The sequence below is a fragment of the Micrasema longulum genome, unplaced genomic scaffold (assembly GCF_059751315.1).
Source record: "Micrasema longulum isolate JH-2025_06_02 unplaced genomic scaffold, ASM5975131v1 h1tg000246l, whole genome shotgun sequence".
NCBI classification, from domain to species: Eukaryota; Metazoa; Arthropoda; class Insecta; order Trichoptera; family Brachycentridae; genus Micrasema; species Micrasema longulum.
In genome coordinates this window covers 41845-113933 of record NW_028277451.1, presented here as the reverse complement: position 1 = coordinate 113933, position 72089 = coordinate 41845, and the positions used below count along the sequence as shown (strand labels likewise).

At 32.5% G+C, this 72089-nt stretch overlaps 3 protein-coding genes and 4 non-coding genes across 8 annotated transcripts in view; 4 read left to right on the top strand and 3 right to left on the bottom strand.

The window, feature by feature from the left end:
- LOC148283350 (uncharacterized) overlaps positions 1-7576 on the bottom strand; it is a 12137-nt gene extending 4561 nt beyond the window's left edge. Inside the window, exons 1-8 of the mRNA XM_088223656.1 lie at positions 7347-7576; positions 7039-7263; positions 6044-6251; positions 3795-4071; positions 3458-3631; positions 2567-2770; positions 967-1137; positions 1-161 (exon numbers count right to left, since the gene is read on the bottom strand). The exon at positions 1-161 is cut by the window's left edge and continues 20 nt beyond it. Of these exons, the coding sequence (XP_088079782.1) occupies positions 1-161; positions 967-1137; positions 2567-2770; positions 3458-3631; positions 3795-4071; positions 6044-6251; positions 7039-7263; positions 7347-7472 (1546 nt within the window). The 5' untranslated portion in view covers positions 7473-7576. The remainder of the gene's footprint in view (positions 162-966; positions 1138-2566; positions 2771-3457; positions 3632-3794; positions 4072-6043; positions 6252-7038; positions 7264-7346) is intronic.
- Positions 7577-7845: 269 nt separating this feature from the next.
- TRNAG-GCC (transfer RNA glycine (anticodon GCC)) lies at positions 7846-7916 on the top strand. Its single transcript has one exon. It is a non-coding gene; the product is annotated as a tRNA-Gly (tRNA).
- Positions 7917-21933: 14017 nt separating this feature from the next.
- On the bottom strand, positions 21934-28872 carry frc (UDP-sugar transporter UST74c fringe connection). Its single transcript, XM_088223661.1, has one exon. It carries the CDS (start codon positions 28338-28340, stop codon positions 27288-27290), a length of 1053 nt encoding a protein of 350 aa, XP_088079787.1. The 5' UTR covers positions 28341-28872; the 3' UTR covers positions 21934-27287.
- A 44-nt stretch (positions 28873-28916) lies between these two features.
- Positions 28917-46613, top strand: LOC148283347 (UDP-glucosyltransferase 2-like). Of its 2 annotated transcripts, none has more exons than XM_088223659.1 (5): positions 28917-28980; positions 41734-42613; positions 43256-43484; positions 44528-44747; positions 46331-46613. In XM_088223659.1, the coding sequence occupies exons 2-5, from the start codon at positions 41780-41782 to the stop codon at positions 46605-46607; spliced, it is 1560 nt and encodes a 519-aa protein (XP_088079785.1). In that variant the 5' UTR covers positions 28917-28980; positions 41734-41779; the 3' UTR covers positions 46608-46613. The 2 variants fall into 2 exon arrangements, with proteins under 2 accessions (XP_088079785.1, XP_088079784.1); XM_088223658.1 differs by lacking the exon at positions 28917-28980 and adding an exon at positions 38142-38390.
- A 15949-nt stretch (positions 46614-62562) lies between these two features.
- On the top strand, positions 62563-62634 carry TRNAD-GUC (transfer RNA aspartic acid (anticodon GUC)). The gene has a single exon. It is a non-coding gene; the product is annotated as a tRNA-Asp (tRNA).
- Positions 62635-63033: 399 nt separating this feature from the next.
- Positions 63034-63105, top strand: TRNAD-GUC (transfer RNA aspartic acid (anticodon GUC)). The gene has a single exon. It is a non-coding gene; the product is annotated as a tRNA-Asp (tRNA).
- Positions 63106-63186: 81 nt separating this feature from the next.
- TRNAQ-UUG (transfer RNA glutamine (anticodon UUG)) lies at positions 63187-63258 on the bottom strand. Its single transcript has one exon. It is a non-coding gene; the product is annotated as a tRNA-Gln (tRNA).
- Between the last annotated feature and the right edge of the window lie 8831 nt (positions 63259-72089).

The window sequence follows — 72089 nt, the reverse complement described above, 5'->3', positions numbered from 1 at the left end:
TATCACAGAAGTTACATTGGAACCGACAGACTTCATCGTGAACGAACAGATGCATCCTCAGGGTCCGCCGGGAGTTGAGCTGGATGGGGCAGTGGGGACACTGGTACACGGTATCATTGTGTGTATCCGAGTGTATGGCAAGGCGCTGTTTAGTCTTGAAACTGAAAGACAATACAAAGCATAGTACATAAAATTATGATCAATTACAATTAGGAGATCTTAGAAATTAAAAAAAAAAGAATAAATATTCAAATAAACAATATTTCCAATAGTCCACTCTTGTTAACCTATCCACACCTAAAACAAAAAATACTACATGAAGACTTGCTTTATTACCTCCATATGTATTAGATTTAGGTAGGCACTGTTAAAATTATAAAAGAGGATTATATTCATTTCTAAATTGTACCTTGATAAGGGAGCATGTAGTAGCTCCGAAACCGGTTGGAAAATAATTCAAAGTTTTATTTGTATTTTAAAATGAATAACCAAACAGTTAAATGTAAATTTTATAATTACTTATTACTAATTTTATTATGGTTATTGACATAAAGTACATGACTGCTTTCATATTCATGTCCTGACTTGTTAGAATTGAAATCTGTGTTAAGTGGAGACTTAACAAGTAAAATAATTGACATGATGGGTTGATAGGTAAAATAATAGACATAAGTTAATAGGAAATAATAAAAAATTATGGACATGCCAGTAAATTAAATTAATAAATAAATTTACACAATGAATGACACAGTTTTATACTTAATGCTTTCTAAAATAATCCATGGAACCCGTTTTGAATGTGAGTGACTAGTTTTAAATTATATTAAATTTATTTGAGAACTTTATATCAGGGTTTAAAGTATTGTACAGTATAGTGATGTAATGAGGAAGCAGTTATTTGCTGTACTTCTAATTATTAATAAAGATTATTATTATTATTATTAATTGTTCAGCAACAAAACTTACCTCTTATGGCACACAGGACAGACATGGGGCCTTGCATCGCTATGGCGTACTTGATGTTCTTCCAGGATACCCTTAGTAGTGAAGGCGCGTCCACACTGGTCACAAACAAAGGGCTTTAGCCTCTCGTGCACGGCCTTCATGTGCATCAGGAGACTGCTCTTAGATGCAAACCTGCCAGCAAAAACAGAGTCGTTGAGAGGTATGACAAGGTTAGAATAGACAGTCAAAAGAAACATGACGCTTCGAAACTATTTTTCAAGACTTGCTTATTTCTGAAATTTTGTCGCAGTAAAATAAATAATAAATAAAAGTGAAAAGTAGGAAGTACACAGTAGACCTTAACCCTTCTAGATACACCAGGAAAAATCATTGAGAAATCTTGGCACATATTTAAATACACAAGTTTGAGTAGAGCATATTTTAATAGTTAGAACCTGTTATCATTCGACTGCTCTGATATTTTGAGGATTTATAGACTTTAATCAGACTGGTTTGTTTATAATGTGAAGAAAATAATGTTTTCTCTTACGTTCATGCAAACAATTTACTGCAATATTTTTATTAGATTGAACTTAGACAAAATGTTTCCCCCATATTGATTTATTAATGTGTTGATATTGAATAGAGATTAAAATTCAATATAATTATTGAAAGTATTTTGTTATCTTTTTTACTGTGGAAATGTTTGAAAACGTCAAAGAAATAAATAAAACACAATAAAAACTATTGTAAAACATAGGCAAGAATTTCATTTTTAATTTCACAAAATAAACACAGACTGAATCAAAAGGTAAGCGATGACATATAATTTTGGTCAAAGGTTTTATCGCACTTCGAGAACTAAAGGGCCATAACTGGAAATTACACTATTTTGAGTAATTTGGGATTGAATATTTGAAAATTGACAGTTAAAGTAATTAGTGTAGATAACTGAAAATTGTATATTGCTAGGATAACTTAAAGTTCTTTGCCTTACTATAGTTAAATATATTCTTTTTTTATCCAGAAATATGCTTTTTTACAGTTTTTTGCAGTTGTGGTCATATAGCTTTAAAATAAATTAATAAATCTACGACAAATTTGCACACGTGGCTTCACAGTTTTCATAAAAGTAAATTAAAATGCACCTTTTGATCATATGTTTAAAATGGTATGGTTTTACATGAAAATATTTTAGTTTTAAACGAACAATTTAATAAATAACAAAATAAAAATTTTGATGGTTGTGTAATTTTAGTAATATAACAAACAAAAATTCAAATTTTCTACCATAATTTGTTAGATCATGGCCACAACGATTGTGCATGTTACTGGCCACTTAGAAAATAACATATTTTTATATGACGGTCTCTCGATGGTCCAAAAAAATGAGAAAAGTAAAGAATATTTGGAAAATAATCTCAGGAGCGACAGGGGTATGAGACTATTGGTTCCAAGTAATAATTAATGCCATATAGCATAAAAAAGGTTTTTTTTTTCTCTACAAAATTGCATTCATAATTCATTTTTTGCCGTGCGGCCCTCTAGTTCTCGCAGTGCGATATGTCCATACAAAACTACAAGTATCGTAAAAGGTAATGTTATAGGATTATACACTCACAATGACTTGCAAATCTCACAGGGATGTATGAGCCTCTCCTCCATGGGAATATGCTTCTTCTCGTGATGCCTGAGCAGCTGTTGCGTGGTGAAGCGTCTTGCGCACTTGCAGCACACGAAGGGGTATTCTTCTTTAGGAAGATGGGTGATCATATGAGATGCGAGTTCCGACTCTCGAGGGAAACGCTTATTACACTTTGCACAGCTGAAAGTGAGATAAAATAAACTAAGCAACCGATCAAACGAGTGTGAAATTTTACAATACTGTAAGCCATGAAGCCTGCATTGGGTGGGAGACATGGAATGAATACTGGATAAAAGGGTGGCTGATGTTTTACCGCGCAGATTTTCCAACTGAAGCAGCCAGACCATAAGAGAGGAAGAAGGAAATACTAGAGAATAATAGCTAGGGATAGAAAACGCCCGGAGACCAGGGATCTAAGAAAGGAATAGTATTATTTTTTAAACATGATGATTGAGGTTGGTAAAGGATAGCCTTCTATAAATATTTTTAAAAATTGTGTTATTTTGGTATATTTAGAGCTGTTTAGACTGAAATTTTTCAACAATATTTTGAGTTTTTCAATATTTTTAAAGACAAATACTGGATTTAACCCTCTGGGAAGTTATTAAGATCAACATAAGAGGTGGAGAACATTTTAGAGAAGGAAATATCTCTGTTGAAAATATGAATTTAGTTTTGGTTGCATAAAAGAAGCAATTAACACGAGATTGATATAAATTTGGCCATTACGAAATAGAGGCTGGAAGTTGAATTTATGATTATCTTTCATTTTGTTTTGTTAGCCCCAAAGCAATAGAAATTTCCTATCTATGACTCAGTCAACCGGAGTCTGATAAATTAAGAATATGTTTTCACTGTTGCACATACTCATGGCTGTCTGATTTTCCGTGTTTGGCACAATGTCTCCCGATAGATACCCTCGAAGCAAGAAACTTGCCACAGCAGCACATGACCTTGGCTCTCATGTCGTGAACATCCCTGAAGTGAACACACAGAGCGTGCCAGTTCCTCGAATCTTCTCCACAGATGTAACACTCATACCTGGAATTCAAATACCTGTAGTTAATAAATACCAAAATGTATTTATTTTTATACTATAATTGATTATGGTTACAAAATATAGAAATAAAAATAATAATGAGACGATGATAGTAAATATTTAAACAAGAAAACGAAATTTGATTTTCGGTGTTACAAAACTTACTTAATAAATGAAGCTGAAGTTTTTTTTCTCTGTTTTTTAATTTTCTTTGCGTCTCTTTTCTCGTCATCTATGTTGAAATCCTCATCATCTCCATTACTAACATTACCACCCTCATCCGACATTGGTTCAACTTTAATATTGAAATCATTCTCAGTTATTTCTTCCAGCAAGCCAATCTTTTCTTTGGATTTACTACTTTTTTTACGCTTCATTTTTGATGAATGTTTACTGGCCTTTTTACTACACTTTTTTTTACGAACTTTCATAGGTTTTGTATCTGAAAAAGGAATCTTAGTTACATAAATGCCTAGACTTTCGTATTTTAATTCCAAACTAATTTTCTTCCTATTTGTTAATATCTACCTATGTTAGATTCTATTTTAAAATTCATTTCGCACCTCGAAATGATAGTTGCACAACTTGCATTCATAGAGGAAAGCAGCTACGTACACATCGGCGCTATAAGTAAATTCACTAAGTTTTTCCCACAAAATTGAGTAACTTCTTTTAAACAATACTTTTCGAATATCACTAATAGTACCTTAATGACATACTTGAGTAAAATTCTGTCTCATTGTAAAATAAAAAAACCTTGAAATAATATTTTTTAAAAACCTGTAAATAATAATATTGAATAATTAAATAATTATTTCCTATAAATATATTCAGCAAAACATCTTTAAAAAAAAAATACTCCCACCCACATGTACTTAAATTTCACAGCCTATATAAAGTGTAATTGGTCTACCAAATGAAGCGCATTAACACGTTTGCTGACACTGTTTTCTCATAGTATCCACTCAGTGGACACTTTTATCATAGGATCCACTCTTATGCACACATTTCTCTTTCGATTGGACCGTACTTGGCGGTAGAAAGTAAATCTTATTTGAGTAACATACTGGGACCTCGACGCTTAAAGTTTATGAGCTATTTTTATATGGCAGGCCCTCACTGTGGAGAGCGCATTAACTCGCTTACGGTACTTAACCGTTTAAAAGTTTGCATTCGTTCTTAAGGTGTTATGAACTACCGCACATTCACGGAGACTGGACCGCTGTGCACGTGCAAACCACGAGCCCACTGCGTGATATCGCTCGATTGGCCTATTTTACACCACGGCAAAAATCTACGTGGCAAGATGAAATACAATAAGGTGGATCGATATTTATTGTTTTACAATTATTTATTTATTTAATGCCTGGCAAACGCTATATCCAGTACACCGTGAGACCGACTAATCTCCAGTCAATTTTCTTTTGCAGGATTTTTACTTGAGGGTACTCGCTAAATTTAAATAATGATTATGATAAAATAATCACTAAAAACTCTTTTGTTAAGTTTTAATATATTATTTGAATCGGGTTGTGGTCCCGTGGCTAGTGTTAGGGACTCACGGATTAGAGGTTCGAGGTTCGACATCACTCGACCTCAACTTGATTTCCATTTCTTAATAGTGAGTTATTTACAACTCGTGGAAAATGGTCACCAAAATTGAAATATTTGGGTAAATTATAAGAACGCTTCAATTTCTTTTTTTTTAATAACATATTAACAGAGTCGTTTTTTTTGATATTTTTATTAAAATCATTAGCTATGGAGTTTTATAAAAAAAACAAAAAATATTAATATTTTCAAATTTAAATAGGTACAAACGAATCCAGTAAATGTCAATCCACTATTATTTTACTGTGTTGTTTAGATTAAGATGATATGTGTGAAATGGGTTATTCTCCGTCGGATATCACGCGGCAGGTTTGTTTATTTGGAAATTCTTGTAATAATGAACAGACTTTAACTTAATAAAGTAATAAAAATTAAACTTAGATTTTGACAGTCATTTGAAAATGCAAAACAGCTGTTTATCATCATCATCAAACCACATCTGCACCTAATGGTACATAGGGCACTGCATTGTTAAATCAAATGCAGCGTATCTTGATCATCTGTTACAGGAAGGCAAGGTGATCAATCTTACGCTTCAGGTGCCGGTCCAGGGACAATGAGATACTTCAGTGTAAAACCACCTTTAGAATCAAATATTTCATGGCAACCTTCCCAGGAATCAAACCCGGGACCTCAAGCATGGTAGGTGAACACACTGATCACTACATTACAAGGCAGACATTTCTCCATTTGATTTTCATGAAATCTGTGTTTTGATGTAAAACTCGTGAAATTTTTAATCAATCAAAAATAAACTTCTACAAAATAAATACCATTTTAATTAATATATTTATTTTACTTACCCGAAATGGTAACATTGGCTAGAGGAATATGATCATCTTCACTATAAGAATTGTTGTCCATTGCAAAGTCTCCATGATCACTCACCAATTCCTCTTTAACTTCGGCATTCTTTAGACACTTATCCTTTGCTTTTCTTTTTCTAGTTGCCGGGAGGGTTTCTAATTCCTTTTCTATAACTATAACATCATCTTTCTTATCATCTTCACTCTGCAAACAAAAGGATGAATTAAACAAACAAAAACAAAGGATGAGGAGGTTAGTTATTTATCGATGTTTGTAAACATGGTAAAGTCGATTTCACCCCCTAGGGAGGGCTTATGACCTGTCAGTTCTCCATCCCTGTTGTAACCATGAGTCCCACGAGTCCGACGACGTTGTCAGTCCATCTTCTCTGTGGTCTCCTTATTTTCCTTTTATTTTTGTATTCTATTTTTTAAAAACCAACTACACCATCAAACAGCAGCAGAAAACTAATTTTAAGAGTGAAGGAAGGCGTTATATTATCAAAAATTGTACTGGTGTTCATAACTTTGACCCTAGATATCTCTGCCTTTTGTATTTGTCACATAACCCACTCATGTCTTCTATTCTTCCTAGTGTTGATTTTTGGTAAATCTTTTACATTCCCCAGTTAAATTTTAAATAAATATATGTTTTTAATATTGGAAATATTTGCAAAAAATGTGCTTTTTTACTATTTGCAAGAAAAACAAGCATTTTATGTTTAAAAACAGGAACATGTCAAGACGGAATAGGGTTTTAACTTGTCAAGGATTGGATCCGAAATTCATAATGATACCTGTCTCTCGGACAATACAATATATCTCAATAATACCGATGTTCTCAATAATTCGAGTTCAATTATAAAACCATAAGACTATACAAAGATTATTTTACTTATGTTTAAACTAAAGTTTTTTTTAAATAAAAGAAATACAAAAAAGTATTTCGAAGTACTCAGTATAAACGAAATTTGTCACATTGGTTTATTTACCTTTAGGATGCAAATGGGTACTAACTTCTTATCATCAATTGAATTCCCTAAAAAAATGGATTTATGTGCTCGAATACTTTCATCGTCTTCATTTCGGTCTGTTGCTATAAAAGATCGAAACATCAATTGCACTTTTTCGCATTTTACAGCGTAAACATCGAAATTTTCCAAAGTGTCGCAGCATTCTTGACATATGGAGTTCGGTAAGTCGTTTTGATTTGATAACTGAAAAAAGCAAACGATCGGTGTTAAGGAATATCTTAAATACCCTGTGGCAAATGTCATACACGAAGCGAGGCTAATGTCACCTGTATAGAAAGATATTTTGAAATTCTCAATATAAAATCCGGTCCAGGACTCCCATTGGACAATTCGAGCTTATAATCATCTTCTTTGGCACACAACCGACACCACTTTTTCCAAATTAAAGGCATTTTCACTAAATTTAATCAAATTTATTAGTTTATTTTCAACTAACTTCATTGGACATTCTACAGAAACCAACACAAACATGAAGATATAAATAAATGATAAGTATGGTTTTGTTGGCAGCAGTTGGTAACATGGGATGTTTGTGGAAAAAATGTTTCACGCCATCTATAAGCCGAATTCGGAGACCATTATTGGGTTATCAAAAGTACGCACGATTGTACACACATTATGATAAAGTTCGTTATTTGTTTGTTTAAATCCATTACACTATTACTATCGAAGGTTGAAAATTACATTATAATAATGTATGAACAGACACAAATCTTTATGAAATTAAAATATTTATATTAAATAAATGTCGCCGTTTCCTTCAGGGCATCGGTGGTTCAGTGGTAGAATGCTCGCCTGCCACGCGGGCGGCCCGGGTTCGATTCCCGGCCGATGCATCTTTTTGCCACTCCCCATTACATTTTATTTTTACAGTAACACTTGTTTTTTTTAATACCGGCTGGTATTTAAAAGAAATAATACGCAGAATATTATTTTTTTCATATTCCTACCTTCGTTAATATTCGTTTTTGATATTCGTTGCACTGCATAGTGAAGCAACCTCCCTAATTCAACCTCCATAATACCGTCAATACGGTCTCTATGTAGATCATAATAATTATTCTAATACACTGTTGTCTTTTGATCTATGAATAATAAATAATAATTTGATTATCCTTGGTTTAAGGAAGTTATTGGTTCAGGTGAACACAGAGATAATGTAGAACTATAGGTAACTAGTTGGTGTACACTCTACACACAGTGTTAAGTACACACATTGGAGTAAGTATGTACATAATAAATATGTGGTCATGCTTTACAAAAAATGTGAATTATTGGAATAAAAGTTGATTAGAATATGTGCAATATTCAAATTATTATTATTTGACATTTATTATTGAAATAATTTGTAATATATTAGATTTATCATAAAATATAATTAATAAATACTTAACTAGGCACTGTTATAATTTTTTTTATTTGTAAATAGAAATAAGTTCTCAAATATTATCTATTCTCGTATCCATAGAATTAAAAATAGTCCAGAAACCGCATACGCACATCAAACAGAAGGCGACTCAACTACTCATAAATGAGTAGGTCTACGTTTTGACCCATTAGTTTCTTTGTAGACGTCGCTCAGTACGCCACTCCTGATTTGAATTCAACTATGCCGTGTTGTGTCCTTTTAAAGTGTAAAAATACTGCTAGGATCTTAAAGAAACACGATGCAATCGCATTTCATGTGTAATTAGCGAATGAATGTGTATATAACAAATGCATTACTTAAAAATTGAATTATTTTTCTATCTGTCAGATTGTCGAGGAAACAAAATAAAAATTTTGTTGCCAGAGAAGTATATTTTTTTACCCTACTTTGCTCATCTAATGAGAGAATTAATGAAGATTGGATCTCGGATTAAACAACTCTGTGGTGGACATTTGAGCGACATTATCTTCGAAACATCAAATATTATTTAACATGATATAAAAATATCAATTTTATGTAAAATAAAATTTGTTTTATATTTTAAGTTTAAAGTTCATTAATTCAATTACTCTTATTAAATGACCCTTTACTTATCTACTCTGTTGTGTCAATCAATATTTCCGCGTGCACAATTAAATTTAGAGAAATTAACAGATTGCTTTTTTTTACCTTACATTTGTGTTATGATTATATTTTTCCCGTCGTGCAAATTACGCGGCGACATCACGAATGCGCGCGGCGAAAGTGAGGCATAGTGGGGGATTTTTTGGACACAGTCCGATGTATTGAAATATGATTCTACGCTCCTTCTGGACTATTCTTAATTCTATGCTCGTATCTCTGTTATCATATATTTTGCGTCAAATAAGTTTCCACTATAATTTATTTTTAAAAATGTATTATCAAGGTTTTGGGTGTTTTTGTGATTGTTTTTTTTGGTGTAATACATGTAATTTTTATTTTAAGTTCTCATAAAATATTCCATGTATTTAAAATATTGTTTAAGGGTTTAATTGACTTCTCTTGTTTTGTTTTCTGTAATATTATTTTGTTTGCTCTTAACATTTGGAAATATCAATATTTTGGATTGTATATCGTCGGCTGGGTAGTAAGAGTAATTTGGACTTCCATTTAATACAGCTCCCTTAGCTAAAGAATCGGCTTTTTCATTACCTGGAATACCATGATAGCTCGGAATCCAGACTAGGGAAACCTGAGCATTTTTTTGTTTCACTAAGTATAATTTTTCGCAAATTTGGAATACAATTTGGGATTGGGCTTGTTTGAAGGGATTGCTACTAATTTTTTGAAGTGAGCTTAAGGAGTCAGATAAAATGAGGCATTTAAAAAAAAAAATGATCAAAATATAGGAAAGAGTTTCTCTTAAAGCCAATTATTCCGCGGTGAAAACTGACGAAGGCTGAGGAAGTTTGAATTGAGCACAGTGACCATCATCGTGACTGTAAAAAGACGCTCCTGAAAAGCCAGACATTTCCAATTTGGATCCGTTTGTGAAAAATATTGACCAGTCTTTCCATTTGGATTAAATTATAGAGATGAAAAGGGAGATTTATTCCCTACAGCGATATAAGTTATAATATTTGGTGAAAAAATATGATGAAAGTAATCTAGCTGGTCCTACAAATGAAACTCCTCCAAAATTTCAAAAGGAAAAAATTACACTCTCATTCAACCTTATGTCCCATCACGTCTTTGGTTTAAGAAAATTTTGCTGAACAAAAAAGATACATTACCATTGTTTAAATAATGGAAGGTTTTTCCCCAATATAACCAAAATATTCCTCTAATATACTCAGTATACCCTAATTGAATTTTAATTATTAATACTTATTTTGGCTTGCATAGAAATCCACAAACATAAAATAGCAATTATTTTTAGTATATAAGGAAACTTTGTAAATATTTAAGATAGTTTGTTTGAAAATGTCCTAACAAGACGAAACGCGTCACAATATACCCTTTGTATATTTTATAAAAAATAAAGTAGAATTATAATTCAATAAACTTGTTTTATTTTGGATACATTACCAAATTAAAAAAGATACATCCACCATTTGTCGAATGAGGATAGGGCATTGCTGTATGAGGACTCACCTAGCGATAATTGGTGTCTTTGACTCCCCCATTTGCGATTGTCGTTTAGAAGAAGAAGATCTCAACCACTTATTCTTTGTTTACCCAATAAATGACCAAATGCCAACCTTTTTTAAGACTTTGGCACCACTAATTTCTCTTCCTACAAATATCTAGCTCATCTTAGCCAGCAGGGATACATACAACTTTTTGCTTAATTTAAAAAAAATAACGGAATCGATTTGTAGCTCGACTGGGGCCTGTTGTTGGATCAGTGACAGTAGCATGAGTATGGGTGGAGGATTGATCGTTTGGTGGGGGGATTCTCCTTTTTAGTTTTGAAACGAGAAAGGAGAGAACTTTCTTGGAACTGTTAGACTTACCTATGTTTATGTTGCTTGCAGACCCGACGGTTGGGCCTGGTTGCTGGTTGCGTACTGCAAACCAGTTTGTTTATAAAATAATTCAACATGACATTGGCAAAAGCATCAAATTTATTTTACAACGCCATTTTATTTTTTAAAAAAACATTTGGAAATATAAATTTTGTTTTTTTTATTATTATTATTAAAAACAGATAATACAAAAAGTACATATTATACTCCCAGGAGTTACTAAAGAAACTCATTTGGGACCGTACATAAGAAAAATAATTTTTTTGACAATACATAATATCATACAAATTAATACATCTGAAATAAAAAGAAAAAAATAATGTATAAGAAACATAAAACACCAATTTATATAAACTACATTAATAATTATCACTATCAAAAAGATTTAAGAAATATTTTTTAATTGCGACACTTCTGGATTTTTTATTCAATTTTTTGTGTCTTAGCTCATCAGGCAGTTTATTATATTCGGAATGGCCAATATTTTCCAAGGACCTACTGCCAAACTTTGTTGAGCGAAACTTAGACACATGAAGATTCACTGAATAACGCGTATTGTAATAATGAATATTATGACCAAATGTGTATTTTAAATTTGAGTGAGCAGAAAAGTTTATGATATTTAAAATAGTAATGGTTATGTCATGCAGTGGCATTACCTTGAAAGGAAGTATCTTTGTTTGCCGGTAGATATCCTTGACATGGGAATCCCATTTATGTTCAAGAATGTTTCTTAGAGCTCTGTTCTAAAGAATTTGTATTTCCGAGATCTGATTTTTGCTGGCAAAACCCCATATGCATGATAAATAAGATAGGTGGGAATGAATCATAGCGTAGTAGACGGCAAACAAAACGGAATGAGGAAGCAAGCCTCGAAGTCTATGCAATACGCCAGTTACGGGTGCTATTTTTGATTTTACATGCTCAAATTGGTAGCTCCATGGAAGTTTGGAGTCAATAAATAGTCCCAAGTATTTAGTTACATTGGTCTTTTCAATATAGCCAGTTCCGAGAGAAATATTGATATTTAAGTCCTGTTTGTTCCCGAAAATCATATAACATGTTTCTGGCTAATAATAACAGTGGACTAAATAGGCCATGTAAATAATGAAAAAAAGTTCAAAGACCCATTATTCTCCATATACATATGTTGTATTCATGCTACTGAGACATGAACTTCCTATAAAATCAATAGAGAAAATAATATTAAATAATGATTTTGGTAAAGAATATTGTGTTGGAGGTGTATACTGAGAATCAAGCAAAACCAGACTTATGAATCTAAGATTAGAGCATCAATTTATTTTATCTCACGGAGAGGTCCGAGCTTCGAATCCCGTTCAACCACAACTTGATTCCCATTTTTCAAACGTGAGTAAATTACAACTCATTGAAAATAGCCCCAAAAATTAAAGTATATGGATAAATCAAAGAGGATGCAAATATCACTTTCTTTTCTTTAAAAAAAAATGGCTTATCGAATTGTGAAAAATTGATTGGTATTTACGACTATTTAGAAAATTGAGTTTTTCTAGAATATTGGGTCATTTGTTACTCGAATTGTAACAAAAAATACACATATTAAAAAACATGTTTACCGATTTTGATGCAACAATTGAATTTAGATTTTTAAAGATTGAAAATACATTACAATTTATTACATCTTTTGAACTTTTCCGCCTTGTAGTTTAATGGTCAGCGCATTTGCCTACCATGCAAGAGATTTCCGGTGCGATCCAACATGCTTGACATGAAATATTGATTTGAAAAGATACTCGTAGTTTTATACAAGAATATTTCATAATATCTGGACTGGCACCTGCAGCATAAGACTGATTATCTTATCTTCATTGAACAGAAATGATCAAGATACGCTGCAATTGGTGCACCAATGCAGAGGTCTATACACCATCAAGTGTGGAAAGGGAATGATGATGACTATTGAACTTTAACCATGTGTATTTGAACATTAACAAGTTATATTTAAACATTTTAAATTAAATTGCTTTGACGATAGATTATCCGAAATTGATATCTAAAAACATCAATAGTTAATGTGATATTTTTGTAAATAAAGCCTAAACCACTTAAAACATACCTGATAAGTTTACTTAAAGATACCAATATGTTGACATAATATTTTATTATAATTATTAACATATTACAACAGAGATGAAGAACATTTAAGAGAAGTCTAGGCATATACAGGGCTTATGACCTGTCATTGGCTGGTTTAAGTGGCCACATTCTGCCCATATTTGGTATTCCTTCAATTCTTTCATCTGTTGATGTTTGTGAAGTTGTTCTTCATCTCTGTTGTAATATGTTAATGTTAACAGCTCCCCAGGGAGTTGAATCCAGTCCTTGTCTACAAAAATTTGGACAAACTCAAAATATTATTAATTTATTTTATTTGGGATTTTTACAGCTATTACATAATCAAAATAAGTAGAAAAATATTAACTATGCTAAAGCCAATTAAAAAAATCCACTGTAAATATAATGACACATAATATATAAGAAAAGAAGTTTAGTAATTGTATTTGTGTGACGTTTGTATTTATGTGTATGTGAATGTGTGTATGCGTGAATGAATGAGGGAGAGGATACATGTGCGATACATGTGTGGGAATGAATGAGGGAGAGGGTGCGTGTGTGTGGGTGTGGGTGCATAAGTATAAAAAAATAATTGTTTAAAACTTGTAATTGTATTAAAAATGGTACAATAAAGAGCTTAGTAAAAAGTTAGAAACCTTATAAGTTATGACGAAGTACATTTTCTTTATCATTGGACGGGTGCCCTATTTTTGGCTACTTTTAGAAAATGTTTACTATTAAAATTTCACCACTGCTGCAATAATGGGTATAACTTTGGTTTCAAAGAGCCACAGAATAGATCATACACTCATCTTTTAGGTTTAAGAGGAGTGTATACCAAGACTCAATTATTTTTTAAGTATGAAATAACTGTTTGTGTCTAGTTTGGGTTATTATAAATTATGCAAATGTTTTTTAAATTTGTCACAAGTGAATTCCGATTTCATCAATAAAAATATGACTGCTTATTTACTCCAATAACTGTGTTGGCTAGTTGTTTTATTTTTTCTTCCAAGGGTTATGTAAATTACTATAGTTAAATTTTTTTATTTAAAAATTATATAACCTTCAAAGATATGAAAAGGGCCTTATCACAAAAATTAGTAATTTGAATATTTTTTTCTTATCCAAAAATATATATCTGACTCCAGACTTTTGGTATTTTTTAAATATATTTTGTAAATATAATTAACAAAGCTTGATTTACTTGCTTTATTGCAAATTAATGTTTTAGTACATTCTCTGGAATGATACTTATTGTAACGAGGATTGCCAGATGCGCTGAAAAATACAAAATTTTGACTCTAAGAATGTGTTATAAAATCATTATGTGTATGCATTGACCTATTAATACACACAGACGCGCCTTGAGCCCTAAAAAAATATGACACTTATCCCATGTCCAAACGCTCAATGACTGGGCATGAGCCTAACAGGTATTTAGTCATTCTTTAACTGCCAACCAGGTATGATGTGAACTAGATGTTTACAATTGAAAACAAAATACCTGCTTTTGTCATGAAAGCGTGTAAAACCTGTTTGGATAAACATTTAAAAAAGGATGGATTAACTTTTCATTAGTAGCTATTTGTTTATGAGTGATAAACAAAGCTTAAAATAATTCATATTTGAATATAAGTATTATTTCTTGTATATGTCAATTACGCTTAGCGGCACAATAGCTAAGCTCTTCTTATTAATAGGGATGCACTGGTGGGAATACTTTTTTTAACATTAATTAAGCATTCCCTTAAGTCAAGTAAAAATATATAAATTATAATGAATTTAAGGAAAGAATCTGATTGGGATCCACAAAAAAAATATGTTGTTTGTAAACATGTAAATAAAAAACTTTTTTTTTACACCAAAACTGAGTACCGCGAAACCGTCCAATTTTTCCCTGGATGGATATTTTGCCCAAACAGTCTAATCTATGATCAACCTTTAAAAAAACATATTTCCATTTGATTTCGGTAAATTTGGTACCAAATCATAGATTAGACTGTTTGGGCAAAATATCCATCCAGGGCAAAATTCGACGGTTTCGCGGTATTCTCCCATTTTTAGTAGTATATGCAGGCTTCCCGAATGCAGCCCTGGAATAAATAGACACACTCTGTTAAGCTCTGGTTTCCTAGGAAAACGGTGCCGATATCTTAACGGCCGTATGAACGGTGATGCGGTGAACGGCCGCCGAAACGGTGACTAGAGAGTGGTTTCCTAGGAAAACGTCATATCTGGCGGCCACGACAGCTTATCTGTCAAAAATATGCCCTAGAATGCGATCTGTCATTAGTATGATTTCGTGTCACTACGTTTATGTATGTATATATTTACAGTGCCGGATCAAAGGGGATCAAGTGCCTTGTTCCTTGCTCAAAGGGATGGGAATATATGCATTTGTAATTTAATAGGAGCATGTTATTCTTCCCTCCCTTGTAACTGAACCAATGGTAGGTCCGTATTTGTGTATAAGTAAGATAAAGAGTTGAACATAAAATGAACATTTGAAAATAAATACCACCTAAGCTATTTGTAAGCCAATTATATTTTATTATCAGAAAACAGGTAATAAAATGAAACAATTATTTCTTATCTTCATAATAAATTTAATATTTCAAAGAGAATAACAAATTAATAAGTACACTAAAATATAAAACATTTATGTAAATGCAATTTTTGGTAATATTCACAATTATTTACAAATTAAATACAAATATATTGTGCATAAACACATGGCACATACCTAATTATAACATTTTCAGGAATTCGATACAATAATTTAGATCATATAATGAACTATACAAGAACATGAAATTGTTTTAAATGGCAATAGGAACACCACTCAATTTGCATTACAATTAAGAAAAATAAAAATAATTCTATGACTTAAATATAAAGGATAAAAATCAACAATTTACATTATCATATGTACATAGAAAGCCAGTCTTTATAAAAGCTTTAGACAAAATAGTTATAATACAACCAAAAATTTATAAAACAGGTAAATAAATATGACAAATGTATCGCATTGGTAAAATTGAAATAATTGTATCCAAAACAAGCACTAAAATAATATATTTTGAATTGTTTCATACAAAATCCCATTTTTACCTATGCGTATATGGGGTGCTTATCGAATTTGACAATAACAACTTATACCAATGTGTCAAGCAAATAACCAACCTTATCATAAGAACCTTAATATCAACATTGTAGAACCTACTTCCGGAGGTACTGTGTAGGGTAGTCTAACTCTTCAGACATTTTAGCGTGAGTTGTTTTGTTCTATATGCAGCCCGACCAATGCGAATTGGTAAAACAGTGAGGCCACCGGTGTTACATTTCTACATTCTAAAATGATAGTGCAAAAATCTACTGTTTGCCAATTAGGGCTGGCCTCGTTAATTTCTTTAGATTATTAAATTGATATTTCCAATCAATAAATTATACCACTAGATTCAGCCATTTAAAACGTACTGGAGAAATTAAAAAAATATGTATTAAAAAATACACATTGTAATATTACAGACAAAATAAATAATCTAAAATATATTTTTTAGACAAAATTCACATAGAACACACATTAATTAAAAATATTGTTTGTTTAAAATATTTATTAGCCAGCGGTATGCAATTGCTTGGAAAACAAATAATATTCTTACTCTTAATGGTAACCATATCTTCTCTGTTCTTGTTAGCAAAAAGGCATTTAGGCATTTCAATGTTTATTGCACTCTCCTGCATAGTTTCTAATTAAAAATAATACACATATACGCTAAATGAATATATTATTATTTAATATTTACATATTTGGAAAGCAGTATTCAAATTTTAAAAAACTTTTGCTATTGCAATGATCTTATTTGGTTGGCGTGTTTGTTATCTTAAAAAAAATATTGATTTTAAGATACAGTTTGTCAAGCTGATATAACATTTTTTTCAACAGTTTAACCAATGTTTGATTTTTGATAGAATCAACAAAAAGTCAAATATAAAACAGTAATTTATAATGCATATTGGGTTAAGTAATGATTAAATTTGTTCGTGACGAAAAATACATCAAATGCAAATGTAAAGAACGGGTAAGTATAAATAATTAAAAATTGTTTGATTCATTTTGTCAAATAAACTGCCATTGTTTTTCCTATACATATTTATAAATAATAGTTAGTGTTATGAAATTTTATATTATACATAATTTGTAAATCAGTTTTATAATGAAAGGGATATATTGACAATGGAAGTTAAGATGAACGGATTTTTTTTTCATGACTGAAAGAAAAATCAGTGAGTCAGGTGCAGAATTAATTATGTAGTTAACTCAAGTAATGAACGGTAATTAAATAGATTCATTGAAAAACTAAAATTTATAAAAATATGTTTTTGCTAAATGGGTCTGCAATCAAATTATCATATTCACCTCATATTATTAATTTTCATAAACAGTATAACTAAAACAATTTGTTCAAAGAAACACATGTTTTGATTTCCTTTACACAGGAAAGAAAATTCAAGGAAATTTAGGCACTTTGAATTTTATGATACTTAAATATAACACCAAATTTGAGATTATCTCTTTGTATTGAAATTACTTTGTATTTTTTAATATATTTTTTTATTATAAATATTTCTTAATGTCATTTCTGAAGGGTTAAAAGATAAACATACATAATTGAATTATTATCATCCTGTTAAATAAAATAAAACAATATAGGTATGCCAAATGCTTATCTGTCTGCTAAACACATTAAATTTTAGGAGTTATTTTAATCTATAAAACTTAACTGACTGGAAAAAAAGATATCTACTCATTATTTATGAGTAAATTAAATACAATGTATGAGAGTAGATAGCTATATCCAATTACAGGGTAGGTTCAGTTTATTCAGTGACAATTATTAATTGAGTTATCATAGTATTGCAAAGTAATTTGATATATTTTTAAGAACATACCAATTACTGTAGGTACATGTTTATAAATATGTATCATATTTTTTGGCTGATCAAGTGTAAGTTGGATTCATTCCAACTAGAGATGGACGTTTCGGTTATTTAAAAAGAGTAGTAGCAACAGTTATTGTTTCACTTCTTAAACTCTTTTGTGAAACAATTTCAAAAAACAGTTTAGAGGGCGTGGGCAAGAAAATTTGGTACAAGCAACTGTTGAAACAGTTTCTAATATTTGAAGCACTAATTTTGTGGAACATTATTATCCGATATATTACAATGAAATAACTTAGTTTTTTGTATGTAGCACTGTATTTTTTACAATTAAATAACCAAGTAGTTTTGGCAAAATACTATGCCTTCTTCAGGGTTAATTTATTTATTTATTTATTCACACTCTTTATCAAAATACAATTCCATGTTCACTTTGCCCAGCTAACAAGGGTACATACCCCGTTCCAAGCTAGGCAAATTACAAACTAACATGATATAAACATTTACACTATTAGGGTAGAGTGGGTGTGGCTAAGGGAGAAGAGAGGGGGTAGAGACTGGGGGTTTATGTGTAGATTTAGGGAGAGGGAACATATTCAAAATATGACTATTACTTAAATTTATTCGATTATTAATAATATTTACATTGTTATTTACGGCCTTTTTTGTTTATGTGTAAAATTTTAATACCATTTTCAAAATTAAATTAGTGATTATTTGTAAGAATATGTTCTGCAATCTTCGAAAAGTTGCTCTTTTTAAGACATCTTATGTGTTCTTTGAGTCTAGTTTTAAATGTGCGTGATGTTTTTCCAGCATAAAATTAATTGCAGTCGTGACAAGTAAACTTGTAAATGCCCGATTTATCTAATTTATCAGTTTTTTGTTTCATATTTTTTAGTATATTTCCTATATTGCAGTTTGTGTAATATGCTGTATAAAATTTACACCCCCACGGTGTAAATTTTTTATGGTGTTAGTTTGTAATTAACCCTGAAGAAGGGATAGTATTTAGCCGAAACTAGTTGGTAATTCAATTGCAAAAAATAAAGTGCTAAATACAAAAAAAACAAAGATATTTCATCGTAATATATTAGAAACTATTTAAGCTGTTTTGGAAAAAAACAACTATTTGAACTTATTTACCGTGGTGCTTACGTACGTGTGTGTGCCTATGACAGCACTACTACACTGTGCTCACAGCATATCTGAGTAATTTATTATCAAAAAGGTTCATAGCTTAAGTATTCATCAAGTATAGAGTCTACATCGTCATGATCGTAGAACAATCGTAGAACAACGTGATTTTGTGATTTTGTGATTTTCATTAACTTTATGTGAAAGCGGAAATTTTTTTTTTGAGACTTCATGTCATAACATTATAAGTACAAAAGTATATCCATTGATACTTGGGTTAGTTATATACATTTTACTTTTTTAAAACCTGGAATAAAAAGCTTATATAAAACCTTTTCAAGATCAAATGTAAAAAAAAGTCGATGTTGCATTCTTCGCACATCCATCGTTGTTCTACGATCACGAATTCATGGTTACTAAAAAAATAAGTGTCTAAACTAATAATTGAAATACGTAAAATAAGTGTTTAAACTAAAAGAAAATATGTCAATTTTGAATGCGCGGAAAGGATTAAAATAAGTGTTTTTACAATCGGCATTTCAGCTACCGCAGCAGGAGCCATATTTGAAGATGGCTTCTGGAACGGTAGCTGAAACGTCAGAGTGGATCACACTTACAGTCATTATTTGTGTATTAGGTACTATTCAATGAAATATGTTAACAAACATTAAAAAAATTCTTCTGACAATATGAGTACATAGTTAAAATCATGGAGGTATAATCAAACATAATCTGTAATATACAGATTAGTACCGCGATACTGGCGAAGCAAATAAAATAGGAAAATAAGAGGCATAATATTTTTAAATCAATGAAAATTTATTATTGATTGTGAAATTTGAGTTCTGAATTTCTCGGTAATTCAAAAATTTGAAATATTTATTCTATAGTTCATCTTCATAATTTTTGTGCCAAAAAAACCTTAATTTGTTTTTTTCATTCTCTGGCTGCAATATTTTCATACCCAAGCAGGCCTACATGCTAATTTATGTTTGTAACATCTGCACCAATAGCAGAATTTTGACAGTAGTTAGGCCAGCCATGAAGTTGGCTACAGATTTTAGCATCGTTATATACTTTTAATGCTTAATGCATCGGCCTAATTGAGACAAAACACTGCTATAAAAATTAATAGTAGGGCAGTTTTTATGCAGTAAAACTACAATCTCTTTAAAATTACTTGCATATTATTACTAATACATAAATCTGCAAGCTGCAAGAAGGGACGAGTATACTTAGCTCTTTGCAGTAAATTTTGACCAAAGACCTCCACATGCACGCTTTGATCTAATTGCATAATGGAGCCAATGGTGATTTTACCAAAAAAAAATTTTTTTTCACTTCTAACTTGATGGGTACGTTGATAATCAGAACTGTCAAATTTGGGGCACCGAAAACCCACGAGTGATCCATCAGCAAGGCTGCACCCACCGCGTTTGATCGTGTGGTGTGGATTTTGGACTGTCGGAATAATTGGCCTGTATTTTTTTGAGAATGCAATGTTGACATGGTCTTTGTTACCGCAACAATTTAACTAAATTTTTGTGGCCTGCGTTGGATGCAATTGATGTTGATGATATTTGGTTTCAACAAGGACTTTTTTATAGATAGTGTTTTTCTGGGTTATTATGCCGTGTTTGTGGGCTTTGTATTGCCGACGTTTCGGAGCACATTGCAGTGTCCATCTTCAGGGCTGAATGATATACATAATAACCCAGAAAAACACTATCTATATTCTGAAGGCCGTGAAAACCTACGAACCAAGGACTTTTTTCTTTGGAGGTTTCTGAAGGCAAAAGTGTATGCAAATAATCCAGACAATTCCGAAGCTCAAAATGGAAATTCAACAAGTTATTGACAGAATTCATCCACAATTATGTCAAAATGTGATCGAAAATTTCGTGAAAAGGGTGAAAGGGCCAACAAAGCCAAGGCGGCCATTTGTAGTATGTTGTGTTCCACACGTAACCTCTGTGCCCATATTTTACATTGAAAAGAAAACACTTAAAATTTAACTGCAGTATGTGTTTTAATAAAAAAAATGAATGCTTTAAATATGAATAATATAATATTTACATTAAAAAATATATGCATATCTGAAAAGAAGGTGAGCAACTATTTGTATAAACAGTAATTTAAATAAACAGAACTGCAAATATGCATTTTACTTATCAATTTAGAATGGAGAGCATTGCACATAACATTGCAATGAAGTAAATAATCATGACATATATCAGCACTGAAAAAACATCACTGCATCAATTATAGTTAAGTTGTATAAATTCTATTTTCAGAAGAGACAAAAATTGCAAAAGAATTGATTTATAATTTTTATATTACTTCTAATTATATTGACTGCGTAATTTTAAACAGGGAATTAAAAAAAATTTTTTGAGAGGCATTTCACGACTCTCCCGAAGAATTTAATTACATAATAAATGTAGATGTTTCACAATCACAAGAAATAAATATTTTTAATTTTGGAAAACCACAAAAAAATTCTAGTTAAATTAACATAATGAGACATGTTATCATAACAGGGGTAAAAATTCAAATATTTTTTTTTTTTAATCACTTTTGAACTGGATACAAACGGATAAATAAACTAAAAAATTCTAATGATGCGATTTTTAAAAATAAATCTTAAAAAGCATGGGTACTAGTGAAATTTAACATGAACTAATTTGAGAAAATAGAAACAGTTTTGGTTTTTGGAAAAAAGACATTTTAAAAATAGCAGTACCGAATTCTCATTGATTTGTTTTATTTATTTTTTGTTGATCCAAATGGGAATCTAACACATGCATGACCATCAAGTGTGGTGACCCACAAGGCTGATAATTTTTCAACACTGTAGGTACTTAGAAAACCACTTTACTCATTAATGTTTATTGAAGAAGGAAGACTCGCTTACATAAATCAATTGCTAGTGACAACGCAGGTACCTTGAAGGATATTTATAAAGCGATGAAAAATATAAAAAATTGTACGTTGCATCATATCATAATTCTTTAAAAAAATCATTACTAATCAAATTTTTTTGGACCATTGAAAAACATTATACATATGTTTTAGACAAGTTTGTGATGAATTTTTCTAACAAAAAAAAGAAATGAATACAGTCGAACTCGGTTATTACGAGGAAGACGGGACCGACTGAATTTGCTCGTTATAAGCATTACTCGTTATACCAGAGAAAGGTTTTTTAATCCAATCGCCATTGCATATTGTCACCATTGAAAATTATAATAAATGCTTACAAAAATACCAGTTTCTAAATTTCAAATTCAGATAAATAAACATTCGTATTTGTTCACAATGTTGACAATGGATAGAGAAAACTTTTTACACACTTCAACGTATTTCGCGCCACATTCTATTTTACAAATAATTACCACTTTTTCGCAAATTGAAACACTTCTGTTAGTTGTCATGTTTACAAATCAAGGGTAAGGTTTTAACTTAACTGACATCACCCACTTGTAATGTTCATTATGCAGTGATCATAGAACATAAATGAAATAACATTGTAAAAACCCCCGAAACAAGAATGTCATTCATAATCTACAAAAGAAGTTATAAATTGTAGTGAGGTGTCGAGCCTGTGCTTACTAAGTTCACAAAGCTTGGATTTTTTATACGCAATTTCAACCATATGTGTGATACTTTGTCAATGCTGTCGGCGAAAACACCAATTAGGTACTTAGACACTTGCATAGTATCATAAACGTATACCGATACCAATGCCCAGCGGCATCCGTAATAAGTTAGTCCTCCATTTTGATTTTTTTTACTTAGATTCTTATTTTGAAAATGATGTTTTCAAACAATTGAAGAGTTTTTTCTCAACCGTTGACAATATTTTTGTTTGGTATGTCCGAGAGGAAGCTCTATATAAAAGTGAATAAATGTATAGAAAAAAACCAAAAACCAAAATGTCAACTAATGTGTTCTAGTGGGCTGTGCTACAATTCTTAAAAGTGGGGAAAAAGGGTTTGAAATATTTTTGTCATAATAATATTTCAACATATTATTATAAACAAATAATTTGTAAATATATTGAAAGGAGGGCGAGTGCCGGGAACTTTGTCAAATAAATGTTTGGAGCAGGATGCGAAATAAGCAGCTCACAATGGAATCCTGGTGTCGACCTTTATGTATGGAATTGGAAAAACAAGGATTGAAGTAGGCTGAATGCTGTTGAAATTCGATCTCTGAGGCGAATGTGTGGTAAAACTATGTGCGAAAGGTGCACAAATGTCGAGATTTGTGCATAAAATTGTAAATAATGAATTTGATTCCCCAGAAATAATTCATCTACTTGCTTACCGTGTCCCCTCCAGACCAACTAGACTCTGATATTTTCTATATTCGTAATAATAAAAATAATCATCGGAAACATTCTACGATCACTCGTATATGTGAAGCATTAAACAAGAATTTTAATAGTCTTGATATATTTAACACTCCATATAATAGGTACAGAAGAGAACTAATAGTCTTGATTGGAAATAACAGAGAATAGACGTTTTGTCTCTTTTCTTCCTCTTAATCATGAAATCAAATGTAATTTTTCACTCCTACTTTCCTTCAATCATCCTTCACCACTCCTTATCCATTTCCTTCTTTTCTTTCCCACTATCTCCTTGTTTTGTCCATATTTCTTTTATTTTAATAAAAAGTGTATTTATTCTTTATATAGTTCAAACTTTCGACGGTCGTCGCTTTATTGCAGTATAATTTAGTGAATACATATAATTGGATGGCAGGCCCTACTATGTATACATTTTTATAGTTTTTATTTATATTAATTTAACCTGTACACCTGTTAGTATTTTAAATAAATAAAATAAAATAAAATAAAAATGAAATAATGTAAGGCTGAGATCAGCATTATTAACAAAATCAAGAAAGGAGTTTCGCGTTGGTTTGTATATGTAGAGCCAATGAACAGTGAAAGAACGGCTAAAAGGATTTACGATGCAAATATTGATGAATGTAGAAAACGAGAAAGACGTGATATGACTAAATCTAACAAATAATTAAAGGAATTTTTAACTGGGTTGTAGTCTCGTGGTATATTGTGGACTCACAGGCTAAAGGTCCGAGGTTCTTCTAGCCCACTCTAAATCCCACTCTACCACAACTCAATTTCCATTTTTCCAGCACAAGTTATTTACGACTTTTAGGAAATGGTCTGAAAATTTAAATATTTGAGTAAATAATAAGAACTCAAGTATTTCTCTTTTAAAAAAAATATTAATAATAAGTGGCGCGCGTGCATGAGAAGATGTATGAATGTAGAGGAAGCGTGGTTTGTATGCAAAGACAGTGATATAGCATTCTATCCTCTCTACCTACCCCTAGGGAGAAGCGGCACGATGTTTTGCTTGTTTTTTGCAACCTAGGAGGAAAATACTGCACTCCTTGTGGCGATAAATTTAGGCCCTGATCCGATTTATTTCATACTGGTCAGTGTCAGCGAATACCACTATGAAAATCCGAGATTGTGAATCAGTAGAGCAAATGCTGATAATGCTTATCTCAGATTGGGAGTCTGTAGAGCAAAAAATGCAATTATAGTTTTCATGGTATAGTACACTACCACTCCCAGCCCTTCCCTTATTTTTAAAAATAAATCTTAGAAAAAAATATTGACAGCAATGTGTTTATTAATTATTGTGTATCAGTTAATTAATACATTAAAATAAATGGAAATTGTCCAAACCATAAATAAAGTACTTTAGATATACAATATCTGTGTGCTATCTATCGATTTGACACATTGATATGTTTCAGTCCATTCCAAACAATCATAATTATCTTGGTATTTGTGTTAGTAAAATACTGTAATTGTTTAAGTTTATAGGTACAAGTTACAATATTATAAGCAAAATACTCCAGAGATACAGGATAAGTAAAAAGTCAAATACCTTATTGAAAGATTTTATAATTCATTCAATTAAATTATTCAACTGGAAAAAGGTCATTTGAATCGTAAAATACACACATAAAACAAGGTTATGAATTTACAAGCTTTAAAAATAAAATATTTATTTAAAAACTTTTGTCTTTCATTTCTCAAGTCTTTTTAAACTGATTTCCATAAGCACGAAACTGATCATCTTGTTTTAATCTAATAAATAAAGATAATACCGCAATTTTTGTACAAACGCAGTGCCTTATGCACTACCAAATGTGGATAAGAGTAAGAAACAAGGAATAACTTTACTCTGTAGCTTATATCTGTTTTTATATTGAGACGGATTGTGGTCAGGTCCAAGGTCCGAACCCCGCTCTACCACAACTTGTTTCCCATTTTCTAACATGGTTATTTACGACTAAAAAAATGTTCCCAAAATTGAAATATTTGGGTAGATCATAAGAACGCAAATATTTATTTTAATTAAAAAAATTTTTTTTTAGATACTAATGATTAATAGAAAAATTTCACAAATGTTTGTTCTCATGATTTATTTGTGTTTGGGACGGACTGGTTGGTAGATCAAAATTTGCTTATTGAATGAGTTAAAATAACATTATTTTTAGTAATCGTGAATTATCATAAAATGCATTAGGTTTGACTATTTGATAATGTTGAATAAACAAGATTTTATCTAGCTTCTTCTGTATTACGTTAAAAAAGGTAATACAATAATTACTTGTGTATACTGGTCGAAAGCTATGTCGATAAACACAAACTTAAATAAATTGATTAAGTAAGCATTATGAAAACTATTAAAATGTGAAAAATAATAAATAGTAGGAACATCTAAACAGAAGTTTGGTTTAGTATTTAAATAAAAGCTCTTCAATTCAACCCTATTATTCTATGACTTTTATAAATAAAATAAAAAAATCATGATTTTACATGCATAGTACTTATATATACGTTGCATCTGCTACTTTATCATTACAAACTCAAGTAATAGCAGATTTCTATTTCATGTGCATTCGTCTGGCTTTCGTAGCGTGGTTTTGTAAAATTAAGATATATATATACTATGAATGAAACAGTCAAAGATAAAGTATTGAAAGAAGTTTGTCATTTAGTCAATTTCTTCAATACTTGCATTATTTTTATAGTTTTATTCGGAAAGGAGTTTATGGAGAGAATGAGGAATATCCCACATAAAAGTTACGTAGGTACTACTCTATACAAAGCAGTAAACTGTAAACCTTTTTCAGATTTTGAAATGTCAAACTATAATACGAGGTTCACGAAATTGTAAAATAATTTAAGAATGTACCTTCAAGTTATACATAAAATTTACTAATTAGATACTGATGTTTAGGTGTAAATGTGTGAACTAATTCCAAAAATGACACATTTTAACCAATTTTTGACATTAAAAATCCTATATGCAAAAATGTAGTCAAAACATATTACGACGTCTACAAGGCAGAAAGCATCTTTTCTTTATATACCAGTTTGAAAAAACTCACTAAGGTAAGTACCAAAATTAATTTTGATTCAAATCTATTTCAAAAATTCACAAATGATTTATCTATGAATGACTGTCTCGTGTGTTTTATTATGTAGAGTGTAATTAATTGCAAATTTTAAATAATTGCATGGATCATAACATAAAACAATCAACTTATGCAGTAATAATTTACTTTATTGATTACCAGATACATGGAATTGACAAATGAATATGAAGCACAAACCTTTTATACTTGCATTTTAATTTATATTATAAACAGGTATACTTAAAACAAGAATGTGTCTAAATTGTAGTAATCTTTTCGTGTCAAAGTGTTTTTGGAAGATACTATAGGTCCTCAAACTCTTAATGATGAATCGGAGCATTAATGCAAGAGACCATCTTATCATTCAAATTAATACTATGATTACGAAAATGGCGCTATATAAGTTATCCACAATAAATAAATATGAGGATTTATTTAATATTTTGACATTTAAAAAAATACTAGGAGATACACCATACACTATAGGACAACGATGTAATAATTAGAATTTGAAAAAATGAAGAACATTGTTTTACAATTAAAAATGTGGTATATTATTTATAAAAAATACGGGCACATCAAATGTGTACTTTATGGCAACATTAAACAGAAATAACGAACAGATTTTGAAAAGACCATCAAATAATTTCTATCTTGGATAGTAGTGGTTCCTGAGCAGGACCAACTGGCGGACTTTCTTTTTTTCTAAATGTTACAAAAGTATAGAATATACTACCTAAAACGCTGATATTCAAACCTATAAAATTAATCCACGTAAAAACATAATCACCTCCAATAATCATCCCCAAATACGTAACTGAAATATTTTTCAAACATCCTATTATAGTTGTGGTCAAAGCACCATTAAAGTTAGTACACAACATGATAGAGTACGAGAGAATAAATCCCATAATACACGAGAGGATAAATTGGAAAAGAAACATCGGGTTAGTCCAGCCATTGAAGGCATATGACATGGCCAAGTCTCCAGACTGCCACGCTATAAAAATTGCCGGTATAAACATAAACAAACAATTATAGTACAATAATCCATTAGCTCCCAAGTCTTTGGCGTCTAATTTTTTTTTCATACACACACCGCTAGAGGCAGTAAAAAAATCATTTAATAAAACTAATGTGTAACCGGATAAGGAGAATGTCACATCGTCTAACGTTGCTATTAGCGTACCCAGAACCATTGAGAATACACTCAACTGAACAGGCACAGTTGCTTTTACTCCGAGAATAATTCTCTCCGCAATCATAGTCATTAAGATACTGAACCTTCGAAGAGCAGTAAACATGGGTAGACTTAATTCCTTAGTACCTCCCAGTCCGGAGGCCATGTTTCCGAGGTAAATAACTGGTAATGGCCATATTCTTCTAAAGGTATTCTTCTCCAGCGGGGGATACTTCACTATTCCGGTGGATTTAGCTAAAGCGAGGACTATAATGGTCGCCGCCATTTGACCCAAACCCAAAAACTGGTAGGAGGGAAATTGGTAGTTAGTAAGCACAGACTTATTGATAACTGTTATTAGCAGAGATGCTACTCCGTAGAACAATGCACTAAAAACTTTTTTCCAATATATGGCAATCTCCGCCGCTTGCGTTGGACTAGAATCGGTGGAAGTCATTGTCAATTGTTGTTTTATGGCTAAAAATAATGAACACACTCGAAACTTCTTCATTCGGTTTGTATTGAAGGAACTTGAATATAGTCTCCAGAGAATAACATAATTTGTGATTTAAAAAAAAACCAGCACTGCTTCGACAGTTGTAATCGATTTAAATGGATAATAACTGTTTGGCAAATTACATTTTTACACTGTGATGAAATAAAGACACTGTTATACACGGGAAATTTGAAATTTTATTGATTCGTGGTACCAACCCTTTCATTTTCGAAATAAGATTCAACCAGTATTGTTTTTATTACTTTAAATAAAACTCTAATGGTTTCCGGCTATCCACTGTCATCAAAATATATTGAAGAACCTAACCTGTTGACGTTTCAATTGTCCTTGGCGACTATAAAAAAGAGTCATGGTTTTTTTACACGCCGTAAAGTAAGAAACATTAATCGTTGCACAAAATAATAATTTTACACGTCTTAAAAATATATTTACAATATATACTTGTGAAACCGCACAACATTTTTGACGTATTTGAGATGATTTGTGGTATGCGCGATATATCTATTTGTATACGTACATCACATACATAGGTATTTTTGACAACATGTCAGAACTTACATCCATCTGGCGAAAGCAAGTTGAAATACTTTTTATGTTTTATCATAAGCGAACCTAATTTTGTGATAAACCTCAGGTGATTTTATTATTATTTTTCTTATATAGTATATTGATATTAAATAGGAGATTTTATAAAATCTAACTTATAAATATTGGTAATTGATTTATTTTATTAATTAATTTATTGATTTTATAAATTTGTTGCATAAACAAGTATATCTTTGTTTACTTGTTAGACAGGGTGTTTAAAAAAACTAATTATTTTATAATCGTCTGTTATTTTAAGGAGCTTTGATTGTTATTATTACATTCCAAAAATAAAATCCAATGTTTTAGAAGGCATATACGCAATTTAAGGGGGTTTATCGATTTATTCGGTAAAAGATATATGGGTAAATGAAAAAAAAAAAACGTAGCTGGTTGCCGAGAAAAAGTATCCATGGTAGGGCTTCCCGTTATACTGGGATCTTGGATCTTGCATGGTTTTCTGATCCAACTCGGAGCGAGATTGCGTGTGCGGGATCACGCGGGATTTGCGGGATTACTTTGCTATTTGCTGTGCTGGCTGAAGAGATTGCCCAAACTGCTAGCAACAGTGACGAGGTTTCTCCACCAGTTCCTAACATTTAGTTGCAAGAGGAGTTCGAGCTTATTTGGTCGTCTGCTTCGAAAATAAGCTGCCCATCACCATTCAGCATCAGTTCCATATAGAATCTACAATAAAAAATATTTCATGCTTAAGGGGCTGCTTGGGGAAGTTACATTTAATGTTCTAAAATCTATTCTACCCACGAGCGTTGAAGCTGAAAGGGCTTTCTCTGCTGCCGGCCATATTATTGTCTTTAATATACGTAGCTTTTAACAAAAGACACAATAGACATGCTACCATAGAATTAAGAATAGTCCAGAAACCGCATACGCACATCAAACAGAAGGCGACTAAACTACTTATAAATGAGTAGGTCTACGTTTTGACCTATTAGTTTCTTTGTAGACGTCGCTCAGTACGCCACTCCTGATTTGAATTCAACTATGCCGTGTTGTGTCATTTAAAGTGTAAAAATACTGCTAGGATCTTAAAGAAACACGATGCAATCGCATTTCATGTGTAATTAGCGAATGAATGCGTATATAACAAATGCATTACTTAAAAGTTCAATTATTTTTCCATCTGTCAGATTGTCGAGGAAACAAAATGAAAATTTAGCTAGTGTTGCCAGAGTAGTATATTTTTTTTCCGTACTTTGCTCATCTAATGAGAGAATTAATGAAGATTGGATCTCGGGTTAAACAACTCTGTGGTGGACATTTGAGCGACATTATCTTCGAAACATCAAATATTATTTAACATGATATAAAAATATCCGTTTTATGTAAAATAAAATTTGTTTTATATTTTAAGTTTGAAGTTCATTAATTCAATTACTCTTATCAAATGACCCTTTACTTATCTACTCTGTTGTGTCAATAAATATTTCCGCGTGCACAATAAAATTTTAGAGAAATTAACAGATTGCTTTTTTTTTTTACCTCACATTTGTGTTATGATTGTATTTTTTCCCATCAAGCAACATTACGCTGCGACCTCACGAATGCGCGCGGCGAAAGTAGGGCATAGTGGGGGAATTATTGGACACAGTCCGATGTATTTAAATATGATTCACGCTCCTTCTGGACTATTCTTAATTCTATGCATGCTACGTTTTTTCGGATAACACTTTAGAAAATGAAATAGTTTAATAAATGAAATCGATTATTAAAATTGGATTTAATATTTATGTTCAATAAAACAATCAAGATAAACCGCAATCAGGTGATATTATACGCACTGTCCATTTTGAACCAATAGTTGTGTCTATTTGAAACGCCACAATAAGACCGACAGAAAATTTAACTACCCGTCTACTAGGTACGCAATTATAAATATTATATTGTTTCTCGCCAGTGCGGGTGGTATTGCATAAGACGCGGAATTAACATCCACAAATCCACAGACCATCTCAAACATTGGCAGCTACATCAAATATTACTAAAGTACCTAACATACAGCTTAGAAGCTAAATTTCAAATGCATTTATGTACATTAAAAAAGGTGCTGATTTATATTACCTTTGATCATATTTCTGATGGGAAATTGCATTTACCGCAGTGAAGTCGAATCTATCAAAATGATAAGTTTGCTAGATACCTTGGTTCTATTATGCCTTTGATGATATACAGGATGGCCGGAGAAGTGATGAGGATGGCCGGAGAAGTGATGTTCAAAGGTAAAATGTAGGTGCCTCATATTAAGGCGTATCCGAATCACCCCCATGTATGTTTCGCGATTTTGCGTAGTTTTTGAGTTTTAAAACTTTCGACCTGATAAGTTTTTTATTAAATTTCTGGAAGGTTTTTTCAGGATTTTTTTTAAAAACTCATTTTTTATAAACTGTACTTTCATACATAAAATAATCAGCTTCGTAACATTGATGGAAACTACAAAAGTTTTGACCTAAAATGCTGAATTTAAGTTCGAGCGAGTCAGACTTGAACTTTCAACTTTTAACTTAAAATTAAAAATCTAAAAAGGCAATTCCTTAGTTTTTTAGTAACTTTAAAAACTGCGCGAGATTTTAAGTTTTTGTAATAATATAAAAAATTGTTCGCTGAAATCAGCCTTTAAAGATATTGAAATGGAAAATTCCAATTGCTAATTATGATAAAAAGTGTGTAAACTAATAAAAAATAACTAAAATAACAAATTTAGAGATAAAATGGCAACACGAGAGCAGTAAACACAAGACGAGAATGACAGGAATTTCCCACCTCAGTATCTTTGAAGGCTGATTTCAGCAAATAATATCTAATTAAGTACTACTTTTGTGTTATTACAAAAACTTAGTGTCTAGCGCAATTTTTAAAGTTACCCAGAAACTAAGGAATTGCTTTTCTAGATTTTTATTTTGAGTTGAAAGTTCAAGTCTGACTCGGTCGAACATTCTGCATTTTAGATAAAAACTTTTGTAGCCATTAGTGTTACGAAGCTGATTATCGACAAAAACAGTTATAAAATAAATCCTGAAAAAACCTTCCGAAAATTAAAAAAAAAAAAAAACCGATCCGACTGAAAATTTTCAAAAACTCATTTTAAAAATCACAAATCGAAAACTAAGCAAAATCGCGGAAAATACATGGGGGTGAATCTGACATTTTACCTTCGAACGTCACCTCTCCGGCCACCTGTATTATGATTTTAAATGAGCAGATATTTTATATTATCAAAAAAAAAATATTTTTATAAATGTTTAAAAATGAATTCTAAAAAAAAAATATATTGAGTCATTATTTTGTTTTATAAGTAGAATGGGCTCAATGGAAAAATGGCATGTTTGTGTGTTTTACACCTGAGAGATTAATAATGGTACGAGTTTAAAATTACCGTTTTTGACTCAAGTATGCACAAATCCTTTTGAATATATTTCCTATCGTGGCATAATTATTAGCACTTTGTATCCCGGAGCCGTGTAAACACGTGATTATATAACCACACGTTGTGTCCCGGTCCCGTGTTTTCACGTGGTTTAATAGCTGTCTAAAAAGATGCATTTTATTGACATTTAGTGACTTTTATTAGTAATATTTCGCTGCTGGTGAACCACATGAAAACACGGGACCGGGATACAAAGCACAATAAAAGGAGTGAGACCCTGTATATTTATTTATTTATACTTTTACAATGTTTGTATTCTTTTTTTATACAGAATAATGTACAATAATACACTGGGGTGTCCCGTGCCGAGGAAAACATTTGGCAATAAGTAAAACATGCCTTAAATTAGTTATTTAACAAATTTAACATAATAATAAAATAAAAACGTAATTAATCTAATTTACCTAATTATCTTTAACATAATAAGAAATATAAACTAAAATAGTCATAAAAAACGTAACCAATGGTGCGAACATTGCAATGTGGCTCTCCATAAAGGCCAATGTTGGCAAAACCATCATACAAAAATAACTTATTAAATTGTTTAAAATAAATATGTGAAGTTGCGATTGATTTAACCCAGTATTTTCATAATGATGACACTTTTAAGAAACCCTTCACAAAGCATGAAATTTCACAAAAATGGGCCGGGCGCACGGTAAATTCTATGTGTATTCGGCCGGTACTCAAAGTATTAAAAATGTTTTTGTGGACTTTAAAGCAAAAATGCATATGTTATGGGTACTATAAATTATAATTCAAATTAAATAATTAACAGTGGCACAATACCCGTACATAATCATTATAAAACATCTCTTCGGACTACACTTGAGTTTGACGCGTTTTGTTGTGCTGTTAAAAAAATCCTTTTAAATATTTAATACATGTGTTTCCATAAGCTAAAAAAAATATGTGACATCACAATATTATTTCAGTTAATTAATTTCAACAAAATACACATGGTAAAAAATGGCCAATCTTTTCTCAAAATGACCTCATCGATTTCACGCCGATTACGCCACCACTAAAGACGATTTTGGGGCCTCACGCGCTCACGCCGCGCCGCGCCGATGGTTTTTTGATCGGCGCACAGTGACAGCGCAATTCTCTAGAGCCCTTTTCACACATGGCACACAAATCTACCCGGCCCGGTAACTTTACCGTGTTCATCCCACAAACGCATACACAACGTCTCACCTTTTGTAGGGCGAACGCGATAAAATTACCAGGCCGGGTGGACTTGCGTGGCATGTGTGGAAAGGGCCTAAGGGTTGGTTATTGTTTTTTTTGCTCAATTACAGTGGTGAATTACATCACAGAACATCCAGGCTTAAGGATTTTTTTTGTGTTGTCACCGGGAATCGAACCCGGAACCTTTTGTGCGTGAGTCAAGCGTCTTGACCACTACAATACGGAAGCCGCCCGAACCTGTGACGTTTCCAAGTTATTGACTGAAAACATTTTTTAAATAAATATTCGAGAATCTTTGCCGTACAATAAGGTATTTTTGAAAGTCGGGAATAACATAAAAAATTATAATGTGTATTTAGGGCGGATTTTTACGATTTAAATTATTTAGAGTATATAACTCTCAATGTGTTCAAAACAAGTTTCCATTTATGATTTTCGGGTTTAAAAATGAGCTCGTATGAAACGGCTTGCAGTTGACATCACGTCATTTTGACGTCACGCGTTATGCCCGCCGACTGCGCTTCAAATCGGGTTTTCGGGTAATTCGAATTATGCATATTTTAAACCTTTGTAAAAAATAGTTATCCGACGTCGCGCGTCGCACGGAAAAATATGAATGCAGTTGACGTGATTTTTTGCTTATTTGAAATAAAAAATAATGGTAAAATGTGAAAAAACCCCTTTAAATACTAATTTTGTTTTAGTGCGTGCAAGAAAACATTTTTAAAATCCAATTTTCCGTAGCACTGAACTTCCTCATTTCAGCGGTGAATGAATTAAAATATTCAGTATCTGTTCTCAGGTCCTCACATTTTTTGAACATCTCGGATCAGTCCATCGGAATTCGAGATATGGCATAAAAATGAGTAGTTCGCAGAACACGTCACCAGGGGATGATATATTAGCCAAAATTAGCATAAATTTCTGCTTCCCAAGCGAGATATTGCTTTAGAAGCTTTAGGTAGGCCCTGAGGGTAGGTCTTCCATTCGCTTATTCGAATCGTCTTACGGATTGAAACGAGGAGTTAAGAAATGATCTAAATCTCTAAAGAAAGGTGGTTTTTTCTTCTCAAAATGTTAAAACATTTCTAAAATTGTAATACTAGCTTTTACTCGCGGATTTGCTCGCATGGTATTAGGGAGAAATTAGTTAGCTAATTAATTAGTTGTGTCGTTTATCAATAAGTATTTTCCCGACGAAATAATATATTTTTTGAGATATAATGTAGCTTGTATCGATAACCGGTTCTTTAACTATAACTATGAAAAAAATATGACAATTCTTTAGTCTATTGTGGACGTAGCATCGTTATTATGTTCACCAATCCAAAATCCTGCAACAAAACCAAAACGAAAAGCGAACAAAACTAACCATAGATAAAGCAAGTTAATTATAGAAATTAAAAGAATTAGTTTCAAATTGATTATTTATTTTTAACATCCCACCTTACCGCCTACTCATTTTCAAATAATGTTACTCATAGTTCATGTATTTTTATACTTCTTTTAATTCGGGTTGAAAAATAAGCATCCCTTTTTACATCTCACCTCTCCGACTATCCATATGCAAAAAAATAATGTCACTGTCACTCTGTCTCTCCGTCGAGACGTGAAGGAAACACAAACAAACAAACTAACAAACACACACATTTTCGCATTTATAATATTATTATGGAAGTATGGATAGACATTTGTCGGATCCAAATCATACGAATATACCTTTCGATCGCCCAGTTCATTATATATTAGATTAGTCAGATATCTCCATATTATGTACAGGTTTAGATATGTATTGTATTTGTTATATAAGATACGGCCTAAGCCAATTACGATAGTTATTAAAATAAATACGTGGTGGCCAGATACTTGATGTAAAAAAATATGTGGGAAGTAGAACACCCCAAGGGCTGATGTGTTCAATGAATTGTGCACCGTTTCTGAGATATAATTTTTTTAATTGTTTTTTTTTAGTTGATTTCACCACTATCGTCTGAAAATTTAGTGGTAATTTATCGACTGGAATATTAAACAAAAACATTATGGGACCTTTTGAGTTGCCACAACGTCTTAATGGTGAAAATTATTAATATTTTCTTCAAAATGACCTTCCTGAGCTTTTAGAAGATGTCAATTTAGGCATTAGACAAAGGATGTGGTATCAAAATGACGGTGTTCCCTGCCATTATGCTTTAGCAGTAAGACATTACTTAAACCGGGAGTACCCTCAAAATGGATAGGTCGTGGTGGCCCAATTAGGTGGTCACCAGACATAAACTATAATCTTCCAACAATAAATTATTACAGAGAAGCAATGCCTTTTATTACAGTCCACGTCTACAGTAATATAAGAAGGAATCTTTAAAAAAGGGGCATATTTTTGAAAACATCTTAGACAACATTATTTTAATACATGTTAAAAAAGGGGCATATTTTTGAAAACATTTTAGACAACATTATTTTAATACATGTTAAAAAAGGGGCATATTTTTGAAAACATTTTAGACAACATTATTTTAATACATGTCCGCTCCCTAGGTGGAGCTTACGGTGAAATATCTCCAGGTCATTTTGTACGGGGCCAACTCCAGTGCGTCCTGTCAAGTCAGGTCCGTGTCCCGTAGTTCCAACTGCCGACGAACTGTCAGCCGTGGTTTGAAGCCGTTTATTGTACGGCAAAGTTTATCGAAAACGGTTTTAAGAACTACTCTGAACTATGTCACAAGCTCTTCAGAAGCAACCAATGATGGAGTGTTGTGATAGATATCCGGTTTCCGGACGCCACCTCACCAATTGGTAGAAATCATCGACTAGAATTTATGACATCACGGGCGGAGTAATTACAACACTTTAAAAAATCATAGCGCTGATAATGACATATACCAAAATATATTTTTTCAATTTTGGATCAGTTTGATGTTCTGTTAACAAATAAACAATATGAAAAAAACTCCGAACTTACTTGTCGATTAATTAGAGTTGGCGCGTTCGCAAAATTAACACAGACGCATTAAAAATCTATGGGCTGAGATTTTTAAAATTTTATATTAAACGTTAACCAAATGTGCTATATTATTTGTTTAAATCCGTGTTGGATAAGAGGTTTGTGTATATGAAAAAAAGACAATGGGTTAAGAAAATGTAATATGGAAAAATGTGTTCATGTATTTTCTTGAATGATAGTTTTCTTTTTGCTCTAATCCAAAGGGGATAAAAAAAGGACATTTGACATAAATTGAATACGAAAGTATTTTAAATCAATATTCTGTGCATTAAAAATGTGTTTGTGTAAGTTTTGCGAACGCGCCCGTACTAGATAATCGACCTATACTTGATTAGATTAAATTAAGAAATATATTTATAAACCTGTGTTTTTAATCCGTAGCTAAACATTGAATATAGGTATATAATTATATTTTCACTATTAAGAATCGCATCAATATTCAGACGAACGCAGAAGCATCCTGTGTATATTTTATTACCATATCATTGGCAACTAACAAAGCAATAGTAGTTAGAAGTAATTTTGTGTTCATCATAATTATTATTATGATGAACACAAAATATTGATTATTAAATAAAAACTAGTAAATATATGACATTTTCTTAAGTAATTGTTTTTTTTTCGCTTTAGTCAGAAATAATTTTTAAAACATAAATTATACAAATTAAGAACCACACATAATCAAATATACAAAATAATGGTATCATTAAAATTAACAAAATAATAGTAAAATATAGTAGTATTAAAAAAAAAACAAAATAAGAGTATCATTGAATTCAACAGAAAAAGAATGTATTTATAAAAACATAATTGAAATTATTATTGAGATATGTTTTCTAGAAACTCACACAATACTATAGTAAGAAATAATAGAAATAAGAACAATAAATCATATGCCAAATAATAGTACGTACTAAATTAAATGATAAAAAAGTACATAATGCAAAAACATAAAAATATCAAGATATAGATAAAAAAAGTACATAATGCAAAAACATAAAAATATCAAGATATATAAATAAAAGTAAAAGTATGGAAGGAAAGCAGATTTGTAATTTTTTTGCTAATTGCTAATCTCGAACTATGCGACAATCGAAATAATGTGACAATAATAATGAAATGTAATAAGTTTATAATCTGATTATCAGTTCTGTCAAATGACAGATGCACTCTTTTATGTTTAATATTTGTTTACACCAAGTTAAAAAATATTCATCGCAATCGTAAATCATAGTGTTAAAAAGTGTTAATAATTCGATTTCATACATTCGTAACTACGTGTTAACTTTGGATTGGATAATAAATGCGTTTATGTACCTTCGTGTGAATAATAAATGAGTACTTTCGTGAAATATTCTGAAAAGTTAATTTATTTTAAAGTTATTCATATAAAGCTGTTGTTATTACAAACCTTACACGTATTAGTTCGATAGCAGTGGCTGACCTGCAATTAATTAATCACCGGTCCAACGATTTTCGAAATTACAAATTTGTAAAAGCGGTTTAACTGTCCCGAATTACCGCGAATATATTAATATGAAATACTCTTTTACCCAGTAAAATATATTTGCCAGTTATGTATCATCAGCAAATAATATTGCTGGTGCAAAGTGTTTCAAATCGGATAGAATTTGATACATAATATTATAATAAATGTTATTTTTTTATGAAATAAGTGTAAGACATATACGGAAAAAATATTTGACGAAATTCTACTAGTACCTAAGCGTTTCTCTGTCAAGGCGGATGAAGAATACGGTTCTCTGTGTGAAATAGAACCAGAGCCCCGGACGAGTGCTCTCGGTTTGATGGCTGCTCTCAGGTAAAAATCCCGAATAAGGAAATCGAGTGGAAGTAAGTCCGCCTCGTCGCGTAGTGGTTAACGTGTTCGCCAATCATAATTAAGGTTCCGCGTTCGATTCCTGGCAGGGTGGACGTGAAATATTTATTTTGAAGGTTTTTTGAACTGCAATATTTTATTGTCCTCAGACTGGCACCAAAAGCGTAAGATCGTCGAGGATTGATCACCTTACCTTCATGTAACGGATGATCAAACTACGCTGTGTTCGATTGACTAATTATGTGCCCTATGCACCACCGGGTGCGATAAGGATGATAATGATGATGACCATGAGTTTATTACAAGATTTGTGACATGTAAGACAGCCAATGGGTTGTATCGAGTGATTACTTCTCCGAGGGTGAATAATTGAACATCCGTATTTCTTATTTCTCCACGTGAGATTTTTGTGAAGCAGATGAGCTGAAACCTTTATTGATGTATGTGAGATACAAATTTGTCAAAATATTTTATAATCGTAATTTTATTGATTATAAAAGATAGGACGATACGCGAGACGAAAAAAACTTTAAAAAAAATGTTCGTTTTAAAGCGAACATATAAATTTATTTATTTGACACTTTATATACATATACGATATGTATACCTACCCAAACCGTTCAGTTTGAGAAAATTATAAATACATGGACATATTGAATCTTACAATTTTATACAAAAATTAAAAACAAAGATTAATTAAGGAATTAAAAATTAACACTGTACTTTGAAGAGAGGAGAGGGGATGGGAAGGAAAGAAGAAGGATAAAGGAACAATTTAAATATTTAGATAGTGACATTTCAATCTTGACTTAAATGTAAATAAAGAAGGGGCGTCTCTAATATTAGTGGGTAGATTATTCCACAATCGAGCGGCTACTACTGTTTACTAAATGTCTATTTACTTATTCATTCGCAAATTATTATTTTATTTATTAACATTTATTTAGACACAAGTCACAGTTCCATGGGACTTAAGTTGAAAATAAGTTATTACGAATAGTAATTTTTATTTTTGCACCACAACAGGCCAGGAGGCCCAATAACAGTGGTGAATTACATCACAGAACACCCAGGCTTGAAAAAAAAAATGTTTTCTCACCGGGAATCGAACTCGGAACCTTCCGTGCTTGAGTCAAGCGCCTTGACCACTACACCACGGACGCTGCCGAATAATAGTAAACCCAGTCACATCCGAAACCACAATCGGTACGTAGAATTATAACAGTTCAGAAACCGCGCACGCGCATCAAACTAAAACCGACTAAACTACTCATAAATGAGTAGTTTTACATTTAGCCCATTAGTTACTCTATATACGTAGCTTAGTGGATCACATTTCATGTGCAAGTAGTGAATTCACAAATAATATTATTAAAAAATTCGATTATTTTACCGTCTGTAGATTGTGAAATTAAACAAGATGGACATTTCGTTAATATTGCCAGGGTAGTCGATTTTTTTACCAGGCTTTCTATTAATATTAAACGGTATTAATTTACTTTATCACTGAATGATTATTTAATTTTTTTATACGTTTGCCTAATAAAAGAACCTGTTTTTTTATACTCCAGTCAGTAAAATATTATAATATGATATAAAATAGTAAAACATAACATAACACAAAATTATCTTATATTTGTGTTATGATAATATATTGTTCGCGGTCTGACAATATTATGCGGCCACTTCACGCATGCGCGCAGGCGGGATGTCGTGCAGACAAGGATAATTGGGAACTTTTGGACACAGTGCAGTGTATGCAAACTGGTGTATTATGTTAGAATAGGAAAAATAATTTAGAAGCATTGTTTTAAAAAAAAAAAACCTAATGGTTGCTTGCTTTTGCAGAACGCAGAGCTGGCTCCCCCTCCGCACGTCTGTTTTCTGCCCGGCAGAAGTAAGCAACCTTTCGAAATTTAAAGTATTTTTCAGTTTTAAAATGTTTCTAAATGTTTTTATAAAATTATTTTTTATATATAGTACAACAAGAACATAATAAAAAAATAATGTACCACATCAATATAAAAATAACAAAACAAGAATTTGATTTACATAAAAAACCAACTCTAGTAAATAATTGAAAAAAAATAATTAAATGTTAAATGATATTAACGTTCTCCAGGGTGATCTTTAAACCCTGTAACATCCGAAACCACGATGATCAGTATAGGCAAGAAAACATATTAGCATATTTAAAACAATATTTAGAACGCAGAAATTTTTTAAAAATAAAATATAAAAAAAACAAATGGTTGCTTACTTCTGCAGAGGAGAAGCGAGGGGGGCGTGGTCATGTGGTTGACGGTGTATCAGACTCCCCATCCCCTCTCCTCGCTTCACCCTTTGCAGAAGTAAGCAACCATTTGTTTTTTTAATATTTTATTTTTGTAAATTTTATTCGTTCTAAAAAATTATTTTAATGTGCCAATATGTCTTCTTGGTCATAGTGATCTTCGTGGTTTCGGATGTGACAGGGTTTAAAGAACACCCTGTATAAAACATGACGCATTTTTTTTACTCCTTTTGTATGAAAATATACAGTTTGTATTAAAATTTGAGATGCCTACCGGTTGAAAAAGACGCGACGAGAGTGGTTGTAATTTGAGTTACCATAAAATAGAAATGAGAAGTGGAGACGATTTCAGGCTTCCTATAAACCGGCCGATGACAGATAATAAGCTCTGTAGATGCATAGACATCTATATTCCCTTCTCTAAAACGTTCTTCGTATCTGTTAATATTAAACTAATTAGTAAATTTACGTAATACGGTAAATTTACAAGCTAAATAAATAAATTAGAACTCTGGCAGTTGCCGTTTTTTGATTGGTTATTATGGGTGTTATTTCGTCTTCTTCGAGTTTAGATATAGTGTTGAAAATAACTTTATATAACAATGTAAAAACCAATTGTAAAATTGACGCTTATTTTTTATTTTCATTGCACCCAATATCTTCCGCTTAATAGTTTGGCTCGTTATCGTAAATTTTAAAAACTACGTAAATATAATTCATTATTGGTCTTAGACCTCTGATAAATACAAGAGAACTGTAGTAAATTTAATAGAAAAGCAAACATAATTAATACAATCTTCTACTTGATACATGTAAACACACAAAATAATTTATTACATGCAACGAAATTCCAGTTTAGATAAAGGGCGATGTCAAATTGTATCGTCTTTGGCCATTTCAGTCCAAAACATGTTTTTTTAAAGAGTAGTTGTTCTTAGTGACTGAGATAGTTAAAAATGCGAAAATAAACTCTTCATGAATAATATAACAATTAAAGATTTAATTTGGTAATGTTTAAAATATGATTTATAGTACGTTCAGTAGAAAGATCTTTTTTGGTGCAACGAAAGAACTAAATATGTCAGTTTTCCTCAGTGTAATGAGTGTAATACACTTGTTTGTTATTATCAGTTCAGTGCAAGCTTCGAATGTTTTATGGATATCTGGACTGGCCTCTCCTAGTCATCAAATTTGGACAGGAGTTCTTCTAAAAGCGCTGGCATCAAGGGGACACAATATAACTGCATTGAACGTCGATCACGAAGAAGACCACATATCCAATGTGACCCACATTCACATGGAAAACATTTACGAGTTTTATCATAGCCGAAAGAAAAACTTAACCAAAATGCAAATGAATAACGCAATAAATGATATATTTGATTTGGCGAACTTCAGATCAGATTCTTGCATTCCGGCGTTTAAAAGCAAAGGTGTGAAAAGGCTCATGCAGTATCCAGAGACGTTTAAATTTGATGTGGTGATTCACGATTTCGCAGCTTCTCAGTGTTTGTTAGGTTTTGTTCCTAGATTCGGGAATCCGCCTGTTGTGGGTGTATCCGCAAGCACTTGTCCTGTTGGAATATCTGGAGTATCAGGCAACCCTCAATATCCTGCAATCATTCCCGCGAACCATTTGCGCGTTGGGTTCTCAATGAGTTTCATCACTCGCGTGTTCAACACGTTTATCTACCTTTACGATAATCTTGTTCGTGAGTTCTACATGATTCCCAGGGAGAATGAGATGGCGAGGAAATATTTTGGTAACGACAGTCTGGACGTGGGAGCCATTTCCAGGTCTTCCTCGTTCGTTCTGGTCAACTTAGCACCTGCGGATGTAATGCAGCCTCTATTTCAAACAGTGATTCCTGTTGGAGGGATGCACATAATGAAATCAAAAGATATTGATGCAGTAAGTGAAAACCTATTTTTTCGTATTTTTAAAATTATGTTAGCATGCCTTTAATTCTTCCTAACTTAAAAAAAAATGTTTGCAAATATACCTTAGTTGTTAAAAGTTGCATACTCGTATTATGAAACGTTTTTTCTCTCTTTCGATTCAAGTTACATAGTAAAACAGTTTTTTTAAAAAACAAAACGTCTTTTTTTCATTATTATGAGTAAAAAGCAATTCATTAGTCTTAAGCTAGGGTTTCCTAGGGCGACGGTGTCCGTATCTTAACGGCCGTAGTGAAAGGTGATGCGGTGGACAGCCGTCGTAACGGTGACTAGAAAGTGGTTTCCTAGGAAAACGGTGTTAATAACACCGTTAAAAAATAAAACTACTCTCTAGTTACCGTTACGACGGCTGTCCACCGTAACACCATTCACTACGGCCGTTAAGATATGGGCACCGCTGTCCTAGGAAACCCTAGCTTAATACTATCTATTTGTTCCGAATTAAGAAGCGTTTTTATATAAATTATCAACACACTCTACAAGCATATTTCAGAATTTATAAAAATACGATGAATTATTAAAAAATTAAAATTTCTAAACATAAATCACGTTAAAACTAAAAAAGAAATTTCTCTGGATATTTTTTATTTTTCAGGAACTGAACGATTTTATGTCTAAATCGGAAAAGGGAGTTATTTACTTTGCTCTTGGGACGAATATAAAGTCAGAGCATTTCTCTGTACTACAAGTGAAGTACTTTTTGGAGGCTTTCACCCGCTTCCCTTCTTACAGATTTGTATGGAAATATGACCCAATACAGATGAAGCAAACCCTACCGAAGAACGTTTTTATAAGAAAATGGATGTCACAAAATGATATCTTGGGTAAAATATTTTTTAAGTGTTTCAAAAGATTTCGTAACGGTGCTTTATAATAAAATGAAAAGCGACTTATATAAGCGGCTTTGGTCCTTGACACCATTTTGATACTAAAAAGTTATTTAAAAATGATTAGCACCTTCGCCTATATGCAAAAGATTTCAGCAGGCTTATTCTGTCGCGATTTAGTTTCGTAAGTATGTTCGTTCGTCATATCTCCCTCCCTCTAACGCGTCACCTCCCTATAACGCAATCAAAATCGTATTTTGCTCTCGTTCCCTCTCATACGACAGAATGAATTTACGAAACGAATTAGTTACAGAATAAGGCCAAAGGTTCGATTCGACATTGTTGACACGAGATATTTACTTTTAAAGGCGTTTTTTCACTGCGATATTCTGCTGCATTAGCAGTGAAACCGATTATCTTGCATCCATGTCATAAATAATGATCGAGGTACAACGCGATGGGAGTATTAATGCAGTACCCAATGCACCATTAAGTACGAATAGGGAAGTGATGACTTAGCGGCCTCCGTGGTGTAGTTTTTAAGACGCTTCACTCACAAACGGACGGTTCCGGGTTCGATTCCCGCGAGAACACTAAAAAAATATTCGATTTTTCTCAAGCCTGGGTGTTCTGTGCTGTAATTCACCACTGTAATTGGGCCTCGTGGCCTGTTGTGGTGCAAAAAAGATAAACATGTTGGGTCAAACAATGGTCACTCACATAATGGGCAGGATTTAAAGTGATTTTTCATTAATTTCTAAAAACATATATTGGCTCATTAATTTAATACGATTGTAAAAATCTGCACTGCACAATAACATCACATACATTGATTTTTTATTGCTTTTTAAAAAAAAATTAGTCAATGATAGGCAAAAGCAAGGACCGGTATATAGGCCGAGTAATCTTCACTCGATTTCCTTTTGCAGGATTTTTACCTGAGAGTAGCCAATAAACGACTAACAATAATCAATCCGCCCCAGCTTCACCGTTTCGCGTGAAATCGGCAATTCGTTATGTTTTTTTCTGTTATTTTCCAGCGAGTCCTTTGGTGAAGGCGTTCATTGGACATGGCGGGGCGCTGAGTTGCCATGAGGCTTCTTGGCACGGAGTACCACAATTATTGCTTCCCTTCATCATAGACCAGAAACACAACGCTGCTAAGGCTGAGGAGCGAGGAGTGGCGATACAGCTGGACAAAGACAATCTGTCAGCTGATTTGATAGTTGAAAAGCTGGACAAGTTACTGCACGACCCAAGGTAGTGACATTAAAGGCATTTTTACTGAAATGCAATTTATACACGTGTATTATTATGGTACCTATGGGCGTTTTCAACTGAATTGACAGCACAAAATATTTTTGATATAGTTCGTAGCACACACATTCGTGATAATATCGCGGGATTTTTATCATTCGAATAATTTATATCACACTTATATGTTATTGTTATTGATATATTATGTAGGTGGATATAATATGTATTTGTATGTTCGTTTTGAACCAATGTACGCGTATTGTCATACCTTCCTTGTTTTATTGTTGACATTATACCGTATTCACTGCATTTTGTGGTTACCTACCGTATTATATGGGACTCGTTGCACATTATTCATTAAGTGTTTATCAATTAAATTTTTGAATAAAATGCTTTTTTTTCAGAATAAGGTTTTGAAATTTACCATACTTTTAAAAAATACCATTGTAACATTTCTTGACTAAAATATTTACAAAAATGTTTCAAAAGTCGGGTTGTGGTTCCGTGGCTAGTGTTGCGGACTCACGGATCAGAGGTCCGAGGTTCGAACCCCACTCTACCCCTTGGTTTCCATTTTCTAATAGTGAGTTATTTACAACTCGTTGAAGATGGCCGCCAAAATTAAAATATTTGGGTAAATTATAAGAACGCTAATATTTCTTTAAAAATAAAAAAAAGTAGGAATAATTAATTTTTTTTTAATCAAAATTCTTACCAAGATATTTTCTGTACCCTTTTCAATATAATTAGAAGTTTCATTTTTTTTTAATACTTACGCACCCACACACACGCACCCTCTCCCTCATTTATTCACACACGCACATGCACCCTCTCCCTCATTCATTCACACATGAATACAAACGTCACACACATACAATTACGTAAACTCTTTTCTTATATATTATTACATTATACACTTATGCATTATTACATTTACAATGGATTTTTTTAATTGGCTCTAGTATTGTTAATATATTTCTTCTTATTTTTTTTTATATAATAGCTATAAAAATCGCAAATAAAATAAAATTTAAATAATTAATACCATGAAAGTAGGGAAACATAAAAAAATCAATTTATTTATTCCTACAAATACATACACACTACAAAAAAAAAACAATAATAACGTATCCCAAACTTTATGAGGTCAAGGGCCCTGTGTTGATTTGGGATACAACATAATGAAAAGTGGAAACACGTACATAATTAAATAAAAGCAAACATACAAATGAAATAGTATTACATAAACATACATATATTTCAAAAGGCATCTGGATAACTCCTAATATTATATATTATATAAACCTATGCAATGTCTCGCAGCAGTTTCCTGCAAATGATTCGATTAAAAGTTCTGTTCATGTTTTCAACATAACAATTACCACGGTTTTTATTTGTGCAGACGTTCTTAATTCCTTATTTCCATGGAAATAGAAACAAATGGTTTTATCTTATCAGTCCCAGTCGCTCGTATTTATTTACCATACGATGTTTCATAATATCTACGACGAGTGTGCTTAGAAATGCAAATATAACAAAGTAAGGAAATAAATTAAAATAAACAACAAAACCGAATATTTTTTCAGTTTCAGGAAACGGTGTCAAGCCTTCTCTCGATCTTTCCGTGATCAACCACAGTCACCGCTAGAGCGTGCTATATTCTGGGTAGAATACGCCATTCGCCACAGGACTGGTTCGAGTCTCCGCTCACCTGGTCAAGATCTCGGCTTCATTCGACAGATGGCGCTGGATGTGGCGGCGTTTTATGTTGCCGTTCTAATAGCATTATTTTATGTTGTGAATTTTATAAAACAGCGCGCCTTTTCGAACACGATGATTCATAATAAAATCAAAACAAACTGAATAAAATGCATTTATTTTGTTCTTGCACATATGCATGATCGTACGTATGGCAGTACGAAGGAATGAGGAACGTCAGCCTTCAGCCCTACGGGAAATTTGATACAAACAATATTGCGCGCGGTAAAAATAAGAGCATTACATTGTTCTGCAAAGTTTCTTAAAAATGGACGAAAAAAAAAATATTTTTATAAAAACGAACTACGTTGAACGACGGCACTAGTTTATTTAATAAACAAATTTACGGATAATGTACAATTTAAAAAAATCATACAACGAAAAACTATAATAATACAGTAACAAATAATAGAAGCAATATAAAAAATAAAAGCGAAGACAAGTTAATACATTAGACAGGCATTATGGAATCCAGGTAATAATAATTCTACAAAAATACAGCTAATTTATTGGGAATATTTTTTTTTTCTATTTGTAAAAAAAACTCAATTTACAATCAAAATAATTTAGATCTTGATTTTCATTTACAAATCTAATCATTCTCGGTAGAAGTGCATGGAAACCATTATTTGTCTTATGATGACCGAGGAACGTTCATACGAATCAATCAATGATAAGAGAGTTGTGGAGGATTTCTGTTTACTTACCGTCGACGTATCAATCGGCAGAACTGACCGAGAAGAAGCGGAAGAGAACTTGAGACGTCACAGGCGGAGTTATTTCAGAAATACAAAACTTTAAAAAATAATAGCGCTGATAATGCGTAAAATTAAAAAATAAAAATGTTTGCCTTAGTTTAAAAGTCTAAAGTTTACCATATATTTTTACTTTACTATCTTATGCATGTATTTTTACTTTGACATATGCATATATTTTTACTTAACTGTCAGTTAAGTACTTCCTATATTTTTTATTTTCTGTTTTTTTATATGTTGTTGCTAAATAGGTACGGTAAAAAATAAAACATTGTGAAGGGTCAATTAAAACGTTAAAACATAATAATTCAAAGTACATACATTAGGAACATCTATCAGATTAAGAAATAAAATATTATTTTACGCAGATGGGAAAACTTTTTAATTAGTAACCCTACTCTGAAAATAATAACAGGAGCTGTAAAACAGTTATACCGCAGAATTACCCCGTTTTTTGTAACTTGTATTAACAAACATAACTTCTCATTCCCTTTCCCAGCGAAGGAAGATCATTAATATGAAAAGTTAAGGCTAATGGCGTAGCTTAGTGGAGGAAAATAATTAAGATAAAGAAAATGTTAAAATTAAGGAAATGCAGTGTTTAAAAATGCCCCGTGAAACTGGTTTGTAATTAACGTAAGAATTAATAGTCGTTAATCATTTGTGGCACCGCGTATCGTTACACAAAAAAGATTTTAGGTTTCTGCTATATAACGTATATAATATATGCTGTATAACGAACAAAACTGTTCTTTATTGTTATGGATATTATTACCTAGGCCCCGATTACAATGGGAAGGTAACAGCATTATCTTCGACTGTCTATAAAGAAAAACCGATATTTGTGTACGAAAATGAGGACAGGTAAACTTCGTTTTGCGCCGGTTCGATTTACTTTTATTTATTTTGAATACAAACAGATGTATAGATTAAATAAAAAAAAATATATAAAATATATACATAGTAGGGCCTGCCATCCAATTACATGTATTCACTAAATAATACTGTAATAAAGTGACGACGGCTTAAAGTTTAAACTATATAAATAATAAATATAGTATACATTAAAATAATATAAATATAGACAAAACAAGGATATAGTGGAAAGGAAAAGAAGGAAATTGATAAGGAGTGGTAAAGGATGATTGAAGGAAAGTAAGAGTGGAAAATTGCATTTGATTTAATGATTAAATGAATTATGAATGAAGGGCAAGAAAAGAGACAAAACGACTATTTTACGCCGATTTAAAATTACGCCGGTTGGTGCCGGCGCGCGGCGTGGGATTTCCCGGTCCGGCCGACACCAGACGACAGTAGGCGCCGCGATTCTAATAGCAGACACACTTTTACACGTTGTTTTATTCTATTACCATGTATGCGAGCAGCCTATTGTGTGTGTGAAATTATTTCCGAGTTAGTTTTTGTTTTGTTTTTAAGAAAAATAAAAAGGTACGATTATATTTTTATTTTATTATTATTCAAATAAAAAGAATAAGAAAATATTTGTAGTTTATGCTATGATTCTGCAAGAAAGGAAGCAACAATAAAAGCAAATGAAATTGGATGTTTTTTTAAAAAAGTGTGAAAATTTTATTTAGTACCGACGAACTGATGAGTTAGTATTTATTATAACAAATCATTATTTATTATTTATCAAGAGATTATTATTTATTTTGTAAACGAATTTAATCTGTATGTATTAAATCCATTTATAATTTAGTTTGAATAATTAAGATGTTCTTTAAAACCTGTCACATCCGAAACCACGATGATCAGTATGGGCAAGAAGACATTTTAAAAAGCATAGCATATTTAAAAAAAATAGAACAATTTATTTTTTTTAAATAAAAAAAACAAATAGTTCCTTTGTTCTGCAAGGGAGAAGCAAGAAAAGCGCGACCGCGCGGTTGTCGGCGTATTAGACTCCCCGCTCCTCGTTTGTCCCCTGCAAAAAAGAGCAATCTTTAGCTTTTTTTGATATTCAATTTTTTAAAATTTTTTTTCGTTCTAAATAAATATTTTAATGTTCCATCGTGGTTTCGGATGTGATAAGGTTTAGAACACTCTGTATATAGGATATGTAATAAATAAACATGTTCTTAAAATTTTGACACGGAAGCTGACCTAATATCTTCCATTATATTTGTGTTCATTTTACACCGATTTTTTTTACGCCGGTGTCTCTTGGAACGGAACCCAGGCGTAAAACGACATTTACCAGTATATTAGCATGAACATTTCAAGTATCTTCGTCGGTAACCTATAATTGACCATGTTTAGAAGAAAAAATTGTATGCATATCCTGCTTTTCATGCAGACTGAATTTTACTTTGTAGATAAAATAGAAGATAAATGTTAACTTCCCATTGCAATCGGGGCCCTGGAAGTAAACGACAAATGCAGTTTGTTACGCTGGTTGATATGCAACAAAAATACCGTCAATATTATTCTTCTTCAATAACAGAGGGCCACGGGTGTTGTCGCTTTACACAGACAATGCAACACGTACATTTTTTATATGACTTCTTCCAGTATTTTTCTGTAATTCCTTTCATTTGGTGATCCGGGCCTCCCTTTTTACACAGTAATTTGATCCCAGTAAACCAAAACTGAAAGAAACGATAGAAAAATAAATGTTCAAGTCGAAAAGTTTTATACTTGAATTTAAAAGTTTGAAAGATATGTTGATCTTTTTATATATTACCCATTTTATGCAATTATCCAGGGTAATAATAATAATTATTACCTCTCTTGAAATACGATTTTTTAACTTTATATTGAATATCATTTATTCCATTTGCCAGTCTGTAGCACTAACTATGCACAACACTCTTTCCTCTATCGTTCTTGCTCTAACTATAATGTTTTTTTTCATCTATTGAAATATTTAACACGCCCCTTAATTTATTTAAAAATAAATTAAGACTGATTCTTTCTGGCTGCGATACGATCCCACTTGCTATTTAATGATGCTCACACTTACGAACACCTGAACACTTACTCCCACATACACACGAACACACCCATACACTTACTCTCATACAAATACACATAAACACACCCTTCTGTTGTGCCACAATTTAGTATGTATGCTTTTTATTTAGAAACTTCGCTGGCCTGTCCTTAAACCGTATCTATTGTATGTTATTATATCATTGTCGACTTTTTGTTTCTGTAAAATAAATAAATAAATTTACAATTTAGATTAGTTATGAATTTGTAATTGCATTAAATTTTTTATAATATATTGATTTATATTGCGAAAATAAGACTATCGCTTGTTTTATACACATTTCTATTAAAACATACAGGATTTACGCTTGGTGATGCAGGGAGCTCCTTCTCCAGTTGTAGGTGACAGATGAAAACGACGATAACATAAGCATAAGCTTCGATGTGTGTTTATTACATAATATGCAGAATCGGCAATGCAGCGGAACAGTTACTGACTGGAATTACTGACTGAACTAAGTGTTTAGGTGATGGACTCTAGGGGAGCTGCCGCTTATCACTTTTTCTGTGTACTTTTTCCACTTTTATTTTCCCTTTTTATCAATCCAATAACAAATAACCTCCCCTGTTTGTACCATCTAAATGCCGATGATTTGCAATTGTATATTCATTTCGAACCCGTTGACATTGTTGAAACACATAAAGTAATGTCACTTGCACTCGAGCATATCTCTTCATGGACAAAAAAACATGGACAAAAAAACATGGACTTCTCATAAATCCAACAAAAACCCGAATTGTACTTGTTGGTATTAAAAAAATGCATTCAAAAGTAAATTTTCCACCCCTCCTCTTTTCAAAATATATAGCACATGAATTCCATTTATGATTTCAGTCAAAAACTTAGGTATTATCATTCATAAGCATTTAGGGTGGCACGATCAGGTTAACGAAGTTAGCCGTAAAAGATGACAAATTTCTTTCCTATTTATGTTACTACTACTGCTACCATCACGCCATTTTCCCGTAGGGGTAGGCAGAGAGAATGGACTGCCACACACGTCTATCCTGGCATAAATTCCTAGCTTCTTCCACATTCATACATCTTGTCATACATGCCTTTCGGTTCTGCCTGCTTTTGACATGACAGGCTTAAGATTTTGGTTTATCTGATCATGCCACGTCTTCCTTGGTCGTCCTCGTCTCACGTTGCCGTTCATTTTTGCCATATATACTTGTTTTACCATTCTTTCCTCGTCCATACGTTCTACGTAACCAAACCATTTCAGAGACCCTTTCTTAATCTTATCAATTATACTTGACTCAGATTTACACTCTGGCCTGATTTCATCATTCATAACCCTGTCATACATTGATTTCCCACACATTCGTCTAAGAGATCGCATTTCAACCGCGTTCACTCGGTTTTCATCCTTCCTCTGCCAGTTTCACTTCCATACATAAGTGTTGGGACTAAAACTCCGTTGTGCACTGCCAGTTTAGCTTCGATTGAAATATTTTTTATTAGAAATTACTGTGCTTAGTGTTCCGTTCATTTTGTTGCCCGCATTCACTCTTCTTTCAACATCTTTTTCTACTCTTCCATCTCTTGAAAACATGCTTCCCAGATACAAAAATTCTTCTACTTGCTCGAGACATTCGTTGTTTACATTTATTATGCAGTCAGTAACCTCACTATCCCTTTCACATACCATCACTTTTGACTTTATTATTTAAAATAAAAGACGAGTAAAACTTTGATCCACAAATTTGGAATACTGAGTGACCTGTTTCATCGCTTTCGCGACATCTTCGAAACTGATCTCCTATATATAAATGTCTCTTATGTATAAAGTTATGCCTAGGCTTAACTTTTTAATAGGTTAAAGGTTAATAAGTAAAATCTACACGCCAACATATTCCTCGAACATTATGTATATTCATATTCAACTCTGTAAGTGTATTTTAAATAATGTACGTAGGTAGGTAATTGTATGAAGTACAAAATATTTTTAACTCCGGACATTTCATAAGGCTCATAATCCTTTAACGCGATACCCCTATCCGTTGCTGTTATAGGTGTGTATCGCGTCGGACGGGCTTTGTGGAACTTTAACCCCTATCGGCCGAATGACCCACCCAGCTCCCAGCTCCCAGCTAGCCAACCGTGGAAATTGGTTGTGTCCACTATTTTCCCATTATTTTCAAATGATGGAGAGCGCGTTTTAGACCCTTCGCGGACGCGTAATTTTCTTGGCATTTTGTCGTACGGCAGTTCGTAAAATTTCGGTGTTTTATTGAATAGTTACCTCAATTATTATTTTTTTTAAATGTATTTATTTTTATTTAAGAACGTAAACAGAAAAATATAAATAATTAGTAATTATAATTGATTTTTTTATTAACAAATTCCTAACTCTATTCCAAGAGCCCTGTGTTGAGTTGGGATACAACATAACGGAAAGTGGGAGCAAGCGTATTATTAAATAATACTAAAAGTAATAATTCTTTCGTAAACATTAATTTTAATAAACCTCTGGATAACACGCTAAGTAGGATATAAATCTATGTAATGTCTCGCAGCAGTCTCCTGCAATAGTCTCTTCCCTTGGACGAAATCCAAACTTGTACACTTCTCATAAAAATGGCCTTCGTTTTGAGAACTTAATATGTTCGTCCTGGTCAATGATCACTCTTGGGGCCACAAAAGATAAATTCCTCTGAATGAAAGTCGTATGTGTTTTGGATATTAAATAATTCAAATTACAGGCAAACCTCGTACGAGAGCATACTGCTGGAATCTCCTCTTGTAACCGCATGACCAGAAATGGCTCAATGATTTATTTTTTTAATTGTCTAATGTCCAGTACCTTCATAGATTTAAACATCCCGGGAAAGTTGGGGGATAATGTCTTATGAGAATGATAGCATTTAAACGCAAATAATTCACGACTAAATCCGATACTGCTCCTAAAGTTTATAATGGCATTTTATTAATTAACTTTTACAAATATTTGGTTTTAATTTCATTTTTACAGACAAACACTCACAAGTGTAAGCAATCTGAAAATTATCACGAGAAATAACTAATGATGTGTCGCCTGCATACAGTCACCACAGAAGCATAAAAAATAGATTTGCACATTTAATTGAATTATTTTCAAACATATAAAACCTTTGTATAAAGTGGAACCCAGATGTTCGACTAAGAGTACGAAAATGATGCGGTTCTTCTTGAGAAGAGAGAAGACGAAGAAAATAGCTGACCGACTCCAGGAAAATGAGGAAGTTCAGTGGTTTTTTAGTAAAAAAAAATTGTCAATAGACTGTCAAACTAAGCCAAAATAAAAAAAATATTAATAATTATGAATCATATTATCATCGCTATGAATTTTTAAAGTTTTGCAATTTTGAAATTACTCCGCCCGTGACGTCCCGAGTCGTCATCGGTGAGTTGTTTGGTGAGTTGCGGTCAAAATACACTAAACGTTGAAAAAAAGGCTACCCGGAATCCGGAAATCAATTACAACCCATAACGACGCTGTGATTGATTGGTTGATTTATTAATTGGATAATTTATGAAGCGCCGTTTTTGTAAAAATCACCCTAAGGGTGCCTATTTGTAACGTAGTTCAAATTTAGGCATTAAATTTCACACGTTTTCTCATTACACCCAAAAAAATTCTTAATTTAAGAATTTGGATGTTGGAAAGTTGCCTAAGTGTATTTAATTGATCTGATTACATGGCACGAGTCTAAAATCACTTTGACATGTCATTTGAAAAAAATCACGTGATTGATAAAAATGGACAAAACACAAATAACTGTTTTTCTCTAAACGTTCTTTTTTGACTTAGAACACTTTGAAAAATCGTTCTTCAATTTTTAATTTATATTCAATAAATTATAATTTATAGTTTACTTATTAGAAACAGTTTACTCCTAGGACAAGACTTGTTTTCTTCTCACACCCAACGTGAATGCTCGTCATGTACATGAGGAACTTCAGCCCTACGGGAAATTGGATACAAAAAAGTCAGTTTAAATTAGAGCATTAAATTATACGGCAGTATTTCATTTTGAAAGTTTCTTGAAAATGTACGAAAATTAAAAAAATATATATTCCAATAAAAACTGACTATTTTGAACGACGTCACTGGTTCATATGAATCAACCAATGATAAGAGAGTTGTGGAAGATTTCCGGCTACGTACCGTCAACGGACCAATCGGCAGAACTGACCGCGATGAAGCGGAAGAGAACAGACGTCACACGCGGAGTAATTTCAGAAATACATAACTTGAAAAAAATCATTGCGCTGATAAACGATACATAGAAAATTTGGCTCAGTTTAATAGTCTATTAACAAATAAAAAAAATACCACTGAACTCCCTCATTCCAGCACGTACTATATCCCAGAGGCGAACCGTGTATAAAGGCGATTATGCGCAGCTTACCATTATATTGTATAATAATGTTTTACTGTAACTTTATTTACAGAAAAACAAATAAATAATTACTGTTTATTTTAAATCATTTCCACCGTTTGTATTTTTATCCTAATATAAATATTTATATTAATAAAGCGCGCTCAGCGCCTACGGTGAGCCAAGAAACTAGCCGATTATTCCAGCTTATTTTTTCATACAAATAAGTATACTGTATTTTGAATGTCTTAACACCAGTGCGGGTTTTTTCTCCTAGATTAAACTTGCAGATTATTAGAAGATTCTTGATTTGGAAAACAGTATTTCAAACATTATTTCTTAAGGGCTATTTTTCTTTGAGATGGTACTTTTGAGATAAGACGATAATTACTTTCATGCGTCATATCGCAGGGCATATAGCACTCCACGCGGCCGTTTTTAGCACTTTTAATTACTAGAACAGTTCGGCCAGTTGATATTTCAATTGAATACCTAATATCGACTGAATTCATAGTACTATTTTTTATTTATCTTTTGATAAGTTTTGTATTAAAGAAATTGATAATATTTTAAGACGTTACGTCACTTAAGTTGATTTCATGGATGAGAGTTGTATCACACAGAACTAGAAAAATATCAATTTATAGTATATACTACTTACATTATATTATGTACCTTCTATGTAGGTACAAATATATGTTATTTTTTTATAGCTTACCTGTAAATAAAATCACCATTCGCCACTGCTATATCCATACCACCATAGTCCACGTTAGCTCTCTTTAGTTTACCTTGACGATGACATGAAAGTCGCTTTGTTTCCCACGGGGGTGTGGTTATTTCAGGGATTTATTTACTATCTACTCCTGTTCATTACTTTAGCACAAAACCCGATGAACGATAGTTCGCTATTCATCCAGAGAATCGATTGTACTCAAATAAAGGGCATTCGAACAACAAAAGCCCCTGCCGGAGCCGGCAGCTAAAGAAACGCTAAAAAACAGGCCATGGATTATCCGTGGAACATTATTTATGGAGGATGTTTGGGAGTACAAACACCCAAAGAGGATTTATCCGAACCATATTAAATAAATCAATAAATTGTAATAAGGTTTCATTTTGTATACCTACGTTTGGCTACACGCACATCTTTTCAAAATATTTATATAGGGTGTTAGCATCAGCTATGTCCGTTTTATTTCAAATTTAAAACTGAGCACCAAAAATAAAACATAATGGTAAGGGCATAGAATTAAGAATAGTCCAGAAACTGCATACGTACATCAAACAGAAGGCGACTCAACTACTCATAAATGAGTAGGTTTACGTTTTGACCCATTAGTTTCTTTGTAGACGTCGCTCAATACGCAACTCCTGATTTGAATTCAACTATGCCGTGTTGCGTTCTGTTAAAGTGAAGAAATACTGTTAGGATCTTAAAGAAACAGGATGCAATCACATTGTGTAATTAGCTAATGACTGTGTATATAACAAATGCATTACATAAAAATTAAATTATTTTTCCATCTGTCAGATTGTCGAAAAAACAAAATGGAAATTTCGTTAGTGTTGCCAGGGCAGTAAATTTTTTCACCCTGCTTTGCTCATCTAATGAGAGAATTAATGAAAATTTTATCTCGAATTCAACAACTCTGTGGTGGAAGTTTGACCGACATTATCTTTAAAACATCAAATTTTATTTGACATGATATAAAAATATCCGTTTCATGTCAAATGAAATTTGTTTGGTATTTTAAGTTTAAAGTTCATTAATTCAATTACTCTTATTAAATGACCCTTTACTTATCTACTCTGTTGTGTCAATCAATGTTTCCGCGTGCAAAATAAAATTTTAGAGAAATTAACAGATTGCTTTTTTTTACCTTACATTTGTGTTATGGTTATATTCTTTGCGATCTGGCAATATTACCCGGTGACTTCAAGTATGCGCGCGGCGAAAGTGTGTATAAGTGGGGGAATTATTGGACACAGTCCGATGTATTCAAATATGATTCTACGCTTCTTCTGGACCATTCTTAATTCTATGGGTAAGGGTTAGACGTCATTCGAAAAATGATTTTCTGCTCTATTCTTATTTGAAAAAAGGATATGTTTTTGGACAAGTTAATCAATAAAATATTTTGAAATTTGAATAACTATTTATTTTACATTAAAATTTTATTTATATCTTCCTGTATAGCCCTTCAAAAAGAGCGATCTATTGTCGGCATCCTGATCCTATATAAACATACCTGGACATGAAAAAATCGTCGATCTCTGAGATAATTAATTGCGTAGTGTTTTGGGGCAGCTACATAGTTTGAGGATTGATTATTTGTTAGTAGACTTTTATATCTAAGAACAAAGAAGTTCAGTAGCTTTTTGTATTTGTCAATAGACTCTTAAACTTAGCCAATTTAAAATATATATATATCGTATTATCAGCGCTATGATTTCTGAAATTACTCCGCATGTGACGCCAGAGGCTCTCTTCCGCTTTCCTCGGTCAGTTCTGCCGATTGGTCTGTTGACGCTAAGTAAACCGGATATAATTAACTGCTCTCTTATCATTGGACGATTCATGAACTAGTGACGTCGTTCAAAGCAGTTAGTTTTTATAATTATATTTTTGATTATTTTTTCTGTACATTTTCAAGAAACTTTTACCGAGTGCAAGAAAATATTTTTTGTATTCAATTTCCCGTAGGGCTGAAGTTCCTCATAGCCACCTAGTCAAAAACACTTGTCCGAGATTCTGGTTCTATTTCATGACAATGAACAAAGAATACATGTATATAGAATTTAAATGGAGAGTAACTTAATCAGAGAATACTCCATATTCATGTTCAAATGCTCTTATGTTATATAGATTCTCTGGTAATAAATACGTATGTATATGCAATAAACGTATTCAGAAGGAGCTTTGACTTGCTTATGATGGCCTTTAAACTTCTGAACGGGTTAATTTAAAATCCCAACTTTTTGGAGCGCATAAAATTATATGTACCGAGCAACTATTTAAGAGCTAGGCAACACAGACCGTTAAATTTCTTCCAGAATGCGGGACAAATTTACCGTTTTTGATGCCTGTGGGGAGAATTATTGGTCTGTCGGTAGCCTACCGAGAGATGTGGATCTTTTCCATACAGGGATTACCAGTTTTAGACTCTTCCTCTCTAACTAGGTATTATAATGTGTATTAGTGACTTATTTGTCTTTGTTAACTATAGTTTTTATGGACCTTAATAATCTATTTTGCTTTTTTTTTATCACGCTTTTGTAGTTACCTAATTATTTAATTGATGATTTATTAGCACCTTACCAAAGCTCAAAACACCAAACTTCTGAGTTTTAAGAGTAAGTGCTCGAGAAGAATATTAGGTATAAGGTGGTTAAATTTTATAACTAACATTGAAGTCCGAGAATGGACGCAGCAGCCTCCTATAACGAGCGTCTTGAGGATGCGGCAGTGGACCTGGTTTGGACACGTGCTGCGCATGCCTCAGGAGAACCTAAACCCAAGTTGCCTCTTCTTTAAACCTACGGGCTCACGCCGTCCTGGAAGGCCGTCAATGTCGATCTTAAGACCGTATTCGGCGGATTTAACGGGCGCTTGATTGACGTGGGAAGAGGCAAACATGCTGGCTGGCGATAGGGTCTCCCGGAGGCAACTGGTGATGTCCGCATGCTCCACTTAGGAGTGGATGTGGAAAAGAGAGAAAAAGACAACAAATGACATCAAACGGAAATTTATTTGGATCTTTTATATTTATAATCGGGTTGTGGTCCCGTGACTAGTGTTGCGGACTCACGGGCCAGAGGCCCGAGGTAATTTATGAACATTGTAATTGGCAGGAGTGCTGTATTGTATATTTTAAATTTGAATAAATAAATAAAATGCATAAATAAAATAATTAACAATAGTGATAAGTTAATAATGATTGCGGGCATGGTTAGCGTATCCCTAGTACAGTAATGCATCACGTATGTAACCATTTTTGTACGCTGATAGTGACAGATTTATTGCCTTTTGAGCTGTCAATATCCAACGGCAGTGAGTGTCCTCTTGAATAGGAAAACCGCCAATTTAGAAACTGTCGTTCCCGAGCGGACCGCTAAGGGCGATGGCGCTAGTGTATGTTCCGCTGGACAACGGGCTATTTTATATACGCGGGATGTTCAAAACTAAAATGGAAAATAACTAAATTCTCAGCGGCTTTTGTTTGCTGCAGCGATAAATTTGATTCTAGGCCACAGATATTCTGGATAAACTATCTTGCTCGATCTGCTACTGTTAATGCGGGAGTGAATGAGATAAGTCTATGATTTGGACTGGTTTTACATTAAAAGGTTTGTTTGTTGTCATGGCGGATCGCCAGTATATTACATATTATATAATGTTCTTTGGCAAGATAGCGGACGCCCAATAGAGATAGGTATCCGATTTTATTATATAAAATTAATGGGCCACATATATAGTACGTCGCGTGACTGAAAAACCAATTTAAATCGCTTGACTAGAAACCACATTTTTACTCAATTCCAACTTTACTGCACATTTAAAATTATTACATATGGTACTAGCTTTAGTATTTAATAAAGTTGCCATCCGTCCCGATATGTCGGAACTGTCACCGTTATTAAGCCCTCTGTCCCGACGTTCCGATGAAACTTTAAATGTCTCAATTTAAGCGTAGACAGTTAAGCAACGCAGTGACTGACTACGAACGAGTGAACTAGGTGGCGAATGCTTTCGGCAATTTATTTATGTAAAATGTTTCTTAGAGGCTGAACTTGCCGCGATAGAGTGGAAGTCGATTGGTTCCGTGGAAGAAAGGTGGATTTATTTTTGACAATTGTTAAAATTATGCGAGTGGGTATGTATTATCAATTCATGCTCATTAACACCATGGCGGAAAAAGTAATATCATCGATATCGACTCAGTGCAAAAGACCGATAAAAGAAGTCGTCCGCTGACAGGGACAGTAGAATCAATATTGCAGTATCAAGTTATTGTTTGACGACTTTCATTGGTTTCTACTCGTACAGATACGTAAAAGGGAAAAAGAACTGCTCAATGTAAAATCATCAAAAAAATATATTCAGCAAGTACTTCTTTCGCAAAAAAACACCACATCGAATTTAAGAAAAACATTTCAATTATATTTTTGAAAATTCATCATAAAAATATTTGTTTTGTTACTACATCTCTCCACCTCAGAACGTCCCGACAAGACCCTAGCAAATTCTAGCAACCCTAGTATAGAAACATGTTGTACCTACAAACTTTTCTTTTTATTTTTGGCACTGACCCAACTCATTGCCTAGGTAGGCTTTTGTAGTCGGCTCTTCTCGTTCTTAGGCTGTATTTTCTTCGGTTCTAGGTGTTTTTTCTTTCATTTAGGCCGTTTCTCCGGAGGATTTTGGAACATTGGGTTATCCAGGAGTTCTTTGGTCTTCCTCTGGATAACTGCCGGGGAGGATCCATAGATATTGCCTTATTTACTGTATGGTATAGACCAGCGGTTGGCAACTAGTTTTGGTGGCGGGCCGTATGAATATGTCATTTTTTTGGGGGCAACGCGACCATCGACGTCACTCCAATTAAAAACCAATGTGCCTAAAATTAAGAATACAATTTAAAACGTATCTTTAATTCAAAGCATGCGGACTACAACACTCGTTACCATGAACATTCGGATTTACGAAATAAGGAAGTGAAATCCTTGGCCGGGCTGCAAGTACTACTTTAGGACAGTGATCGCCACACGGTAGCTCGCCGAGCCTTTTTTGGTGGCTCGCGTAGGATATTAAATTTGCCTAGTAAATTTTATTATTGAACTTCGAAAATAAAAAATGTGCTAAATTTCAACGAAATGCTTAAAATGTTGCCGCTGTAATAATTTTTTTGGCATAACAATTTGTGCGTACAGACGAAGTAAAATACTAGAGCGGTCAGCGATGTATTACGATTGATGCGAACTGCGTCATACACTGCTCATTTGAATAACGCATTTGTTAAACTGATGTTCTAATTTATTTAAACTGATATTAAATATTATGTATGTATTAAATACTAAAAAGAGGGAATATGTATAGGTAGCTCACATCCTTATGCATATCAGCTGCGGAGTATACGTGCCCGGTGTGGCAAAAATCTGCCCACTCCAAACAGGTGGACATTGCAGTTTATGAAATGGTACGAATAGTAGCAGGATGCCTCAAGCCAACACCGACTGATAAAATATACTCAATCATCGGAATTGCTCCACCACACATTCGAAGAAGGACAGCTGCAGAAGCAGAGAGGTACAAACAAACCTACGATCCTAGACTTCCCCTACACCACCATCAACCGACGCACTCGCGTCTGAGATCTAGAAACAGTTTTATCAAAGCCACCTCCCCAGTTAAATCCTCACAACCGCGGAGAGAAGAACTATGGCAACAGTATCTTAAAGCGACACTGTGGATGGATCCAAATGAGGGTATCCAAGGAGGTGAACACCTACCATACTCTCTATGGATTGCCCTCAATAGATTACGGGTGGGTGTTACACGATGTAAAAAAATCTCCAAAGGTGGGGGGGGTTGTATTGTGTGATTGCGGCGCTACCCAGGACGACAGCCACCTATTGACATGCCCGCTCATGGAGGAAGGCTGGCATCCTGGGGACCTAATTGTGGCAAACGACAAGGCGATATCTGTCGCCGCATATTGGAGTGGCAGGATATAATCCAACCGGACACGCTAAGTAAGTATTTGTAGCATAAAAAATATTTTTAAATTTTGAATTCTCCCTAAAATGTTCATTCCATTGGCCACGCCCCTAATACGCCACGGTTTATGTTTATTTGTTCCCGACCATTCAAATGTGTTTATAACATTGTCACGAATCTTGACGTCACAACTTTCAAGGCCAAACATGTCGCGTTTTTCTAGTGACGTATTTTCTTTAAATTTAACATTTTAACACGAAAACATTTCTCCACAGTATACATATTAACTAACTAACTAACTCACTAACCATCACGCCATTTCCCCGGAGGGGTAGGCAGAGAGGATAGAATGCCACACCACTCTGTCCTGGCACACTTCCTTTGCTTCCTTCACATTCATACATCTTCTCATGCACGCACGTCGATTATTCCGACTTTTCACATGACCACTTAGACCTTGCCTTTTATTTACTGTATGTGCCTACGACCTACGACCCATATACAGAATGTTCATTAAACCCTGTCACATCCGAAACCACGATGATCAGTATGAGCAAGAAGACATATTGGGACATCTAAATATATTTTAACGAATAAAATTTAAAAAAATTAAGTATCAAAAAAAGCAAATGGTTGCTTACTTCCGCAGAGGAGAAACTAGGAGGGAGGGGGGAGTCTGATACTGCTCCGCGCTCCCCCCACTTCTCCCCTGCAGAAGTAGACAACCGTTTGTTTTTTAAATTATTTTATTTAAAAAAATGTTTTGTTCTAAACATTTTTAAAATATGCTAATATGTCTTCTTGCCCATACTGATCATCGTGCTTCCGGATGTGACAGGGTTTAAAGAACACCCTGTATAATTTGTAACATCACTAAAAGCACCAGAGTAAAAAATACATAGCGTTGATAGGTGCACAATTTTTTTTTTAATAGGTACTAATAGTAAAAAAATCTGCAGCTAGGAAGGAAATATCATAAAAAGGTATTTAATAAATGCCGATGCCAAAAAGTCGTCTAAAACAGCTTGCCGAATAAAACTTCCGAACTATTCTTTAGCGGATTAGTCTCTATAAATATATCACGTGGGTCTTTATTTCTAAAGCGCGCACACCTTTTTTTATATAGTTATTAATTTTAATGAAAATAATATTTTCATGATTTTTTATTTAAATAAATTTTTATTTTTTGGCAATTACCCGCAGGTCCTCGGTAGTATAGTGGTCAGTATCCCCGCCTGTCACGCGGGAGACCGGGGTTCGATTCCCCGCCGGGGAGGATATAATTTTGCAATCGTAAACGTATTTTTTATTTAATATATTAATTTTAAATTATGAATGTAGAGCGTGTATGTGAGTTAAGAATAGAATCCTTGCCTTCACACATATTATTCATTTTGTACTACGTCAGTAGTACAATATTCTTATTCCCTACCATAAATGCAGCCTACATACATTTTATTTTACAATACACTGTAGTATACTCATACATTTTACTATGCCTTTTTTATCACTATGAAGCGAATAACATTTTAAAAAACTGCGGTATTACACATTACACATCTATGTCAATGAGGTATTTTTAAAAACATAATGGAAGGATCGAGAAAAAGTAAGCCATTTTGTTAGATAAACCATAGTTTGTTTATATATTTTCATTTTGACACTCCCCTCACATTCCTCGGTAGTATAGTGGTCAGTATCCCCGCCTGTCACGCGGGAGACCGGGGTTCGATTCCCCGCCGGGGAGATTTTTTTTGTCCATTTATGAATCACGAAATCAGTGCAAAAAACAAATTAATACTACAACGGTACTTTATTTTGTATTCATAGGTTCCACCGAGATTTGAACTCGGATCGCTGGATTCAAAGTCCAGAGTGCTAACCATTACACCATGGAACCGCTCACGTCATTGAGCAAACAAATGAAAATGATGGTCTGATGATTATGTTTGTATTTATTCATTTACAATTTAATTAATGCTATCTCTGTGAAATACAGGTATGTTCATAATTTGATTTATAGATAGTTACACATAACTTTAGTAACCAGTGCTGTGCCTTATGCAACATTAGGTACGAATAAAAGGTACGTTAACTAAAAATCCACTTACACCTGGACAATACAATACTATTTTGTCCTAGAACTAGACGCTAGAGCTCGACCGATTAAGTAGCAATTTGTAGGACAAAACAATGTTCCAAGACATTGGCACGGGATGGACCGGCTATCGCTGCGGAACAGTGATTGCCCGAATTTTCGTATTGTCCTAGAGTTCTGTCCTGCGCGGTTGAGTCTGTTCACGGAGCTGGGACAATATTTTCATATCTATTGTATTGTCCACATCTAAACGATATTTTACACACGGTTTTTCAGTGCTATATCGCAAAACTTCAGAGAATTTTTTTTTGTGACGTCCGTTTAAAACATCCTACCGATTTTTTTCAAAATAGCATTTTTATTTTTTAAACATTTTATGACACCTTGCTAGGTTTCAAAACTGCAAACTACAGAGTTTTGATATCTCAGAAGAAGGCTATGCGGTAGTTTGACTTTATGCGGAATGAGGAAATAAGATAACGGATGCAGTGAATTCTGGTGACAACTGTTATTGACGATGTCGGAAGCAATATGGTTGGCTGGGCCATATACTGCGGATGCCTCCTGAGATCCTTAACCACGTTTGCTCCAACTAGACGGCGGATATGGAATGATGATGATGATTTTTATATATTTTTTAATGGTTTCATACGGTTTACACCAGAGCTGTGCAAGGCATGGGTTCTGTCAAATTTAAATAAAAAAAAAGTAAAAAAAGTGAACGCCCTCAGTTGGTAGTGCATGTGTCTCGCAAATAATCATAGAAACTCATAGATTTCGGTGAAGAGCAGTCATCATAGGGCAACACTTAAAATAAATCTCCTCGGGAATCGAACTAAGAGAATTAATTTCGTAAGCCGGGAATTTGACCACAGCTCCATAACACTTCTACAACCGAGCGTCGTAATGACAAGTTAGGTTACCTTTTAAGCCGAGTCTCAAACCTAACCTAGCGGATAAAATTATTTCAAATTAATGTATTATTTCCTATAAGTCAACACCGCTAAAAATATCAATTATACGAGGGAAGAACAACATTTTGATAGAGAACAAACTAGTATTAATTTTATTTTATAATAATATAATAAGCATAGAATTAAGATTAGTCAAGTTATGGCTAAAAAAAAGTTGACTTCATAGATTATACATAGATGGCAGTAGTATTGTATCACGAATCTCATAGAGTTATACATTATTCAGACTAAACTTGAATAATGTAAAATCATATGTGAATCTACGCAAATAAAAATAATATTTTGAAATGGCTTGTTTAAAATGTTAAACGAATCAGTGGTGAGTCCACCAGGCATTTCTTTCATTGTCATAGTAAACAATGTTTTTCAAATTTGGCAGCATGAACGTCTTGTCACAATAAATATGTCGAAGCAGTTAACCGTTTTCATCTGGATCATTATTATTATTCTTATAAATAACCTAACATTTGATTTCCGAATACTTTTTTTCCAAATAATTTAGGAGTTACTTAGCTCGTATAAAAATTTCTCGCAGTGAACCCAACAAAACGAAGAAAATAGTTAATGATTTAGATAACATTATAAATAAAATTATAAATAAGATTTCATACCTTGTAACAAATATTGTAAAAGTTCAAAATGTTGTAAATAATTGACTAGTCCTGAAGATGCCTTCATAGGCGAAAGCGCTAGTTGGTCAAAATGAAATAAAAGTCAAACTAAACCAAAAAGTTTTATTTATAATTTTAATGAAATCATTAACTATGGAGTTTTTAAAATATTTTTTATTAATAAATTTCATAAAAGGTACATGTTTAAAAAAAAATCTATACATATTTACTTTTACACATCTAGTAAATGTTATCATTGTAACTCTCCAAAGTTCCAAAGAGACTAACAGTTGTGCTTGGAGAGTGACTTAAGCTAGGGTTTCCTAGGACAGCGGTGCCCGTATCTTAACGGCCGTAGTGAACGGTGATGCGGTGGACAGCCGTCGTAGTGGTGACTAGAGAGTGGTTTTATTTTTTAACGGTGTTATCAACACCATTTTTATAGGAAACCACTCTCTAGTCACCGTTACGACAGCTGTCAACCGCATCAATGTTCACTACGGCCGTTAAAATACGGGCACCGCTGTCCTAGGAAACCCGAGCTTTACACTGTTTTAGTTGTTTATTGTTTACTAAGAGCTTATATAATTTTAAATACTAGTACACGAGAAAAAAATAAAAACAGGATAAATAAAGAAAAAACATAAAACAAATATACATTCATACTAATTAAAATTTAATGTAGTTTTTACATGTGTTTAAAAATTTCTTTGGATTTACTTAAATTTTATTTATTGATATATTATTTTTAATAGTTTTTAGTTCACTGGGAAGATTATTATAATTTTTCACACTTTTGAAGACAAAGCTATTTTCACCATGACTTGTGTGGAATTTAGGAATTTTAATATTATGTTGGTATCTGAGTGACTTATTCATCTCAAAATCTTTTTTTATTTTTATATATTTGTAAAATATAATTTATTTTATAAAGAGTGTCCACTGTATAAACCTAACCTTTTATCAATAAATATCTACAAAAAACATCAATATTATGAAGAAAATAGTATTGCTAGAAAAGATTCACAAAATCTATTATAAAAAAGCCACAAGTAAATAGGGTCAGTACTTTGCAAATAATTTTTAAATTTCACGTTATTTTAAAACAACTTTGATTGAAAAAGGGTTAAGACTGAAAAAAAAAAGTAAACAACGCTTTCCATTCAATTACATGTATTCACTGCAATTAAAATAAAGCGACGATTTCAACAATATAAAAGATCACCTTAGATTTTTTTATTATTGATGTGTGATGTTATAATAAATAAAATTATTTATAGAAGTAGTGTAAAAATGTTTAAATATAATTATTCAGCAAAACCTCACGATTTCCATGAAATAAACCCACAGTCAGCTACCATAGAGCGTGGCCAATATACCTAGGTAATTAATTAGCGAATTTCTAATTCAGTAGCCTTATTTGATTTCCACTGTAATCATTGTACAATCGCTACTAATTCGAGAGCCCGATTTAGCTAGCTAATTATTTGGGATTGACCCTACAGAAAACAGACTGAACAATATTATTACGGCGATAAAACGCATTAATTCCGAGTATGTATTTGAATAACCGTTTAATGAAAATCGGTAAATGTGTTTCCAACAAAAAGAATTGAATTGTAATTTGACTAGGAAAAGCAAAGGGAAAGACAAACAGGATTAGAAGGCAAACAAAAGGAACATTTTAAAAAGTCGTATGAATTAAATTGGGGATCGGATTAAATATAAAGGCGATAAGGCAAATACAAAAAGTTTAAACATAGGTATCTTACATAATGTAAGATTGGATAGGCGCTAGGGGCGTGCGCTAAATAAAAAAAATTGTTTAATATAATTTTGAACCAAATTTAATTGACAATATTTTAAGTAAAAAACTTAAAATAAACTATAGTAAAATATACTTATATAGTTCCCAAAATATTTCTAACAATAGAATTGGCGTAGAATTTTGTACATTAATTAATTTTCGAATAATTCTCAAAATTTACCCAACAATATTAGGCCAGCTTTTAATACTGATAATAATAAAGGTAAAATATTATCAAATTGTAAATATAAGGATGATAAATGAAATCATTCGATAATTTATAAATAAAATTGATTAAATTGCGCAAATTTCTAAATTGGAAAAAATTCACGTAAATTTAAAGTAAGAATCAAAGAACATATTAGATGTCTCAGTAATAATGATTTTTCAGAATTCGCAAATCATCTTATATCCGAAAACCATGATTTTAATCAAGAAACGGGTGTAAAAAATTTGCATGTCAATAAAAACGGTTTTCGTTTAGACAATTTAGAACGGTTAGAAATTAGTAAAGCCATTAATCAAAAACTTCAAATAATCAATTCAATTTAACTTTAAAAACATTTACTGTCTACAATATTATTTCACTCTTCAGACGTTCAGTGGAGGATATGTCTGTACCAAAATAAATTTGAACCTTATCGACATGATTATACACTATGCGCGGTCCGTTTATAGAACGCATGGAACCATTGGTTCCCCTACATTTTGGCAAATAATGTTTATAAAATAGCATATTTAATAAATTAATTATCAGTCATAATACCTAAAATTAAGATTACCATAAACAAATTGTGTAATAATTTGATTAATAAAGCGATAAATTGTGAAGGAATTTTACTATCGCCTTAAAAAAATATGTGAAAAAGCAACATAGCCTCCGGCACACCCATTTACCAGCGCTGTCAAACGCGTACTGATCGGCAAGTACTTGCTACTGGCAGGCTGGGTATCGATTTAAAGAACGATCGCGGTGGAATCAAATTCGAAATTCCGTTCCAGCGCCGTACTGAACGCGCAGTCCGGGCGCAGGCGCAGACTTTAATCCTCACTAGGTAACGGAAGCAATCGAAGCAAAACAATACATTATTTTCCATGTGATGCGAACGCAATACCGGGCCGCGCCGCACAGCACAAAGATGCGATTTTGGTATTTTGGCGCTGGATATAATAATTTAATAATTATTTTGTGGTAGAGTAGGAATACAAAATTAAATCCAGAATTTAATTCAAACATTACATGAATATAATGTTGATTTGTAATAAGAAAAAAGTTTATAATCTACTACATATATTGACTTTTCGGGTTCAAATAATGACCAATTATTTTTCGTTGAAAAGCCATGTTTATTAGATAATATTTATTTTGGTTTCACTGCATTTTAGTCAAATAAAATTTAATTCCACAAAACACTTGGCAGTTTTTTGCTATAGTATATATAGTGAAGTTGGTTAATTTGTTATTACAATTTATTACTAGAAATGTAAAATTATTGTTTTTATTTTTAATCATATGTATAAAGTATTTAGTTTGTCTTTAATTTTTTAAGGGCATTGTATATTATTATGTACCAATTACTTAAATTGCTTAAATTGCTTCCTTAATCAAAAACCCCACCGCACGCCCCTGTTATACACTGTATACGTATCAATTTTCTAGCTAGGATCCGTTTTTAATACAAAAATGTTTTTATTTTTTATTATAAAAACGCAATAAATTGGAGATGTGGTACCGCGGAGTAAAATATAATCTATTGAAACACGATTTTTAATGCTTGGTACAGGAGTCATTGATCGTTTTAGGCAATTTCTTAACAAAGGTGTTAATGATACCATAAAATAATATTACATCAAATTTAAACGGCTGCCATACGATCCCACTTGCTATTTAATGATGCTCACACGTTCACACACCTGAACACTTACTCCCACATATACACAAACACACTTATACACTTACTCTCATACAAATACACATAAACACACCCTTTTGTTGTACCACAATTTAATATGTATGCTTTTTATTTAGAAACTTCGCTGGTCTATCTTTAAATCGTATTTTTTTGTGCTATTATATCATTGTCGACTGTTTGTTTCTGTAAATTAAATAAATAAACCAAAGTGGCAAACGGTTTATCACAAGAAGTTCAAAATTAGATGACACCCGTAGGACCGAATTTTCTTGCATGTGTAATTAAACCGGTCGGCCTTGTGATGTAGTGGTGAGCGAATTTGCCTACCATGCAAGAGGTCTCGGGTTCAATTCCCGACATGGTTGATATAAGATATTATTTAAAAGGGTGTTTTTACACTAGAATATTTCATAGTCGCTAGACTGGTACTTGAAGCGTAAGAATGATCACCTTACCTTCATGTGTCAAAAATGATCAAGATACGCTGCAATTGGTGTAACAATGCAGTGCCCTATGCACCATTAGAATGTTGATGATGTTAAAAGTGTTTCTAATAGATAAATGTTTCTATGCTTTAAATGAATATTTGGTAGATGCAATTGAATAAATTAAAATGTATTAAATATAATTAAAGTAAGCAATAGAAAACATAATCTTGTATAATGTTTTAACTGTCCGTGTTTTCTAAACTTAAAAAAATACAAAATATTTTATTATTTTATAACCGTATTTTAAATTTAGCTTTGGCTAGACTGTGAGAAATTGTATTTATTATTTTAATTTACTTTAACACTTTATATACATATACAATATATATAAGGGCGGGCATATTGCCTTGAGGCAATTTCTTCCTACCTACCCAAACCGTTCAGTTTGATAAAATTTTAAATACATGGACATATTGAATCATACAATTTTGTACAAAAATTAAAAACAAAGTTTAACAAAATGAAAAAAATGAAAAAAAAAAAAACACTATACTATGAAAAGAGGAGAGGGAATGGGAAGGAAAGAAGAATGATTAAGGAACAATTTAAACATTTAAATAATGTCCTTTTAATCTTGACCTAAATGTAAATAAAGAAGGGGTTACAAAAAAATGCTAGTGGCAATTAAGTCCGCCATTTAATCATGTATACCTTTGTTATTATATTTGTATTTAACACATTGTATATTATGGTTAATTAAGATTTATTATTATTATAATTATTGTTACATTCTCTATATGAAAAGTTGAGGCATGGTTTAAATGTATACAAACATAAAAAAGATACGACATTATACATTGATAATTTAAAAGTATTACTAATTTAATGGCTCAATCTTCGTATTATATTAAAACGGGTGTTTCAAAAGTGACAATATACCTAATGTTATGTTATAGAGGTAGTAGATTATGATAGGTAGGTACCTACGCCTCTGCTTGGTTCTTGGCTATTAGTGTTCTGGGTCCTGTAGAGGATAAAAAACCCTCATTAAATGGATGCCGACCGGTCACAGGTCACTCACATATGCGATCATGTAAATAATATCATTTACCGTGCAAAAAGTGACATCAACCAGATGGGGTACCACCTTTCCTGGGCAAACCCTGCGATAGGTCGCTTCTTTAACAAAAAAGGAAATACATTTATGAAAATTAATTACTTCGTAAACCCTGCTATGTTTTATGAATTTTTGGCAAATTTAAATTAATGACATTGTAAATTAATTTAACAAGTTTATGTTTCATACTAACTTTAATGCCCTATTTCCGTTTTTCATTCGATACGAATACCTAATGATGAAATGTTTTGATATATTTGATATTTCATCGCTTCTGACTAGTTTTTTCCGTAAATCATTTTCTTTAAACCACCGCGCACCAGTAGAAATGTAGTGAAATTGGTAACATTTTTAGCTTCCGATACGAAAACACATTGTATTGAGTAAAAATTCTGCTCCCGCTTATAGAGATGCATTTTCGCCATATTGCACAGAACTAGCGTTCCAATTTTTTGGTTTAACAACAAACGAGTAACGAATGTTGTTAATTGAATCGGCATTCACTTCGTAATACTTCACTATAAATTATTATGAAAATAAAACTTTGTTATTAGTGTTACACAATTTTTATTATTTTACAAGAACACTACTACAGTTTCGGAAGAGCACTTCTCCCATCGACGTGTGATATAAAACTAATATAGTAAACACAGAATATTGTTCACAATGTCATAGAATTTAAACAAAAATAAACAAAATAATCAGTGAAACTTAGAGCAGGGTGGTTTTTTTCCACTTATCTAAGGTGTTAGCATATAAATGGATAGTTATCTAGAGTACAGATATGAAAACATGATTAATGAGGGAAAGGGCGTTAAGTAGAATTTATTTCTTAAAATTTAGCACATAAGTGGAAGTTACAATAATTAAGTCTAAGATTTAATACGTGGGAAGACATCGCTCGGTTAAGAGAGTGTTAACAGACGCGGGTCTAAGCGGGTAAGTGGAGTGAGGGAGATCGCAAAGGGAAGATAGTCAATAAAGGTGAGGGGTGGACGTAACGAATGGTTTCGGTTTGCGCTTGCAATTTTCGACTTGAGTACCTACGGCTTATTGTATTGCTGTTATGGGCGACACTATGAGCCAGTGTCGTTTTATTACTCAGAGGTTTATACACGCTTCCAATTATCACGTTATCTACTCATTAAGATAATAAAGGTTATCAGATTTTATATTTGTTACATTATTTATGTTTAAAATATGAAAATTAAAACCTATTAATTCGTATTGCATAAATAAAATAACAGTATTGTAATCGGTATCGATTCGACATCAAGAATTTTTTAGCAGCAGATTATTTAACTAAATATCTATTTTTCTGAATGCAAAGAAAGTATTATTTTTAATAAACTTAGATTAGATTATATTTATTTATTTATGACCAAATATACCGTTTTATTTTATACATTAAATTACATATTACATTACATTGCATTGCATATTTTATTGGTACAAATTATTTCTAATCAGCAATATAATGAGAGTATGTAATTTATTATGACACTATTTAAAGTAGACAAAATAATATCACATGTCATTCGTCACAAAGGCTGTAAGAACAGTTTTTTTAAGATGTTTTTTTAAGTACACATGTTAATAAAACAAATTGAAAACAACTCTGTTTTTAATTGCTTATTTTTATTGTTTCTACTGACCGGTTTTAAAGCTACACAAGCTTCTTTATCAAGGTATACTTAACTAATTATTCTTATTCTAATTTTTTTCCACGGTGATTACTAATTATTATCGAGTGAATATACATCGAAACTTATGGAGCTAGACA

Excerpts from the sequence above, each read along its gene's own strand:
- frc (XM_088223661.1), bottom strand. The coding sequence starts at position 28,340 with ATGAAGAAGTTTCGAGTGTGTTCATTATTTTTAGCCATAAAACAACAA.
- LOC148283347 (XM_088223658.1), top strand. Across the intron at positions 42,614-43,255 it reads AATCAAAAGATATTGATGCA|GAACTGAACGATTTTATGTC; the intron begins GTAAGTGAAAAC and ends TTTATTTTTCAG. Across the intron at positions 43,485-44,527 it reads GTCACAAAATGATATCTTGG|CGAGTCCTTTGGTGAAGGCG; the intron begins GTAAAATATTTT and ends GTTATTTTCCAG.